This window comes from Triticum aestivum, chromosome 1D (assembly GCF_018294505.1).
Source record: "Triticum aestivum cultivar Chinese Spring chromosome 1D, IWGSC CS RefSeq v2.1, whole genome shotgun sequence".
NCBI lineage: Eukaryota > Viridiplantae > Streptophyta > Magnoliopsida > Poales > Poaceae > Triticum > Triticum aestivum.
In genome coordinates, this window is record NC_057796.1 from 473516972 (window position 1) to 473580285 (window position 63314).

The 63314-nt window shown below is 45.3% G+C and overlaps 2 protein-coding genes and 1 pseudogene across 3 annotated transcripts in view; 2 read left to right on the top strand and 1 right to left on the bottom strand.

Annotated features, from left to right (window-relative positions):
- The window catches only part of LOC123183142 (uncharacterized), an 8366-nt gene extending 6380 nt beyond the window's left edge, over window positions 1-1986 (top strand). For both annotated transcript variants that reach the window (XM_044595882.1, XM_044595881.1), the window contains one exon: window positions 1-1986. This exon is cut by the window's left edge. In XM_044595882.1, the coding sequence (XP_044451817.1) occupies window positions 1-1742 (1742 nt within the window). In that variant the 3' untranslated portion in view covers window positions 1743-1986.
- A 27011-nt stretch (window positions 1987-28997) lies between these two features.
- Window positions 28998-32899, top strand: LOC123176774 (cysteine--tRNA ligase CPS1, chloroplastic/mitochondrial-like; annotated as a pseudogene).
- A 3395-nt stretch (window positions 32900-36294) lies between these two features.
- On the bottom strand, window positions 36295-37871 carry LOC123176764 (coniferyl alcohol acyltransferase-like). The gene has a single exon (XM_044590834.1). The coding sequence runs from the start codon at window positions 37836-37838 to the stop codon at window positions 36453-36455; it is 1386 nt and encodes a 461-aa protein (XP_044446769.1). The 5' UTR covers window positions 37839-37871; the 3' UTR covers window positions 36295-36452.
- Between the last annotated feature and the right edge of the window lie 25443 nt (window positions 37872-63314).

Sequence of the window (63314 nt, forward strand, 5' to 3'; positions counted from 1 at the left end):
ATGAAATTATTGGCAAGAAGGATGAAGATTTGTCTGCACAAATACATCACCACGCTGAGGGAACATTCAGCAGAGATTTACCTGCACAAATAGACGACCACGCTGAGAGAGCATTCAGTGGAGATTTGCCTGCACAAATAGACCACACTGAGAGAGCATTCAGAATTGCTGAGTTGGAGCTAAAGTTCCTCAATGACTATTTCTACACTAGATACCCCATCCTTTTTTGGCGTGGCTTCCCGCTGATTTTTGCTTGGTACCCTCCCTTGACCATTGCTCTCATTGCTTGGCTTGGAAGGGACATTTATAAACTCTACAAGCCTAAACAGGGGGAAATTGCCCACGTCGTACACAGGGTTAACGTTGACCTGATCATCACATGGATATTCATGGGGATTATCGTGCTGAAGGAGTCTTGGAAGGTGGTCACCTACTTGTTGTCCGACTGGACCAAGGTGATGTTGCTGCGCGAATACACTTCGAGGACCCTGAAGTGGGTTCCAGAGTGGCTGTGGGAGTTCTTGGTTCAGATCTTGTGCACACCTGGATGTAGAATTGGGCGCCGTTGGCACAATAAGATCGGTCAGTATGAATTCTTGCAGTCATTTGGTCACAATCCTAGGAACATTCTTTACTGGTTAAGCCTTGGCTTGGTCCCAAAAGAAATTAGAGGTGCAAAAGTAGGCAGCCCAACGGAGCTGCCAGAGGATGTGAAAGCCGCCGTTCTCAAGTCACTTTGCTCGTTAGATCTTAAGCAGAACTCACTAAAGTCAGACCTGCCGACTGATGTTAAGCAGTTCAACTTCGAGTGGACTTTCAAACTGGGTACATGGTGCCATAGCATTCTTGTGTGGCATATAGCAACAAGCCTCTGTGAGATCGAGCTTGCCCAGCACTACAACTCAAGCTTAACCACTTCTGAGTTACTGTCTGCAATCAAGACTGCTCTCAATTGCTTTTCCTCCCAGCCATATGTTATAAAGGAAGACAGAATTGAAGGGTGGCTGCGGGCTAATTATATAGCCGCCAACAGTATATCGCGCTACTGTGCCTATCTGCTTGTTATAGAACCAGATTTGCTACCTGACAGTTTCCTAACTGCCGATGACTTATTCAGAAGCACCGTCGATGAGGCTTTAGATATCCTGAAAGGTTGTGACACCCTGCAAAGCATATACAGAAGGCTGATTAGAGGAGTGCCTCAACAAGACGACCGAAAAATGGACAGATTAAGGACCCATCCCAATACGATACTTGCGAGTACTGCACGCCTTGCTTGGTCTCTGATTCATGAGATCCCTGATGAAGTAGTTCGCTGGAAGGTCCTCGCAGAAGTCTGGGCCGATATACTGGTACACACAGCCCCCTCATGGAATGCCTCCGCTCACAAGAAATGCCTTGCAACAGGTAGTGAGTTCATAACTCATATATGGGTCATTCTTTCTCATTGCAACGTCCACAGCAGCAAGCGCTGGCCATACCAAGAACCCCCACACGATGACGACGACCAAGGAGTGGAACGGCAAGGAGTGGGACCACCAGCACCACATGAACCAAATGTGGGTGGTTCTGGTGAACAAAGCGTCAGCAAGGATCCATCAAATGGAGCACTGCAAGAACAAGACCAAAAATGGGGTCCAATTCCGGGGCAGCAATTGACCACAAATGGTCAACAGCTTGCTCAGAACGAAACAGATGAAAGCAACAAAATACAAGAGCTCGGAGCCGATTGGAAAGGATGACATATCTCATTTGCAGTATAATCGAATTTGAATGTTCAAAATTGTCATTTATGTACTTTCACTGCCCATTTTCAAAAAAAATTGTACGCGTGCTTTGCAGTGACCACGTTAATTTCTTCTCAAGTTGAACATGTATATGCTCTAGTTTGTGAGATCTATCTCTGAATTCTATGTCTGTATTCTGAACTATCAAGTGTATGTCCTCTTTGAAAAGGAAACAATTAAATGCTTCCTGTATTTGAAATTATTAACTATCCTTATGTTGGGAATTAGCACACAAATACACTTGTGGTTAACTGAAAACTGCAGCGGAAACAAGTAATCTCAGCACCACATCATGTACTAATTCAAGGATCGTTGCTTAGCACGGAAGGAAACATATGCAGCAGCATATATGAAGGCAGAAAATGTTACTCAGCAGGCAAGACACTCCTCAGCCTAGTGTCTTGTGGTAGGAGTAAGTTTCTGGACAGCACCAAGCATCAACAAAGAGACACCAGATTTTTACGTGGAAAACCCCTCAATTTGAGGGGAAAACCCACGGGCCGAAGCCACCCAAATCCTCTTCCACTATTATCAAATGTGGGATACAACAAGTTCTTCTCTAGACAGCACTAGAGGATCTCATACATCAAGATTTCTGAATCTTGGATGAACACAACAAGATTTGGGGCTCAAGAACTAGGGATTGGAACAATCTCACCAAAGATGGTGGAACCGAAGTTTGAAGGAGACAAGGTAGTGGATCTGGACCATCACAACCTTGGGGAGGAGCTCCCTTTTCTTCTTCCTTCAACCTTCCTCTTCTTCCCTTGCTCTCTTGGTTTTCTCTCTTCTTCTCTCTTGGAGGATGAATTGATTTTCGTCACACTTGGTGGTGGCTGCTGGATGGAGGGTAAAGCATCCCCATCCACTCATGTGCAAAGTCCAAAACGACCCTAGGTCATAACCCTAATGGGTAGTGGGCTTATGCTCCTCTTTGGGCTGCCTAAAAGGCCTTAAATGATCATCTCCTCACAGCCCACATGAGGAGGATATCCCAACAAATCTCCCCCTCCGACTCATGAGGGGGGCACCGCCATGCCCGCTACCTTGCAACATGCTTGTAGCTTTTCATTTGGCAATATCTTGGTCATCATATCCGAACCATTGTCGTCGGTATGGATCTTCTCAAGTTTCAGCAACTTGGAACTCACGACATCTCGAATCCAATGGTACCTCACATCAATGTGCTTGGTTCGAGAGAGATAGCTTGAATTCTTGGCAAGATGAATAGCACTCTGACTGTCATAAAACAGAACATACTTCTCTTGCTTCATGCCGAGCTCTTGCAAGAAGTTCTTCATCCACAAAACTTCCTTGGCAGCATCAACTACTACAATGTACTCAGCTTCTGTAGTTGATGTAGAAACACATTTCTGCAATCTTGATTGCCATGACACTGCTCCCCCTGCATAAGTCATCAGGTATCCGGATGTGGACTTCCTACGATCCTTGTCACCTGTGTAATCTGCATCTGTATAGCCCTGCAATACAGGATCACCATTTCCAAAGCACAGACAAGATGTAGAAGTACCCTTGAGATACCTGAGAATCCACTTCACTGCTTCCCAGTGAGCTTTACCTGGATTTTTCATGAACCGGCTAACAACTCCAACTGCATAGGCAATGTCAGGCCTAGTGCATACCATGGCATACATCAAACTGCCCACAGCAGATTGGTAAGGTACTTTTCTCATTTCTTCTTTCTCCTTCTTGCTTGTAGGACATTGTTTAGAATTCAGTTTGTGATGGCCTGCAAGCGGAGAGATAACAGATTTTGCATCTTTCATATTGAACCTTTCAAGTACCTTCTCAATGTATCTTTCCTGTGAGAGTCAAAGCAGCTTCTTTGATCTATCACGGGAGATCTTCATGCCAAGTATTTGCTTAGCTGGTCCTGAATCCTTCATGGGAAATGATTTACTCAATGCCTTCTTGAGGAGAGCAATCCTCTTTGTGCCATTTCCAACAACCAACATATCATCAACATACAACAAGAGAATAATGAAGTCACCCTCGGCGTACCTCTTCATAAAGACACAATGGTCAGGTTGTGCTTTATGGTAACCAAGCCCAGTCATAAAAGACTCAAACTTCTTGTACCACTGCCGAGGAGCTTGCTTCAAGCCATACAAGCTCTTCTTCAATTTGCAAACTAAGTGCTCCTCGATCCTTGTCAACCATGAATCCCTCTGGCTGCTTGATGACCCACAAGTATAGGGGATCTATCGTAGTCCTTTCGATAAGTAAGAGTGTCAAACCCAACGAGGAGCAGAAGGAAATGATAAGCGGTTTTCAGCAAGGTATTCTCTGCAAGCACTGAAATTATAGGTAACAGATAGTTTTGTGATAAGATAATTGGTAACGAGCAACAAGTAACAAAAGTAAATAAAGTGCAGCAAGGTGGCCCAATCCTTTTTGTAGCAAAGGACAAGCTTGGACAAACTCTTATATAGAGAAAAGCGCTCCCGAGGACACATGGGAATTATCATCAAGCTAGTTTTCATCACGTTCATATGATTCGCGTTCGGTACTTTGATAATTTGATATGTGGGTGGACCGGTGCTTGGGTGCTGCCCTTACTTGAACAAGCATCCCACTTATGATTAACCCCTATTGCAAGCATCTGCAACTACAAAAGAAGTATTAACGTAAACCTAACCATAGCATGAAACATGTAGATCCAAATCAGCCCCTTACGAAGCAACACATAAACTAGGGTTTAAGCTTCTGTCACTCTAGCAACCCATCATCTACTTATTACTTCCCAATGCCTTCCTCTAGGCCCAAATAATGGTGAAGTGTCATGTGGTCGACGTTCACATAACACCACTAGAGGAGAGACAACATACATCTCATCAAAATATCGAACGAATACCAAATTCACATGACTACTAATAGCAAGACTTCTCCCATGTCCTCAGGAACAAACGTAACTACTCACAAAGCATATTCATGTTCATAATCAGAGGGGTATTAATATGCATAAAGGATCTAAACATATGATCTTCCACCAAATAAACCAACTAACATCAACTACAAGGAGTAATCAACACTACTAGCAACCTACGGGTACCAATCCTAGACTTTAGAGACAAGAATTGGATACAAGAGATGAACTAGGGTTTGAGAGGAGATGGTGCTGGTGAATATGTTGATGGAGATTGCCCTACCCCGATGAGAGGAGCGTTGGTGATGACAATGGCGATGATTTCCCCCTCCCGGAGGGAAGTGTCCCCGGCAGAACAGCTCTGCCGGAGCCCTAGATTGGTTCCGCCAAGGTTCCGCCTCGTGGCGGCGGAGTCTCGTCCCGAAAGCTTGCTTATTATTTTTCTTCGGACGAAAGACTTCATATAGCAGAAGATGGCCAACAGGGGGCCCACGAGGTAGGGGGCGCGCCCCCCACCCTCGTGGACAGGTGGAGGCCCCCCTGACATATTTCTTCCGCTCAGTATTTTTTTTCCAAAAATAACTTTCGTGGAGTTTCAGGACTTTTGGAGTTGTGCAGAATAGGTCTCTAATATTTGCTCCTTTTCCAGCCCAGAATTCCAGCTGCCGGCATTCTCCCTCCTTATGTAAACCTTGTAAAATAAGAGAGAATAGGCATAAGTATTGTGACATAATGTGTAATAACAGCCCATAATGCAATAAATATCGATATAAAAGCATGATGCAAAATGGACGTATCACTGCTCCATGTATATCTCCTCCTCTAGGTCACCATGCAAGAAAGTTGTCTTCACATCAAGTTGTTCAATTTCCAAGTCCATGGTGGCAGCCATGCCAAGCACAACTCGGATCGAAGATATCTTGACCACTGGAGAAAATATCTCACTATAATCAATGCCCTTTTTCTGACTGAATCCTTTCACAACCAATCTGGCCTTGTACCTTGGATGTGAGGTGTTTTCTTCAGTTTTCACTCTGTACACCCACTTGTTCTTGAGTGCTTTCTTGCCTTTTGGCAGATTCACCAACTCAAAAGTATCATTTTCATATAGGGAATTCATCTCATCCTGCATGGCTTCTGGCCATTCTTCCTTGTTCTCATCAGACATTGCCTCCTCATAGCATGAGGGCTCACCTGCATCTGTCATCAACACATATTGATGTGGTGGATATTTAGAAGAAGGAATGTGACTTCTTTCACTTCTTCTTTGCTGCTGCACTGGTGGTGAATCAGGTGGATTTTCGTTGGCATCATCATTACCAACTTCATCATCATCATCACTTGATGGCTGCTCGCCACTTTGACTTGTACTGCCTTGATCAGTTGCATCTCCACTGTCTTCAGTGTCATCATCTCCCCCATGATTGTCATGCACGAGAGGAGGACGGATTGGATCCATGTCAACCTGAGGTGTGTTGGTCATTGGCTTCTCTGGTTTCCCAATATCTTTTATTGTTTCATCTTCAATGAACACCACATCTCGGCTTCTCACAATCTTCCTATTTACTGGATCCCACAACCTGTAGCCAAACTCTTCACTTGGTTGGCTGAGGTAGATGCACTGCTTTGTCTTGCTATCAAGCTTGGATCTCTCGTCCCTTGGAACATGTACAAATGCCCTGCAACCAAAGACCTTTAAGTGCTTGTATGATACCTCCTTCCCTTACCGAACTCTCTGAGGAATATCACCTGCAAGAGGAACTGAGGGAGATAGGTTAACCACATACATAGCATTCATCAATGCTTCAGCCCAAAAAGAATTAGGTAAATGAGCATGAGAGAGCATAGCTGTGACCCTCTCTGTGAGTGTCCTGTTCATTCTCTCTGCAAGACCATTGAGCTGAGGTGTCTTTGGTGGACTCTTCTCAAGCCTGATGCCAACATTTCTGCAATACCTTTCAAAAGGACCTCTGTATTCACCACCATTGTCTGATCTCACGCACTTCAATTTCCTGCCAGTTTCTCTTTCAACCTTGGCATGGAACTCCTTGAAGGCTTCAAGCGTCTAGTATTTGTGTTTCAGCACATACACAAAAACCTTTCTGGAATGGTCATCAATAAAAGTCACAAAGTATAATGCTCCACCATGAGATTTTTCAGTCATGGAGCAAACATCAGTGTGCACAATATCAAGAACATTTTCTGCACGATGTGGAGGGAGTGTACGAAATGCAGCCCTATGTTGTTTGCCAGCAAAACAATGTGCACAGGGTTTCAAGGATATACCTTTCAACTCAGGGAGGTACTCCATGCGAGCAAGAGCGTGCATGCCCTTCTCACTCATATGCCCAAGCCTCTTGTGCCACAATTCAACCGAAGTGTCTTTTTCAACAATGTTCAACACCTCATTGCACAACTTGGTTTTAGTCACATAGAGATTACCTTGCTTACTTCCTCGAGCCACAATCAAAGAGCCTTTGGTGAGCTTCCATTTTCCTTCACCAAAATAACTAGGATGTTTGATATCATCAAGCTTGCCCACTGACAACAAATTCAGCCTTATGTCGGGAACATGCCTCACATCATCGAGCACCAATCTGCAACCTGTGTTTGTTTCAATGCATATAGAGCCCTTGCCAACAATTGCTGACGAACCACTATTTCCCATCCTCACTTGGCCAGTAACACCACTAGTGTAAGATGTGAAATACTCCTTGTGTGATGTGATGTGGAAGGACGCACCTGAATCCACAACCCAACTCATGGCATCATCACGAACATCACTATAGCAATCTTCATCTTCAATGACTAGATAGTTCTTATCTGTTGCGGTCATGGCTGAACTGCTCTCAGCCTTTTGCTCAGTTTTCTTTGTGAGTTTCCCCTCTGCAAGCTCTCTTTTGTACTTCCTGCACTCGCTCTTTATGTGTCCCGGATTGCCACAATGAAAGCAAGTAATATCTTTTCTTTGTTTTGACTTTGATCTCCCCCTGGGTTTGCTTTTGCCTTGCTGAAATCTTGTATTGCTGCGTCCACGGTTCTCATTCTTCCCATGGGTTTCAGCCACATACGCATCAGAAGAAGAGGCATCACCCTTTTCCTTCTTTCTGGCTTCTTCATTCAGCATACTGTTCTTCACCATCTCCAAAGTCAGCTTCCCATCCGGAGCTGAGTTGCTAAGTGACACAACAAGCGTGTTCCAACTATCAGGCATGGAACTCAGCAGCAACAATGCTTGCACCTCATCCTCAAAGTTGATCTTCATGGCTGAAAATTGATTTATATGGCATTGGAAGACATTTAAGTGCTCAATCACACTTGTGCCATCTCGGTACTCAAGCTTTGCAAGTCTTTTGATCACCGAGGCCTTGTTCATTGATGTCTTCCTCTCATACATAGACTCCAACTTCTGCCACATCTCATAAGCATTTGTGTCATTTGCAACATGGTGGAAAATATTGTGGTTGATGTACAACCGAATCATACCTACTGCCTTTCTGTGCAACACTCTCCATTCTTCTTCCGTGACACCTGTGGGTATCTTGTCTTTCACAATTGGCTCATACAAATCCTTGCAATAAAGGATGTCTTCCATCATGGGCTTCCATAATGAGTAATTGGAAGAATCAAGTTTTATCATGCCACTTGTAGTTGCGCTTTCTTCCAAAGCCATTGTGAGCAGCACTTCCAGCAACAATCAAGCAACTGGGATTTGCAACCTTCTAAGCAACCAAGGCTCTGATACCACTTTGTTGGGAATTAGCACACAAATACACTTGTGGTTAACTGAAAACTGCAGCGGAAACAAGTAATCTCAGCACCACATCCTGTAATAATTCAAGGATCGTTGCTTAGCACGGAAGGAAACATATGCAGAAGCATATATGGAGGCAGAAAATGTTACTCAGCAGGCAAGACACTCCTCAGCCTAGTGTCTTGTGGTAGGAGTAAGTTTCTGGACAGCACCAAGCATCAACAAAGAGACACCAGATTTTTACGTGGAAAACCCCTCAACTTGAGGGGAAAAACCACGGGCCGAAGCCACCCAAATCCTCTTCCACTATTATCAAATGTGGGATACAATAAGTTCTTCTCTAGACAGCACTAGAGGATCTCATACATCAAGATTTCTGAATCTTGGATGAACACAACAAGATTTAGGGCTCAAGAACTAGGGATTGGAACAATCTCACCAAAGATGGTGGAACCGGAGCTTGAAGGAGACAAGGTAGTGGATCTGGACCATCACAACCTTGGGGAGGAGCTCCCTTTTCTTCTTCCTTCAACCTTCCTCTTCTTCCCTTGCTCTCTTGGTTTTCTCTCTTCTTCTCTCTTGAAGGATGAACTGATTTTCGTCACACTTGGTGGTGGCTGCTGGATGGAGGGTAAAGCATCCCCATCCACTCATGTGCAAAGTCCAAAACGACCATAGGTCATAACCCTAATGGGTAGTGGGCTTATGCACCTCTTTGGGCTGCCTAAAAGGCCTTAAATGATCATCTCCTCACAGCCCACATGAGGAGGATATCCCAACACCTTATGCAAGTGTGTCCAGAATATACTTTTTTATCTAATGTGACCTGCCACTAAGCTTCTTTGGTTCATGAGGATTTCAACACTTATTTGCCTACAACTACAATTGGGACTGCTGTTCTGTTGTTGCTCCAAACAATAGAAACTCATTTTCCCCGCAGGCAGCCATGGCAGCAGATCCTGGTCCCGCCACTCCAGCTCGCTAAATCACAATAATAAGTATCACTACCAAATTGACATAAACATGGGATGGTTGAGATTTTATATATGCTTTTGTCTCTTGGGGGAAATGCAATTATCAGGTTCGAGCATTTCGATCGGATTGGAGGTATGAATTGCATTCTCTTCTGCTAGAGAAAATATGCTCGTAGTTGAGGTAAAATCCCTCACGTGGAATGAAGGTGTGATTCAATTTGTTGTATCTAGTAAAGCAAGTCCCCACAAAATCATCAGGGCTGCCGATGAGAACAATCTTTTCTTCGTTTGCAAATATATTACTAGTAACATACTGAAACTACACTACATCAACCACCATTTACTCGATGCGCATAACAAATCAACTTTTTACACTAACAGACATTTGTGAGTTACCTGTTGAGAATTGCCGCCCACTGGTCTGCAGAATTGGAGAGCTGGGGCCAAGGCTTGCCGTCATGGCTGCCAGCGGGCCTTCTATGCCAATACCTAACGTCGACGTGTGGCTTTCACCCGCAGCTCACCGCCGGCCCTCAGCCGCCACTCACCGCCAAGCGCCCTTGCCTTGTTTTTTTAGGGGAGCCGTTGACTTGCTTAGGGTTCACCGCGACAACATCTTTTCGTTCTTTTTTGATTGTTTTAGAGAGAGACAAGAGGTTTTCTGAGGATGGGCCGCAGCTTTTGTTGCTGTAACTATTACATTATACATATGTGCCACAATGTTTCTTGTGGGCGGCCAAATACGGTAGCTTCCTGAGTGGTTTTATAAAGCTTTTCTTGATTGAACTAAAAAAAACTTTTATTGACAGACTTTTGAAGCTTTTGTGTGATTTTTGTTCTACTTCATTTCAGTGTGATTTTCATAACGGTTCTTAGTCGGGTTTTTTTTCTTTGTGTTCTTGTTTTAAAAACATACATGTTGACTATTTTAATACATGTTGAACAATTTTTAGGAATAAACATTGAATATTTTTCAAATACATGATGAACAACTATTATTTGAATACATATTGAACATACTTTCAAACGCATATTGAACATTTTTTATACAGGTTGAACATTATTCGGGTACATGCTGAACATTTTCCAAATACATATTGAACATTTTTTCGTATACACATTGAACATTTGTCAAAGGCACATTACAAATTTGAAAATACAAGGTGAATTTATTTCACACAGATTAAAAAATCATAAATGCATAAATATTTGTTAAGTGCTGAACATTTGTCAAATGCAAATTGAAATATTTTTAACACATATTGAAAATTTTCATAACTGCCATGTACATTTTCTTAAAACATGTGAAAGATTTTTGAGTGTTACAAACATCTTTTTAAATGTTACCAATTTTTTCCCAAAATTACAAACAATGAATTTTACAATGTATATATATTTTTTCTAAAATATCACGAGCATACTTTTGAAACGTGTGAACATATTTTAGATGTAATGAATAATTATTTTAATGATATAAACTCTTTTTCAAATGCATGCGACCTTTTTCAAAAATTGAGTAAATAATGTAAACCAAAAATAAAAGAATGAACGAAAACAAAGAAGCCAAAGAAATGAACAAAGCAAACCAACCGCTCCCGCGTCCTTTTGAGGCAAGCAGTTCTACCGTGTCGCAGTAGGCGAGACGTAGATGCTCCCTCATTGTTTGGGGTACGTATAAAATAGGTTGTGTGGGACGTCAGGTGCCCTAGGTTTTAAGGAAGCTCCTGGCGGATCCTAGTTTCTTGCATGGGTCGTTGAATAGCAAACCGCCAAACATGCACCTCTCCTAGGTACTATATATGCATGCCAGATGCTTCTTTATTCCACCAGATTTGGGAAAAAGTTCTGCTAATTTTTTTTCTGTGTTATTTTTTTTTGTTTTTTCTAGATTTAATATTGTTTTTACATTTTTTGTTCCATATTTAAATTCAGGGACATTGTTTGTAATGTAGAAAATAAAGTTTGTGAACTTTTTTTAATTCGTGACTATTTTTAAAATATTGTCACTTTTTTGAAATTTTATATATATTTTAAATTCATGAAAATTTATGAAAAATTGAATTTTAAAAAAATTTATGCGCCGGACAGGAGGTCTCGGAGCTTCTATTTAACGCATTGTCCAGCAAAATGTCGAGCTTTCGCACTGGAGCACTCGTATGGTCAAGCCCATTTAGCGATTCCTCTGGTTCTTTTTTTTGTTTATTAGTTTTCAGGTTGTATTTTGTTTTTTAAAGCAAGGGTATATTTTAATTAGAAGGTTAACATATTGTAAATGTGATAGCTTCTGAAAATTGTCAAACATTTTCCAAACTTTTGTGAAGATTTTGTTTAAACTCTTTGAACGTTAGAGCAATATGAACATTTTTAATTCAGAAAATTGTTCAAAACCTCTGTAAACGTTTTCTTAACTTTTTTGAATATTTTCAAAATTTCAAGAACATTGTTGAAAATGCCAACATTGTAAAACCCCAAAAAAAGGGGGGAAAAGAAAAGAGAACACACACTTAAAAAAATATTAAGAAACACACATCAAATGGATTCGCTTGTTTTAAGTGCACACACATTTTTTTATGGTTCACATAATTAACCTGACTTGAGTACTTACTGTAGATATTAAGTACATAACCATCCCTGAAAAAAGATCTTAATAGCAGAACCAGTAACATAACACTTTAAATAATGTCATAAAGATATGTACTCAATTCAGAACGTTTGAGAACCCTACTGTTTCTTGATTGTTGGCCCATTGCAGTTATGCATTTAAGTAGTGTCAGTTACCCGATTCCAAAATTGGTTGCTATATAAGCGATATCAAGGAGCCATTCCAACCCCACGTCGAAACACAAGAATAGCAGTGCTTAATAAGAGCATAAGAAACACTAGTTGTTTTTTCAAGGGTACTCACCTCTTCATATGGCGCTTCCCAAGAAAGGACCCAAGGCTCTCCTTTTGGCAGCAATCCTAGCTTTCGCCATGGTCATGTCAGCATGCCACGCTGAAGAAGGTAGTAACTGATAATAAGATCCCCAATTGTGTATCATGTCCTCGTCAACCAAAACGTCCCATGTTCTTCCTTGCATTCTTAGTCAGCTTAAAATTACACCGTTTTCACAATCTTTTTGAGTTTATTTATGGTGTTTTTCATACATACTCCTACTAACGACTCTCCTCGGCGTGCTACATCATAATATATCTACATGCAGACGCGTGCCCTCATGCCGTGCCGTGTGGCTTCGAAACGGAGTGCGTGCTCTACTGCATAGAGCTAGGACTAAAGGACCCAAAGCTGCGGTGCCGGCTTGATCACAAAGATGGCTCCCAGAGGTGCTGCTGCGTGCAACGTGGTCCATGAACCGGCGTACGCCGATTGCTCTATCTATAGTGCGATCGATCCCACCGGCAAAGATAAATATAAACCTCCATGTCAATAAACCAGTGGGAAAGTAATAATTCGTGGTACCTTTTGTGTTTCTTCGATCACTTATATACGAACACAGGCCCATATGTGTGCGCGCACGCTCTGTACTGTTCTCTTCTCATACATGTTCACTAGACCAAGAAGGCGCGCATTGCCGCGCCCGCCCATTGTAAAGAAGGAATAACGGTTCAAATTACAGCGCTTCTATATACAACCATAGAGAAAAATCGATTGATTTATTGAGAGGCCATATGTCCACTTAAAAACTTGACACCGGTTTCTAACTTGCTATTCTAACACATATTTGTTACCAATAAAAAGTTAACATTCAATTTTGAAGTAGAATAGCAAAAACACCCTTGTTTGTAATGGCACTTGAACACCAAAGCGAGGAATATGCAAAAGTGCATGTCTTCACTGTGATATAGGAATGTCAAATTAATTCCACACTACCACCATCTCATGCATGTAATGGAACAGAAGATGAGCTTCAAAGTGACGAAAGATTGTTGTTAGCAAGCATGTAACATAGGCACAATATTTGTTTAGATATTTGGATATATGTTGGTTGTCTCACATGCAAATGCTTTGTTAGCACACAATATTGTTGTTAGCAAGCATGTAAAATAGGCACAATATTATCATCAGTTTTAATACGAATGTGCAAGTATGTCCATAAATAAAGTTGAGATATATTTCCATTCTTTAAGTCATGTGCCACATAGTAAAACCTACAATAAAATAAGAAATGTTGAAAAGGCGATAATCAACACATGGAGCAGCCATCAAATCAGAATCGAGAAGAAAAAAAACATCTAATCTTCACATGGTGTCCCTACTCTCTCTAGAAAGTAAGGCCGAGTCCCGACGGCAATACGTGAAAGATAAAAATGATAGAACTAACTCGAGCTGATCCATAAGAATAAGTAAACAGATACCTCAACCAAATCAAAGAGAAGAATCTAATCTGCACCCATCCCGTTGTGTAGAAAAACCTAGGAAAAACACACATGTTCCCTTGATTGACGTTGAGAGGAAGCACAAGGAAAGAGGAGAATGAGATCTGGGCAGATAGCAGTGGTGGAAAGGGTCTCTCCTTCCATACCCTTTTTCTCCAGATCCGTGATGAATCCATCGCAGTCGCTAGAGAGCTTGCTTCCAAGGTCAATGGCAAGGATTGGAACCAATACATGGACGGAGGTGACGGTGAAGGCCAGAGGGCAGTTTCACCCCTGTGTGGAAAGGGGCCGGGGTGAATAAGACGCGACAATTGGTGCCGTGTATTTTGGGACGGTTTGCGGCGGCGAGAGGAGACGCTGCCACCACCTCCGCCTGCACGATTCTGAAATCGGCGACGAACACGAAGCCCCGCGTCGATCGCAACCGTTCATTCAGGATCGAACGTTAAGCTGCATTAGCGAACGAGAGGGGGTTCAGGTCGTTCTCCGGAGTAGCAGCCCAGTAACTTCGGGCCGGCCCAGGACGGTCAGGCTGAGCGTAGTAAAAGGCTGTGGATACACCTAAAAAAAAAGTAAAAGGCTGTGGAGAACGCGCAGGGTGACGGGAAGATGATCGGGAGCGTTTAGCGGGATGATCGGACGGTTCAGGGTGTCAAATTGCTGTGAAAGACGCGCGCATGGCTTTGGCAGCTTCGATCCGGCGGCAGAGCGCGTACTGGAAGCAGCGCGGGAAGTGCCGGGCTGTCTGCGAGGGGGACGAGAACACCGGCTTCTTCCATGCGAGCGCCTCCCACCGCCGCCGCGCCAACACGATCCGTGTGCTCGACGTCGACGGCGCGATGGTGTTGGACCATGCTGGAAAGGCGGCGGCCCTGCTCGCGTTCTACTCCGAGCTGTTGGGCAGGGCTCGACCCGCCGTGTGGCGCTTCGACTTGGAGGCTCTCTACCGCCACGCGCCGAGGGTGGATGCGGCGGCTCTGGTCGCGCCGTTCTCGCCCAGCGAGATTAAGGAGGCAGCGGACCTCCTTGACCGGACTAGCGTGCCCGGACCAGACGGCCTTGGCCCCGCGTTCTACCAGGCCGCTTCGAGTGCGGTCGCGGGCGACCTACAGCGGCTCTTCGACGCGGTTCATGACGGCACCGCGGGCCTCGACGCCATCAACCGAGCGTACATTGCCCTGCTGCCCAAGGGTGTGGGCGTGCCGACGCCGGGCGCTTTCCGCCCTGTCTCCCTTCAGAATGGGGACGTGAAAATCCTCTGTCGTGGCCTCACCTCGAGGTTGCAGAAGCAGATCGGGGGCATCATCGACGTCGACCAGTCGGGATTCTTGGCAGGGAGGAGCATCTCCGAGAACTTCGTGTATGCCGCCGAGGTGATCCAGTGCTGCCACAAACGGGGGGCGCCTGCCCTCGTGTTCAAGCTGGACTTCGCCAACGCATTCGACTCGGTCAACTGGGGGGCGCTGCGCCGGATCCTCATGGCGCGCGGCTTTCCCCGTCGGTGGTGCGACTGGATGGACCTGATCTTCGAGTCCTCGCGGTCGGCGGTGCTGCTGAACGGCGTGCCCGGGCGGTGGTTCACGGTGCGCCGGGGGCTGCGGCAAGGTGACCCATGTTCGCCCTACCTCTTCCTCATCGTCGCCGATGTGCTGCAACAAATGATCAGTCAAGATGGGGCCCTGTTTCACCCTCTCGTCGATGGCAAGCCCCCCCTGGTGCTGCAATATGCCGATGATACGCTTGTCATCCTCCGCGCGGACTCCGGCGCCGCGGCCCGCCTCCGCCGTATCCTCGACGACTTTGCGGCAGCGACGGGGCTCGACATCAACTTCGACAAAAGTACTCTGGTCCCCATGCACGTGCCCGAGGAGGTGTTGGTGGAGACCGTTGGCGCCCTTGGCTGCGCCGTCCAAGGGTTTCCACAAGCCTACCTGGGGCTCCCGTTGTCGTGGGAAAAGCTCTGCTTCGCCGACTTCCTACCCATGATCGCGAAGGTTGACAGGTACCTGGCTGGATGGAGAGCCCGTCTTCTCTCCCCGGCCGGGCGTTTGGTCCTGATCAACGCTGTCCTCGACGCCCTTCCCACTTATGCTATGGCGGCGATGTTGCTCCCGCCGGCAGTGATCAAGGAGCTCGACTCGCTCCGTCGGGCCTTCCTCTGGAATGCGGCCGAGCGCGCCTCCGGAGCCCAATGCCTGGTGGCTTGGGAGCGCGTTTGCAGGACCAAGGCGGAAGGCGGGCTGGGGATCCGTGACCTCGCTACACAGAATCGCTGCCTACTGCTCAAGATGCTGCACCGGCTCCACGCATCCTCCTCGTCTTCGAGATGGGCCCTGTGGGTGTGGGCGGAGCTCGACGGCCGCTCCCTTCTCTCGCCAACAGCCAGCAGGAGCGCAGGGGAGCACGGCAAGGCGCTGGCGCGGCTGCTCCCGCTCTACCGCGGGATCACCAGGGTGACGGTGCGCGATGGGAGGCGGACGTCCTTCTGGCTCGACTCCTGGCTCCCGTATGGGCCTCTCGCGGTGGCTCTCCCGGTGTTGCACTCGCACACGACGATGAAGGAGGCTACGGTGTGGTGGGTGCGTGCGCGCGGCCTGGACAGTGTGCTGGTGCCCAGGCTTACCTCTACCGGCGCTGTGGAGCGGGCTACCCTTTTGGCACTGATCGGCGATCATGCTACGGGGCTCGGCGACGACGAGCGCAGACCAATGTTGTGCTCAGACGCGCGTGGGAGCCTCGTCACGGCGGCCGTCTACGCCCTGGAGAGATTCGGGGGCGTGCAGGCGTCGTTCGCGGCGTTCCTCTGGGGGTGCGCGGCTCCCTCCCGTGTTCGTTTTTTCGGGTGGCTCCTGGTCCAACGACGGGTCAACACAAGGGACGTCCTGTTGCGGAAGACCATCATCACAGCGGAGGGGGCTTCCTGTCCAGTCTGTTCGAGCGAGCTGGAGACGGCGGATCACATGGTGTTCGAGTGCCCTTTCGCCTGATCTTTCTGGGGGGCGGTGGGGGTCGATGTGGTCGACAAAGGTTATCAGGTGGGCACGCTCCAGGATCTTGACGTCCGGGGGGGTGGTCGGGGATACTGCGTGCGCTACCTTCGCTCTTCTGTGCTGCTGGCAGCTATGGAAGCACAGGAATGCCGTGGTCTTCCGTGGGGCGGTGCCCTCCCTCGCCCGTCTCCTCGCTTGCTGCAGGGAAGACTCGGCCTTGTGGCGAGGACGACTGAAAGTAGCTAAACGCGCGTGCGTCGACAGATGGCCGCAGGTGTTCTCGCACCCTGGGAGGTAGCCTGCTCCGTGTTTTGTGGACTATGTAATCCCCCCCCCCCCCCCTCTCTTTCTCTCTCCCTCCCATGTAAAACTCTCTGTCTCCCCTCGGGGGTGTGAATCTAATAAAACAAGAAAATTCAGGTGGAGGGCTTTGCCCCTCCCCCGGTGACCTTCAAAAAAAAAATTACTGTGAAAGGCTGTAGGTAGCTCTGTTTTACTGTTTTACAATATATATATATATATATATATATATATATATATATATATATATATATATATATATATATATATGTGTGTGCCTCGCTAGCTTGCGCGTACACGTGTGGTACTGGTAATGCATACAGATTCAAGATGTTGCTTGCAGCTAGCTATACCCTTCCTCTACTGTATGCAACGCGTTTCCACCCAACATGCAAATGTGTCGAGGCTGTGAGCCTGTGACCACCAGCAGCAGCAGGAATAGGGCATACTAGACCATAAAGGCGCGCGTTGCCGCGCCCGCTCATTATTAAATAAATTAATAAATATAAAAATATAGTAGCAATCATAGGTATTGATCTTAGTTCATTTACATAATCAGCGAGTGGCGGTGATTTGCCTGAATATTTGCTGACAATACATGAAGAACAAACTCCAACATACTTGTTGCTGCAGCATATTAAATAATTAATTATAGAGGATCTGAACTCCACCGGCTAAACAAGAGCCGTGACTTTGATCCCAAGTTCACAAGTAATTGATTGGGTGGAGTTCTAGTATACAGGTAATCTGAAGATTTATTGTCCCCTTCAACGTGTTTGAGTTCAGAATGGAACACATCACTGCAAAAAAGAACACATCACTGCAAAAATACCCATCAGCGAGGGGAGAAGGCAGTGCCATAGTGGGAGTGGAGATGTGTTGCATTCCCATCGTGGTTGGCGTGGGTGGCGGCCGGGGTGGCCCGCTGTGTCCTCCTCTGTTTTCTAGAGCCGTTTGAGTTCAGAATGGAACACATCACTGCAAAAACACCCATCAGCGAGGGGAGAAGGCAGTGCCATAGTGGGAGTGGAGATGTGTTGCATTCCCATCGTGGTCGGCGTGGGTGGCGGACGGGGTGGCGCGCTGTGTCCTCCTCCTCTGTTTTCTAGAGCCGTTTGACGCCATGGCCTACTCCTCGTTCCCCGTTGCTGCTGACATGCACCCTCTCCACCTATACTACGCCGACGGTCTGACAAGACTACGCGGACGGGGCTATGCCGACGGCAAAGGACCTATGCCGACGGCCTTGGGCTGTAGGCATAGGCCGCGAGTCCGATAGTGAGCATATCGTCGTCGTAGTCCTGATTCCACACACACACACACACACACACACACACACACACACACACACACACACACACAACAAAAGAGCAGGTATCAGCACCTATGCAAACCGAGAAAACATGATGAGGAAGAAACCAAAAATTCTGCAAGCAAGGAGGGGAAACATAAATGTCAACCATGGCTGCTCAGGAAGCAACAAGACTACAAGAGGAAACATATAGATCAAAGGATAAATAGACTCATGAAGCAGGGAATAGAAGGTGGGCAGTCTAGAATGGAAGGGCAGCGGCAACGCACCTTGTATATATGCCATTAATGGCAGGAAGAAACGACGACGACTCCACCATCTCTTTCGCCCACACTGCCTGCTTTTTTCTTTTGAGCTATTTTTTTAGAAAGAGCGATTACTTTTCTCGTCGAGCCGCTTTGTCTGTCCACCTGGATCACGGCAAACTTGATGGCCCAGTTACAATTTTGGGCCCGGATGATGAGAGGAAGCCTAGGGTTTTTTTTTCGAGAATGAAGAGGAAGCCTAGGTCGCTCTCCAGAGTAGCAGCCCAGACATGTTGGCCTGGTCATGAGTGGAGAACGAAAACGGCCTTGGGGATGCAGCGAGTGACCGGCCGATCTGGTGCGTTCGTAGGCTTTATCCAACTGTCAGCGAAGCAAAGCGCTGTGGTGGCTCGTAGCTCGCCCAGTTATACTGCTTCTTAATGGCTGGGATAGCTTTTTTTTGGTGTGATGCAGTCTACGGTTCGACTAAAGTCAGGCTGCAAGTGTCTTTGTCTGATGCCAAGCGTGCCTAGATTCTCTGCGAACACAGGCAGCAATCTGCGTCAAGCTAGGCTTCATCAAGCGCGAGGCGGACTTCAACGACGACACGCTCCTCGCCTACCTGAACTTCTTCCGCGAGCCCATGCCGCCGGAGAACGTGGCCAAGCTGGCGGCGATCGCCGGCGTGTCATCACCGTCGCAGTTTCGCCTCCCGGACGCTGAGCTGCAAGCTATCCTTGAGGAGCTCTCCGCCAGGGCTTCTTGAAGCTGCGCATTCCCTACAAAAACCAGATGTTGAAAGCTACTGGAACCTCTAGATGGGCCGACCCATTCCCTACAAAAACATGCTGGAGAGGCTGTGCGCTTTCTACCGGAACCTCTAGATGGGCCGACCCATTCCCTACCAGCGCCAAAATGCTGCATAGAAATTGGCCAGAACCAGAAGCTCAGCTTCGGGGTTTTTTAGAAGCTAAGAGCAACCGAACAAGCCCTAAGAATCTGAAGATCGGTTTTGTGATTGGGTGTGTGTGTTCTGAACTAATTCGTGTATGTGTACTCTTGGCGGTTTGTTTTATATATAAAACGGGGCGAAAGCCTTTCTTGGTAAGCCTTAAGAATCTGAAGGTCGGTTTCAAAAGGAAAGCACACATGTAGGCGTGCTCTCGATTCGAGCCTACTCAGTCAAACGGTTTGACTCAACCGGCTTTGATCGACCATCCTCCAGTCAAGTTGTCCGGTTACATGCTCCCATGCTACCAATCAAAATTTTATAAACGTATAATGCGTATACCAAACATTACATGCTCCCATGCTACCAATCAAAATGAAAATCAAGCTTATACGTTTATAAAAAACTGAAAAATAAACATGAGAGATCACAAGACAAGTGTATACAACCCCTAAAATCTTCAAACTGAAATTCAAAATACACATGGAGAAAAAAAAAGAAAAATATAAATCTGTATAGTGTCAATTCAGCTTTTTATCTTCTTTTGATACTACATGATGGATTTGTCTTTTTGTTTCTAAATGCGTATATTGTGTTTGAATCTGAATTTTTAGGGGTTTGTAGACATATGCGTTGTAAACATTCATAAAATTTTCATTTTTTTTAAAATTAGATTTGAATTTTTTACATTGGAAGCATGGGAGCATGTAATGTTTGGTATCACCTGATAGTTTTCCCAGGAAGTAGAAGCACACCGCAGCCTCTGAACTCGAGTCAAGCAAGCTGACTCCACTATTACATAAGTAGTACTCCCTCAGTCCTATAATGCAAGACATTTTTTTAAACTAGTGTAGTGTCAGAAGAAGTTTTACATTAGGGAAACGCTTCGGGACGTACGCCGGCCGAACTTTCGGCCGGCCTCGAGGGCGAGCCAGCGTCAACGAAAACACCCCCCACTCAAGACGTGTGTAGGTGAGCCTCACACAACTGCCACGAATCTTATCCTTATCCTTTCTTCTACCTTCAGCCCCATCTCTCTCCACGCCCTGCTTCTTCTTTTCCTTTCCCCCGCGCTGCCGCCGGCCGGTGGCTGCTACCGCCCGTGTGCTCCGCCGAGCCGGGGGACTGTCCGACTGCTCGCCGAGTTAGGGGACTGCCTGATTACTGCCGGCCGGCGCCTGGTGCCATGAAAAAGGGCTGTAGCAAATTACGTCGCCGGTCGTATCAAAAAACAAAGACGGTTGCAGCAAAACATCGTCAGCGTCGTCATGGGTCGCAGCTAAGACATGAAGCTTGAAGCTTTTTTCAATACCGGTTGTAGCTTCTGTAACCGCTGGTTGCAACTTTTTGTTCTCGTCCATGGCTTTTGGCTCTTATGGTTGAAGCTTTTTTTTTATCGCCGGATGAAGCTTTATTCATCATGATATGAAGCTTTTTTGGTCACTGGTTGCAACTTTTCGGCCGGCGGGTGAGCTGCAGTCGTCAATTGGTTTTTCATCTTTTTTGCTACCACTGTTTTCTAGTTTGCTACTACTATTTTTTGCTTCTAAATGTGTATTTCGTGTTTGAATCTAAATTTTTCAGGGGTTGCACACATATGTGTTGTGAACATTCACAGTTATTTTTTGATATTTTTTGAAAAATTTAAATTTGAATTCAAAATACCAATTTTAAATTTGAATCTCACATGATACTTATGCTGACTCCACCAACACAGAAGTAGTAGCTTTGATCTTCGAAGCTTCGTCCAACCCGATCAGCTAATCCTTACCGTCCATGCCCCTCTGATTTATCTGTTGTCTTTCATTGTTATGGTGCCCCCTCATTTTGTCCCGATCAAGAACACGTACAAAAAAAGTTAACCAAGTTGTCTGTTATGACCATGTCTGTCTTATCACTATTATCGTGCCCGCTCATTTTGTCCCGATCAGCCAATCCTTACCATCCACGCCCCTCTGATTTATTTGTTGTCTTTCGTTGTTATCGTGCCCCCTCATTTTGTCCTGATCAAGAGCACGTACAAAAAAATTTAACCAAATTGTCTGTTACGAACCTGCCTCTCTTATCACAATTACGTGAATACATGCTACAAATCTCACCGGAGATTGAAGAATGAGATGAAGTTTAGGATGAGAGAAGCACAAAATTAGGGGTAGGCAGCGGCGGCAAGGACGAGGGAAGAGTTCACCTGGCCACAAGGGAATGGAGGAGAGCCAAGGAAATAAGACTTCAGATAATTGATTTCTCTTCCATCCCTGGTGTGTGTGTGTGGCTTGTCTCCTAAGAGCTCAGCGAGGGTCGAAGGATAGCCTCCAATCATGCAACCCCCACGGCTCACCCCACGCCTCTTGCACGCTTTTGAGTCGGTTGATGTGCCGGGCGGGCACCACAGTTTTTCCCTTTCTTTTTTTTCCTTTTTTTATGCTTCATTAAAAAATGTTTAGGATTTCAGAAGACATGAATTTTAGAAAAATGCTCAAAAAATGTTCAGGACTTATAAATATGTCTTGAATTCGAAAAAAAAATGTACGTGATTTCAAAAATCACGAATTTGAAAACATGTTTTAAATTTCAAAAAACTTTCATGAATTTCTAAAAATGTTACTCCAGAAAATGTTCACAACTATTGAAAAATATTTGTTAATTCCAAAAATGTTCATGAATTTCAAAATATGATGATAATTCAAAAAATGTGCATGGGTTTGACAAACATGAATTTTAAAAAGTTACAAAATTTCAGAAAATGTTTGCAAGTTCAATAATGTTCATGGATTTGAAAAATAGTTTATGAATTCAAAAATGTTCACTTTCACAGAATGTTTGCAAATTGAAAAATATCATGAGAAAAATATCTTCAGGAATTCAAAAATGTTAACAAGTTTGAGAAATTATCACGAATTTCCAAAAACATTTGCAAGTTTTCAAAAAATGATCACGAATTTAAAAATAGAAAAATGAAAAGAAAAACAATGTAATACAGAGAAATAAAAACGGTTCAGGGAAGGTTATAGAATTGAAAAAACACAGTAAATAGGAGATTTCTTATCTTCTCTTGTAGTAATGACTTGGGCTTCTTGAGCCAACTTCGCACATGTCGGCGGTTCATGACATTGTCTCCACTATGCATGACTGCGTTTGACCCGGGCTCTATGAACAACATCAAAATCGCTTTGATTTAACTTAGATTTTTTATAAAATATACTTTTATTTACTCATAATAAAACATCAAGGAATAAAAAATACAATGCGCATACACTCGAAATCTGTATAATTAGCATACATACAGTCAATATCAACATGCTTAATTAGCAGACCAATAAATGTGTCATCCAGATATGAAATCTAACTAATGGCTAAAAATACAAACCTCTTATAGATAAATGGGTAACAAATAGATGCCATTTTAAGACACATGCATTAATTAGCAGACCAATAAATGGAGTATGATAGAGTGCCAAGAATTAACTGCCTACCAGATTTGCCTTTTGTATATAAACACAACCAAGGAGGCATGGCAACCCCGCATCAGAACTCCAGAACAGGGTTTGAACACACAAGAAAAAGAAATTGTAACTTGCCAAGGCTAACTCACCTACTCTATGGCGCCTCTCAAGGACCCCAGAGCTCTCTTCCTGGCGGCCATTGTTGTGACCGCCATGGCCATGTCATCATGTCATGCTGCACAAGGTAGTAAGTAATCATATGTACATGTCATCATGTCCTGTGAGTTTATTCATATTTCATATCCTAGTATACGTCTTATATGTTTATGTACATTGTGGTCAATCGAGTACTAAAGAAAATTGTGCGTGCATGCACAAACACCGCAGGTGCAGAGGAGTGCAACAGGATCCTCCCGTGCACAGACAGTGCGTGCTACTTCCACTGCCAGAAGCTGGGGTACAAGGACCCCAAGACGCGCTGCGAGCGTAGCCCTCCCACCAAAGGCCAGTTCTACGATACATGCTGTTGTCTAAAACCAGAGATGGACAACAACGGGCTGCCCTCCGAGTGATCGATCTTAACTTGGTCGTCGTAGTGGTTACTGAAATGTTTATCCGAGCGTGTCGATCTTGCGCGTAATAATTAATGATGGTGAATGATTGACCTGTTTCAAGATAAACAATAAGGATATTGGTGATGGAGACTGAGTATGCAAAAGATAAACTTGGCATCGATTTGCCTGCAAGGGTTGCCCAAGATTAGTGGCGGACCTAGCCCACTGGGCCAGGGTGGGCCAGCAGTGTCTGTACATATACACTTATTTTTTTTCTTTTATTTTTTAGCTTTTCTCCTACGGTATAAATACGAGAGCAACTAGTTAACGAGCGCTCCTTCGGGAGCCTCGCAATGATCAGCGCCACTTGGCGCGCTCTCAGCTATTCGCCACGTGTCGCGCTCTGGACGCTTCCTCTGGATTTTGTTTTTTTTCGCACGCGTTTTTGGCTTTTTAAACGGTTTTTTTTTCGGGTTTTTTTGACATTTTGGTTTTCCCCCGGTCTTCCTTAGATTTTCGATCAAAAAAATTCAAAAAAAAAATTTGCACGAAAAAACGTGTTTTCTTTTTTTCTTTCGCGAAAGTCACGGTTTTTCTTCCGTGAGAGGCACGGTTGTGCTTTAGCAAGAGTCACGGCCGTGCCTTTCGGAAACGGAAAAATGCGTTTTTTCTTTTTTTTTTCTTTCACGAGAGTCACGGTTTTGCTTCCGCGAGAGGCACGGTTGTGCTTTCGCGAGAATCACGACCGTGCCTCTCGGAAAGGGAAAAACAAAACGCGTTTTTTGTTTTTTTTTTCTTTCGCGAGAGTCACGCTATTGCTTCCACGAGAGGCACGGTTGTACTTTCGCGAGAGTCACGGACGTGCCTCTCCGAAAGGAAAAAGATACGCGTTTTCTGTTGTTTTTTCTTTCGCGAGAGTCGCGGTTTTCTTTCGCGAGAGGCACGGTTGTGCTTTCGCAAGAGTCACGGCCGTGCTTCTCGGAAACGAAAAAAAACGTGTTTTCTGTTTTTTCCCTTCCACGAGAGTTACGGTTTTGCTTCCACGAGAGGCACGGTTGTGATTTCGCGAGAGGCACGGACGTGCCTCTTTCGGAAAGGGAAAAAACCGTGCTCCCGGTTCGGTTTTTTCGTCCGGTTTTTTACGTGAAAAAAAAAGTTCGTCAAAACCTATCAACATGGGATCTAGTTTTGAAGATCTCGACGCGAGGTATCCAATAATGAAAACGGTTCGAGATTTGGACGCACGGTTTAAGAGATAAAACGTTTTGAATAAACAGATCTACGAAAAAAGGAAAAACTTTCAGGTTGCGACAAGTGAAGGTGGAGTGTTCTTTGCAACGAGTACTCCTTAATTAATGATTTTGTATAAATACTGTTTTCAAATCTCAGGATGGGCCATGGCCCACCCTGGCCACCCTCTACCTCCGCCACTGCCAAGATAAAGTTAGCATCGATCGCTTCACGTGTGTCTTGATTTACATGACCAGTGAAACATGTCAAAGTGTGTTCGTTTCTGGCAAATTACGGGAGATTCAGTTAGAGACCAACAGGGCCGGTTATCAGTTTATCACACACTCACAGGAACAGGGGAAAAGAAAGTCGTACTACGAGAGTTGACATCTGCGAAACAGAAACGCAGCCGGCACCGTGCAAGGCAACGCTGAGTGACAAGTGACAACCTCTCCCTCCTTGAGCAACACCCGCTGACAAGGGGCCAATATATGGCAAACTGGCGAGCGATGAGGCCATGGTGGCCATGGCCCCGGAGAACCATAAATTTGTCACCGAGCAGGCGCGACACAGCCAGATGAGGAGGAGGCGCTGGCGGCGCGGGCTATCTCGGATGAGAACGCTGACAGCTGCGGGGTTGTGCTTCGTTAGCGCTAGCGCCGGTTCCAGGATGAGTACGCCCCCATCCATGTAAAGCATCGACCTCACGTCCACCAACGAGGACAGGTCGCAGATTCAACGAGGAGTAGTGCATGGGAGGCGGCACGGCCTCGAGTCCAAAGTGGGACGGTTCGTGTGCCACGTCTTACTATTCCTCACCGGTGACCGCACCTTTACTTCACGGGTCTCATCTCCGCCGCACCTGGACACGGCCAACGCCGGTCGAAAAAAACAAGGACTTGAAGGACGGGTGCCGCCATAGATTTATACTAGGTTTAGGTCCGGCCGCTTTTGTTTAATGAAATATGTCGAAAATGTAATGATTGTGCTCCGGTTTAGATGAAAATCATCTGGTTTGCATGTAACCGTCCGGTTTGTTGAAATCCGGTTTGAAATATATGTGGCCACTGTTGGATGTTCGGCTCCCGCATCACTGTCCACAGATTGGTCCAGACCAGTCTGCAGACGAATGCGGTGTTCGATTTGGGGGGCAGCATTGGAGATGCACTAAGAGCATCTACAACCAGATATATCTAAGCTGACCCCTCAAACGTTCGCAGACGTGTCCAGGCACGACCATGGGTAGTAACAGGGCACCTCTCATTTGACTGCTCCCATGGCCATGTCTGGCGTCCTTCATATCCGAACCCCCAAATCCATGCAACCCATGCAACGCTACATAGATGAACACGTTTAATAACAACAAACAGACTAAGAATGACAAAAGGCATGCTTAACAGAAACATTTCGGTGCCCCATCCCCTTGTAATCGCCGGTGCGGTTGTACCCCTCCACGTAGGCGTCGGCGGCCGGAAGCGCGTCATCGTCGAAGCTGGAGCTGTCGGTGACTTTCGAGTCGTCGTCGGAGCAGATTTGGCCCGTCAGCGTCCGGAGCAGGCGGTTCTGCTCCTTCGCATGCCGGGTCATCTTCGCCTTGGCCGCCGCCTCCGCTGTTGTTTTGCGCTCCGAGGGCTCTCCAGGACGTGTCGGAGTGCTTTGGGATTCTTGCAGCTAAGCCGCCGCGCATCCGTCTCCACGGTCATCAGAGCAGCCGAGGACCGACGCGAGGAGCGCTTCCTCGGGATCCACCAGCGCGCGGCCAGCGCCTCCACCGCCGCCGCCCAATCCTAGCTAAACTAGGTCTAAAGCACCACAAGATATACAAATCGACAACATCATAAACACACATGACCAGGCCCTCGAGTGTCGACTTCGCTGGTATCAAAGTGCTCGTCGTATCGTCGCATTGATCCGATCTACCACAAGAATATTTGTCAACCTTATCGACACCAAGAGGAACGACGTGTGCAAAGAGGGTCGGACATGTGCCACTCTGATCCGACGAGGACGGTTAACATGGCTCACCCGACGCTCCTCACGTAGAGAGTGCTCCTGCTGCCAACCCTCATCATCCAAGCAATTAGTCCCATACGGATGCACGTCCACCAACACCACGCTAAGTCGCTAACCACGATACCTTTGGCATACAACCAACCACATCACCACACGCCGACTGCTCCCACCACAATATCTAACTCCATGATAATGTTTTCAACGAAGTAATAAATGAGGCCGCTTCCATGGCCAATCCAACAAAATGGATCTCAGTTTTCACCCAAAGGAGATCTTGAGGTAGGAGAGGTGGTCGGATCTCCTAGGTAATGCCTTCAACAAGGAACGACGTCATGCCAGTAGCAACGACGACATCGTGCCCAGGGCTTTCATCCTTAGGAACCGCACACCTGACCCAGGGACGACATCCCAAGCACACCACCACCACCACACCAATGGAGAGGCAACACCAACTATGTGTTGCTCCAGATGTGGCAGGCTGAAGAACCGCTATCGTTGCCAGTCTTTTAGCACACTGAGCCTACGCAAGACCGACACACCCGCACCCCCATCCATTCATCGAAGGAAATATCATGTGACCATGCAACTATCCACCGGGCCTCTGGGCACCAACGTTGCGCACCACCGCATGCGCACACTAGGCCCGGGCACACAACCACAAAGGCGCATCGTGCCCTTGTGAGGCAGGCAAGGCGCTCTCCGCGTCGATTTGTCAAACAATTGCACAAACCGAGCGAGGAGAGTGACTAATGGGCCTGCCTGTTTGGCACTCCACAAATCCCGATTTTGGGAACCTTCTAGAAGGTTCCGGTTCCGGTCAAGTTTTTTTGTACTTCTTTTTTCCAATTGTTTCTTTTACCGATTTTCGTTTTTTCTTTTTCTTTTATATTTTTATTTTCCAAAATGTTCATTTTGTCCAGTTTTTTAAACAATTCGGAATTTTTTAAAATGTTCACATTTTCAAAAATGTGCAGAAGTTTTTCAAAAAAATTCATATTTTTGAATATTGTTCAGAATTCAAAAAAAAATTCTGTTTTCAAAATTTGTTCATAAATTAAAAAATTCTCAGAAAATTATTTTTTTAGCATTTTCAAAAATTATTCGGAATGTGAAAAACCTTCATGTTCGCAAAATAGAAAAATGTTTGGATAGTTCAAAATTTCTCCACAAATGCAAAAGGTTCCCATTTTCAAAATTTATCCGGTAATTTTCAAAAATTGTTCACTTTTTCAAAAAGAAATCGCGGTCTAAAAAAAGTTTAGAAATTAGGGCGTGCTACTCATCCACCGACTGATCTTTTTAAAAGATTGCCGGGTCGCGAGTCATCAGATCTGCCGCATCGAGCGGCCGAGCGCGCCTCCACCATTGCAACATATGTCTTGTTGCAGAATTATTTTTACAAGACAGGTCTTATTGCAGATTTTTTTGTAACAACTGTTTTGTTGCGATTTTTTTGCAACTCAGGTCTTGTTGCAATTTTTTTTGCCAATGGGTATTTTTGCAGAAAAATTCCGCAAAAGAGATTTTGTTGCAAAACATAGACCCATCGTAGACGATTGCAGCACCACATATGTTTGAGAAGCATAGCTCCTATTGCAGAAGCGCGTTCGAAGAAGGACGGTATATAGGCCCTCAATTGGACGCGTATCGTGCAAGGAAGGTGGCGGACACGGCCGTTGCGATCTGCCGGGTGATGGTACTCCCTCCTTTTTTTAGTTCGTATATAAGATTTGATCAAAGTCAAACTTTGTAAAGTTTGACTAACTTTATAAAAAAAATTAACATCTAGTACAATACTAAAGTTATATATTATGAAAACTAGTTTGATCATGCATCTAATAGTATTGATTTCATAGTGTGGATGTTGATATCTTTTCCTACAAAGCTAGTCAAATTTTATAAAGTTTGACTTTGACCAAATCTTATATGCAAACTAAAAAGAAACGGAGGGAGTAAGTATTTCCCTTAGAAATTTCGGACATTGTTCACTTTTTTGAATATGTTCGAAATAAACAAAAACTAAAAAAGGCTGCTACAGTAACAGGTTCGCTATAGTGGCTGGCCAAGTTCATGGTATCGGTCCGCTGCGCTACAGGCTGGCCGGGCAAGACTTGCTGCCGCCAATCCACTATAGTTGGCTCACTGAGCGAGGAGCCGCGCCCAAAACCAGTTCGCCATTACTTGCTGCTGCCGGTTTAGGGTTTGCCCGTCCTTTCTTTCCCCTGCATCCAAGATGGCGGCGGCGGAGGACACGGCGGCGGCGGCGGAGGGCGCGCCGCCGCTGCATCTCTTCAACTCGAAGACGAAGAAGAAGGAGCTCTTCGTGCCGCGCGTCAATGGCAAGGTCGGCATGTACGTCTGCGGCGTCACGCCCTACGACTCGAGCCACGTCGGCCACGCACGCGCCTACGTCGCCTTCGACGTGCTCTATCGGTAACGCCCGGCCCCGATCTAATTCTGTAGCTCGATGCGTTTAGTTTCTGCTTGGACATGCTGGATTTGGTGCGTGCGTGGGGAGTACTAATAGGGGGTTAGCTTAGTGCTTGAGCTCTTGCTTTTTGTACCGTTCACGCGCCATAGGCATAAATTGCTTCCATATTTTCAAACCATAACTATACATTTGGCAAAAGACTACTCCCTCCGTTCCAAAACAGATGACTCAACTTTGTACTAACTTTAGTACAAAGTTGGGTCATCTATTTTAGAACGGAGGGAGTATATGGTAATTGAAGAAAATGAAAAAGTGGCTTCTACTGCTATTTTGTTGTGTGTGTCTAACATTTTAGTCATTTTCTAATTGGTTCTTGATCCAGTGTAGATATCTCAACTTCTTGGGGTACGAAGTTAATTACGTGCGCAACTTCACCGACGTTGATGATAAGGTAATGTTCCATGTGTACACTTACTAGTTGAGGGAGGATTATTGTTTTATATACTTATGTTGCATGGCTCGCTATAAACAAATATTTGTATAGGTTCTTACTATCTGTTGCTTTTTTTAAAACAAAAGAACTGCCTTTTTTCTTCTTCTGAACATGTACTTGTATTGAGAGAGCCACATTGACTGCCAAAAGAAGTTTGTTATCCCACTCGTTGGATCAGCTAAAAGTCTCATATTAGACTTATATTCACAATGTGATGATTTTAAGGAAACACAGTGACACTCTGATTGGTACTTTAGTTTCGATTTCAAATTCCATTGATGCATGCCACACAGGAACTTGGTTCTGAACTACAAAATAATAATTCCAAGTTAATTTGTCATTAATATGAACATAGTTAGATAAGATTCACCCTTAACTATCAGCTACCTTGCAGCCATGGGCGCAAGATTTATGTTCCGGAGTTGGGCTGGTGTATTACTGCCATTTTATGTTTCCACTTTAGGTCAACACCTCACTTTGTTCATCTTCCCGGCACGATGCACTTTTATTGCATACTCCCTCCGTCCGAAAAAGCTTGTCCCTCAAATGAATGTATCTAGCACAAAGTTAGTGCTAGATACATCGATTTGAGAGACAATCTTGGGACAAGCTTTTCCGGACGGAGGGAGTACATGTGATTTCATTATTTGTTTCTCAAACTGAACTGCTCTTCTGAATACTTGTTCATTTATACTTGCTTTGCTTTTGCAGATTATCAAACGGGCGGAACAGAATGGTGAAGACACATCCAGTTTGTGCACTCGGTTTATTAATGAGTTTCATACTCACATGACTGAGCTGCAGTGCTTGCCTCCCACTGTCGAGCCTCGTGTAACGGAACATATCAAAGATATTGTAGAGTTAATCACCGAGGTATTTTTGATTTCCCTGTTACTGTTCAAAATCGCATCCAATGGCTATACCAGCCCAGCTGTGTTACTGTTCAATGTTTCTATTACTTCTTATGTTGTCATGATATTTTTCAAGCTTCTTGTTGCTCCTTCAAAAAAGATAACACTGATGCATTTGTTTGTCACCATTCAGATTAAAGTATAACAACCACAGTCAATCATGTGTGTTGTATATGCTAATTGTATTTTATCTCTCGCACTATTCACTTGGTAAAACTCTTCCCACTTTGTGTATGTGAACAGATAATCAAGAATGACAAAGGCTATGTTGTAGACGGCAACGTTTACTTTTCTGTCAGTAGTTTTCCTGAATATCTCAGTTTATCTGGTAGGAAGCAAGATGATAATCTTGCTGGTTCACGGGTTGCTGTTGATCCAAAAAAGCGGAACGATAAAGACTTTGCATTGTGGAAGGTAAGTTTGATGCATCGCCGTGAACAGTTTACTGTTGCGCATCGCCACTTCATTCTTATCCTTATTACCGTGTCCAGGCTGCTAAGGAGGGTGAGCCTTCATGGGAGAGCCCTTGGGGTGATGGAAGACCAGGATGGCATATTGAATGCAGCGCAATGAGTGCTCGCTATTTAGGACATGTATTTGATATCCATGGTGGAGGGAAAGATCTGATATTTCCTCATCATGAGAATGAGCTTGCACAAAGCCGAGCGGCTTATCCAGAAAGTGAGGTCAAATGCTGGATGCATAATGGTTTTATTAACAACTGTGGCGAGAAAATGTCGAAATCAGCTAATAACTTCGTCACGATCAGAAGCGTAAGGGGACGATGTCTGACTTCTTTTAATATTTCTCATTTGAACTCGTATGGTGGTTCCTAATATGTGTAACGTTTCTCTTCTTTTCAGATTATGACTCAGTACCATCCTATGGCTTTAAGATTTTTCTTGGTACGCGCACATTATAAATCTGACATGAATTACTCTGATGAAGCACTAGAGATTGCATCTGATCGTGTATACTACATTTATAAGGTGATTTGCTTAAACTTTGATATTTTATCATGATTTGGTTTCAAATCAAAGTTTAGCCACCATTTAACATACTTTTTGCCTCATCATTGGAAATCTGAACCTGACCTTGTGGTCTTTGGCTATCTTCCGTAGTAATAATATCTCACTTGATATTAATTTCATGCAGACCTTACATGACTGCGATGAAACGGTGTCTCTGTATCGTGAAGAGAATATATCTGTCCCCGTCCCAGCTGAGGAGCAAAAACTGGTTGACGGTAAATTAATCCTTTTTTTAATTGTGGTCAAGGTTTGGATGCTCTGAATCCTTGGGGTAAATTCATTTCTAGTTCATAGTAGTTGATTCAAACAAGCACATTTAACATTTTCAGAAGTTGCAGCAAAAACTGGAACAACAAAAGAAGAAGCAACAGCAGAAGAAGCAGCAGCAGCAGCAGATACCACAGAACAAGCCAGAAGACCACATTCAAGCTCTGGCTGCGCTGAGTGCCGAGATTAAAAGCAAACTGTCCATCCTCGGCCTGATGCCACCATCACCTTTGGCAGAGGTACTTACTACTAAAGCCACACTATGTATCTAGACAACACGTCCTTCTCCTCTTATGACGATGAGTGCAACGCAAACATGAACAAATTTCAATCCAACAGGAACTGGAGCATCTGAAGGAAAAAGCGTTGACGCGAGCAGGGCTGACGGAGGAGTCGCTGCGCGAGCAGATTGAGCAGAGAGTCGCGGCAAGGAACAGCAAGCAGTTTGACGTTTCGGATCATATCAGGAAGGACCTTGCCAGCAAAGGCATCGCCCTGATGGATGAGCCTACTGGTACGGTGTGGAGACCATGCGAACGAGAGTAGTTGCGGCCTGGTTTAGCAAATGACACGGGTTTCCAGTTTCGGTGAAGAGATGATGAGAGCTGTGTTTGTAGTTGTGTACTTGTATATACTTTGACTACTATGACGAGTTGTCCAGCGCGTTCGCCGACGTGTCGGACGGGTCGAAGACTTGCCCCGACCACCATGGATGAGTAGAGAGTGGTTTAGGGTTTAGTGTCGATGTGAAATGGTGAGGGCTGTGTTGTGTGCTCTACTGGTTTGGGCTGAAATGGAGCGGAGCGGTGCAAAGTCTGCATGCAGCTGCGCAAACTCCACCACAGAGCGGCAAACTCCAGCCCCCGGTTAGAGTTAGCCGCCGAACTGCCAACATGCCAAAGTCCATGCTCCGAACGTTGGCTGTCAGAGGCCAGGTTAGAGTTAGCAGTCGCTCTCTCGGTCGGCATACTAAGTTACATAAGGGACATACTGTGCTACATTCAGACACACTTTCTTACATCAGGGCGTACTGGGTTACATGAGGTACATAGTGTGTTTCCTTCTCAAAATATAAGGCGTGCATTGATTTTTTGGTCTTTATCGCACAACTTTAACTATGATTTTCACTTACTGTATACCTACAAAATTATTATAAAGACATAGGAAATAAAATTCTTTTGTGAGAAAAATACAATGATACATTGATACATGTTCAATTCATGTATTTCGGTATATATTATTGGTCAAAGTCATGCATCAAAGACCATGTAAAATCATACACGCTTTATATTTTGGAAAGGAGGGAGTACTGTTTTACATAAGGAACATACTGTTTTTTTTAGAGAATTGTTTGGATTGCTTACCACATGTGTCACGTGGTAGGAACATACTGAATTGGGTGATACTCATTAGGAGTAGGAGATGGGGGAGGGATGGACAAAGAAGGGCCACCCGCCTGCTACTGGCCACCAAGACCAGCTCCACCTGGTCTCGCTGCAGGAGGACGACTGGACGGACAAGGGCCACCCGCTAGATACAAAACCCTCAAGTCGCGGCGAGTGGCGGTGACCTGCGCCACCAGTCTATGCTTCGAACGTGGGCTGTCATAGGCCAGAGTTGGCGGACAAGGAATATGGTGTAGCACGCACCAACCGGCCTTCACACATCGATATCCAAGGCCGGAAGAATTCATGGTGCTTAACGTCGTCACGGCGGCGAGAGATATTCGTATTTGAGAGAAGCAACTAATGAAGGCCTCTATTTTTTCGCTCAAAATATCTTAATGAAATCTTCGGGTTGCTTTCCCTCGCACCAGGCCACATCCTAGCTAACTGGACCCTCGGCCCATTGCCACCGAGGTATGGCACCGAACACGCCCCTTACAGCCTCGTCCAGCAGGAGCTCCTAACCAGTGCCTTCAGTGCCAGTTTCGAGTTCTGGTGCCTACAGGGCTATCTAGTGGGCTTCTATTCGAAGCCCGATCGGGTCGTAGCCAAGTCTGTTTCGTTCAACTGCTCTCGATTGTTGTCTGTTTCGTTCACCCATTTCTCTGGTTTTCATCTCCGCATTATGTTAGCACAAAATTTTGTGACGAATTCTTTTAACTCCGTATTTGTTGAAATTTTATTACAAAAATCTAGTATGTCTACCATTTTAGAAAGCAATACTAAAGAATAGAGCACGTATAAATGTTTTAAAGAACTTAGTTTAGTCTTTTTAGAGAAAAGCTATGAGAAAGAACGGTGTCATATTTTTCCCGGCAAATGATTACAAACCAAAAACTATTATCTTGAATCCAGTTTCGATAAAGGAACATTTAGTACAATGAATATTTAGTACTGTGGAATATTTTTCTGAATGAACAATGAGCACCAAAAAAATGTTCATCCAACCACAAAAATTGTTTCATTTGAAGAACAATCCATTTGCAAACAAAATGCACCAGTCTTGTATCTTGAACCTGTTACAAGTAAAAAATTAAAAAAATGTAAATAGGTTGTTGGCCATTGGAGGAAAAATACAATTGATTGGAATAAGAGACGGGTTCATTTGAATATTTTTATTTGCGAAAAATGTAGTTTAAATTTTTAGGGGATCTTACTTCATGAAAAAAAGATGACAAAAAAGCTGGAAAATAGCTGAAAATTGATTCACTTGAATAGCCGGAATCCCTATGAGAAAATAGAAAAGTTAAAAAATGTATTTTTAATTACAGGAAAAAGTGGGAACTAACATGATTTTGCAAGAAAGCCTTGACTAATGGTAGTTGAACTTCACTGATGTAGCAAGTTGCAATCTCAAACAAAAAAACTTCTCTCAGAGCCTGCAGATCATGCTGCACAAAAACATACATGGCACTCTCTCATCCTTGTTGATAACTATCGTAGGTTCTGGTTTGGAAAATAATTAGAATCATCCCGGGTCTGAAACTTAGCAGAAAAAAACATATTTGTAAGTTTTCAGAAATTCAGAAATGCACGTATATACTGAGTTCAAATATATGTTTTCAAAAGATATACTTGTAATTTTTAAAAAATTCAGAAACGCATACTCTCGGAAAGTCATATGGCCATTTTACCGACCTTCGGGAAAACAGAAAACCCAAATTTTATCATCTTCATTTCCTCAGTTTCATTGGGATCTAAAATTGTTATAATATTTCATTAATATTTACACCTGTAAGTTTCTTACTAATGCATATACACGTGATTGTCTTCAGAACTTTTTAATACAAATTTTAACTAAAATCTAGACAATTCCAGTGTGTTGCAAGATTTCTATTGGCTTAGCCTGCGACCACGCGTCCATCATTTGTACAGTATTCTTTTTGCAGGGATTGTTAAAAATTTATTGATTTTGTACGCAATCAAGTTGGTTTATCTATAGTTTTATTGTTAGTGTAACTTTTTTTTTTGTTTCCAACACACATGAGCTGGAAAAAACAATCTGGAGTTGGCCTGAGTGGAAGGGGACAAATGATTTGGTTTCAGTCAGAGTGAAACAAAGGAAACCACGATTTGACGTTCGTCCGAGGCGGACGGAGAAAACCAATGTGGCGCGGTCCGGGTCAAAGGAAGGAAAAGAAGCTCTGTCTTAGAAAAATTGATGTTGCTCCATACTTTCGGGCCCCAACACATAGTCGACATACACACGAGGAAGCAAGGGAAAAAAGACGCATTGCTCCATACTTTTACCGTCGGACAATCGCGGTGGAGAACAGAAGATGCGGAAAACAAACTTATGGTGCTCATCCATACTTGTAGTGTCGCACTGCCGGAACACCGCAATGGGGAGAAGCGAGAGAGAAAAGGCGCAACAGAGGACTCATTTTCCCGAATTCAAATGATATGGATTTTTTTTCAAAATTCAAATCATAATAATGGAGAAAAATGAATTCAAATCATATGAAGGTTTTTGTCAAAAATCAGATCACATTGATGAACGAAGAACAAAAAAGTCAAAAAGACCGACCGTATATGTCTACACGGAGCGGATCGTGACCACATCGTCGGCGATGCATAGCCCACCAGCAGCCTGTTTAAGCAGCGTAACATATTTAGAAACGAGCAGTGTGGTACTCCCTCTGTTTCATTTTACTTCGCATATAAAATTTTTGTCGAGTCAAACTTCACAAACTTTGATCAAATTTATATGAAAAAATATCAACGTCTACTATACCAACTATACATAATATGAAACTACATTCCATAATGAATCTAAGATACATAATACCAACTATACATAATATTGATACATTTTTTTTATAATTTGGTCAAAATAGAGGTACTTTGACTTCACACAAAAGTTATATACAAACTAAAAAAATGAAGGAAGTACTATTTTTATTCAATCGGACCGGCCAGTGCAAGTGCAGCGGTGGCAACGGAGGCCAGATACAAATGGTCATCAATCAGGGTAAAACATCTTTGTCTTCATGACCAGGTACATAAATCAAGCTGGGAAGCTACGGACAATGACGACATACATACATGGACGATCAGATTCAGAGACGGCTATACTGATTGAGGCCGATATAGTCAGCGGTGAGAGGCTTGAAGATGCGCCGCTCGTCATTGTCGAGGGCGGCGGCCAGCCTGGGCCACACGTACATTGTGAGGAGCCAGTCGCCGCCTCCTGGGCGCGCGATGATCTGCACGAAGCCGTCGCACAGTCTCGCACCGTCCTTGGACGTGGGCAGCACCAGCGCGGCCCGCCCGAAGCCGAAGTCGGTGTCGAAGCTGAAGGACGTGAACGCTGTCACGGCCAGCACCGGGCTGCCCAGCCCGACGGTGGCCGTCTCGACGTACTTGGCAGCCCTGTGCTCCTCCACCCAGTCCACGAGCTGCTGGAAGTGCTCGTCGGTGGCCTTGGACCTGATCGACTCGCGCACCGCCGACGCGATGTCCGGGAGTGGCCGCCCGCGGAGGCCCTCCACGCTCGCCTCGGCCACCGCGAACGTCGTGACGTTGCCGACGTAGTTGCGCATCACCGCCTTGAACCTCAGCGCGGTGAGACGGCGCCGCCCATCCACCCACCAGCCCATGCGGCAGCTCTTGTCGGACGAGCCCACGACGGCGGCCAAGGCCTTCCACAGGTACGCGGACAGCGCCTCGAGGCGGGTGGCCTCGCCGTCCGCCCGGCTCCGGCTCGCCTGCGCGCGCAGCTTCTCGAGGTCACGCGCCTCCACGTAGTAGGTGCGCTGGACGAAGGAGCTCTCGGTTGTGAGAGCGTTGACGAGGTTCTCCTCCTTCAACGCCGTGAACGCCTCGCCTAGCGACGGGCTGTACGACGGCGGGGCGCGTGGGCGGAACACCGAGCGGTCGTGGTTCGGCGCGGCCGACACGGCCCCGGAGCGCGCAAGCTCGGACCACGCGTTGGCGAGCATGCACAGCGAGTACCCGTCCAGGAGCATGTGGTTGCTGGCCCACGCCACGGCGAACCCGCCGCAGGCGAACGACACCAGCTGCACCGAGAGGGCGACGGCGGCGTCGTACTGGACAGGGACGCCGATCTCAGCCAACGACGCGCCCAGGTTGCCATAGTTGAGACTCGCGAGAGCCACGCCCACCTCGCCGAGGACGAGCTCCGCGCCCTGGTTGTCGCAGTGCAGCAGCTCCAGGCGCCCTGACCGCGGGTCGGCGACGATGCGGCCGGTCAGAGGGAGGAAGTGGTCGAGCAACGACGGTAGGCTGGCCTCAAAGGCTGCGACCACGTCTCGGAAGCCGCCGCCGGCGTTGGGCCTACGGTAGGCGAAGAAGAGCGAGTTGGGGATGCTCTGAGGCAGCAGGTCGAGGTTGGAGACGGCGACGACGCGTGGTGCGGCCGCAAGGGCAACAGACGCCTTCACCGTGCTCCGGCTCAAGACTAGGACACGCGAATCCTTTGCCATTTTCAGTTCGCTAGTGGTGTGATGTAGGTACGACTATAGCTATGGAACGACGATCAGCTTGCATTGTGTGAGAATCTCTGGGGCCGAGCACTAATAATCTTCGATCCAGTGGTTAGCAAACACAAGTTGACCTTATGATTAAGAAAATCCAGCAATTTTTATTGGTGACTGCAGGGACCAGGTCTAGCTACCTCTACCAGGGCAGCATTGGATGCCAAATTAGCAACACGGACACATACGACAAGATCCAATTAACACATGACTGATCAAGTGCGTGCACAATAGGTGTAGAAGCATCATCAAAACTATATAAAAAAAATATTGACCTAAAAATAGTATCATTTTTTTAAAGAAAACTGGTAATTTTCTTAGTCTCTATTCCTAAAGAGAGTTGATAGTCTCACTTCATCTCCCACCAACCCTATATTACGCCAACGAGCGTCATACAAACAATCTTCCAGTAAAGTGCAGTCAAGTTAGGCCGGCTCATTAACACATGACTGATATTAAGTGCGTGTACAATAGGTCTAGAAGCATCATCAACATCAAAACTATAAAAGATATACTGTCCTAGAAATAGTATCATTTTCTTAAGAAAACTGGTAATTTTCTTAGTCGGGAGAGTTGATAGTCTCGCTTCACCTTCCACCAACCCTATATTACGTCCATGAGCGTCATATAGACGATCTTTCGGTAAAGAGCAGCCAAGTTAGGCCGGCCCATTTGAGGCGGGCATTAACTCAATCAAAGCGGCATTTTTCCAAAACAACTTGATGCCTTAACTCATTCAAATCAAATATTGACAAAATCTTAACTAAATCCAAATTTTCCTTGCCTTCTCCTACTCATACCAAAATCAAATCAAATTTTACCAAAACATCAACCATAACCAAAGTTGTCCGGCCCATTTGACGTGTGCGCTCGTTCTTAATTTTCCTTTTTTTCTATGTTTTGTTTTTTGATTTCCTTTATCTGTTTCATTTTTTCTATGACGAATCTATTATTTTGTGCTCTGCATACTATCAGAATCGACACTTACCAAAAAAATCCAACCAAATCGACACTTTCACAAAAGAATGTCATGCATTAACTCAATCAAATTAAATCTTACCAAAACATTATAATTAAAGTTGGTCGGCCCATTTGACGCGTGTGGGTGTTTTTGTTTTTCGTTTTTTTTCTCGTACATTTTACTGTTTTGGTTTATTTTTTCCGTTTCAGTTTTTCTGTGACCAATTATTTGTGCTCGGCGTACTATCTGAATCGGCAGATACCTGTACGCCATGGTGAGTTGGTAGTATCACCTACATTCCGGTTAAATGACCCCACCGAATTTTTCTATCCCACTTATTTATTTAAACCGGTTTTTAGCCCACTGATCTACTTAATTCTGTTTTATGTGCCAAATCTATGCAAATCGAACTTCGATGTATTAATAATGTCATTATGGAAATGAATCAACCACAATGACATCTAATCAATCTTTAAAGACCAAATCTATGGTAAGGAATCATAACACAAGGTAACATTTGCTGAAAGTAATCAATCACATATTTATAGTCTCTCTTTTTATTATTAAAAGACAATCTGTTATAAAATGTCAATCCTTAGCAGTCCTTGTTGGTACCCACGACTCCCACCAATCGAAGGGATACCCCACCAATTTTTCATATTGTTTCCCTCCCACCGGTTTACTAAAAAAATTGAGGTAATATCACCAGAGTCATATAACTTGCGTTGCATGTTTAGTTAGTGTTAGAACTTTAAATATACGGTTTTATGATCACTTAACTTGACTTCAGCGTGCAGATGTGATCACAATATGCGTATGTGGGCGTATCCATGTGTATGGCCCCGCTCGTGAGTGGGTGATGGTGCTGGGTGTGATGTATTTTTTTACACAGAACGGCCTCATAATTTTCTTATTTGCACGGACGACTATAGCTATGGATCGATCAGCTTGCACTACCACGATACCACCACCAATCCAAAGCCAACACCAGCTATGTGTTGCTCCATATGCGGCAAGGTGAAGAACCACCGCCATTGCCAGTCCTTGAGCACACTGAAGCTACGCAAGACCGACACACCCGCACCCCCATCCGTTCGTTGTAAATATCGCGCGACCCCGCAACCATCCCCACTCGGCCTCAACGTTGCGCACCACTGCATGGGCTAGCACCAGGCCCGCGCACACAACCGCACAGAGCCACATCGTGCCCTCGTGAGGCACAGAAAAATCATATATGACGCTCTCTGCGTCGATTTGTCGAGCAATCGCATAGATCGAGTAAGGAGAGCGACTAATGGGCCCGCCCGTCGAGTGCTCCACAGATCCCGATTTTGGGAACCTTCTAGAAGGTTCTTCACCGGTTCACGTCCAGTTTTTTCGTATTTCTTTTTTTCCAACAATATCTTTGACTGGTTTTCTTTGGTTTATTTTTTTAAATGTTCATTTTTCAAGAATTTTCAGATCTTTTTTAAGGATATATAAAATTATTCATATTTTCAAACATTTGCGGGGCTTTAAAAATCATGTTTTCAAATATTGTTCAAAATTCAAAAAAATGTTTCCTTTAAAAAAAATCAAAAACTCAACAAATATTCAGAAATACCCAAAAATATCCTCATTTTTAGAAATTGTTCAGAATTTTAAAAAATGCTCCCGTTCTCAAAATTTGTCACAATTTAAATAAAATTACATATACAAAAATATTCCCATTTTCAAAATTTGTTCACAAATTAAACCCCCACCCCCTATTTTTAAAATTTATTCGGGGGATTTAAAAAAATGATTTCATGGTCTCAAATAATGCTCAGAAACTTTCAAAATTCTTCACTTTTCGAAAAATTCGAAATAAAAAAAAACTACAAAACTAATGATACAGTGCCAGATTTGCTATAGTGGTCACTACAGGGAGCCAGGTATCTACAATAGGGGTGCTTCATCGTATCGGGTGGAGACCAAAAAAATCATATCTATAGATCTCAAAAAATTCTGAAATTATTTGACAACATATCTACAGTGTGTGTCTACGATTTCGAAAAAAAATCAGCTCAAAACTCGATGTACAGTTAGAGATCAAAAACTTTCCACTGCAGTGTATTCTGCACTACAGGCTGGCCAAGTTGCAGCTCCCTGTGCGTCTGGGTATCTATCTGACGCAGAGAGCGTCACATAGGATCTCAAGTGAGGGAGCTGCACGGCTGAACCACGCTGGCCAGCACCCACACGCCAGGCGGCGACGATTCCGGGACACAGGACTGCAGAAGCCCATGTTGTCTGTTTTCTGTGATGGAACGACTAGGGGTCCTAGATCTGCAATGATTAGCTAAATATACGTAATCGTCAACCGTTTGATCGCGCTCAATTTCAAAATTTACTCAGTGAATTATCTTTCAGAATTTAGAGAAGAGATGCAAAAGGTCTGAACCCCGAATCACAATTTTTTTTGTTTAAAAAAATTACCAATTTCAAAATTTAATGGGAATTTTCAAAAAGTTTGATTCCGTGGTCTCATAAAAATGCTCAGAAATTTCGGAAAATTGTTCACTTTAAAAAATATTCGAAATAAAAAACAAAAAAAATGTTGCTACAGTGCCAGAATCGCTATAGTGGTCACTACAGGGGAGACTAGTATAAGATCTCACATTGGTGAGATCAACAAAAAAGCAACTCAAAACTCGATGTACATTTAGAGATTTAGAGATTATGTGCTACAGGCTGGCCAAGTTGCGGCTCCCTGTGCGTCAGGGCACCTATTTGACGCAGAGAGCGTCATAGGACCTCCCGAGAGTGTAGGAGGACACACCCACTGAATGATTTACTCAGTGAATTATCTTTTAGGTTTTAGGGAAGAAATGCAATAGGTCTGAACTCGCCACAATCAGCATGGCGGGCAATTGTAGGGAGAGTACAATCCCTTCCATGAGAAGCTGCATGTCATCTTCCGGGCCGTCTCGAAGATGATAACACCATTCGCTTCTCTTTATCCTTCCATAGGATGAGGATGATCCCTTCCCTTCCATAGGATTATCAGTTCATCAAGCACTTGGATGAGCAGAGGAGAGGCTGAAAATCCTACGAGAGTGCCACGTACGCACCGTGATGATGGATCACGCACGCGCACGGGCTTGCCTTCGTCGTCTCCGATATCCTTTGCTCATACCGCAATGCGCTTCTGCTGCATGCGGATAGCGTAACCGTGACCACCACCAGCAGTACGTACGACATGAATCTGCATGGATTGGTTGGACCAGTTTGTGTCTTGTTGCCTCGCTCACGTATCATGAATGTGTTTTGTCGCATACAAACTAAAGATCGGTTGGCAAATGGTTCTGGCCGCGAGTGTGAAACGCCCTCTACGTAGGCGATGCAGAACTTGACCAGAGAGTGTATCCGCTGCTCTGTCACTTTCGGTGCAGGTTCAGCTGTACAGATCAAACAGTTGAGGCTGTAGAGATGGACTGAAGCAGAGCATGCAGTTCATGCACGCGTGCAAGCGAGACAGTAAAATTCAGGGGTGATTGGCATACAGGAAAGGCCACTCTCTCCACTCACTGAAATAATTTCCCAGGCTTTCTCTCCCTTGTTTATTTGGCTAAACCATGATAATAATAATGTGGGTGCTCCCTGCAGCAAGATACAGTGTGAACCTACGTAGTACAGTTGCAACAAGATTCCCTGCAGCAGCAGTAGCAGCAGAAAAAGAGGCGGATGGTTGGTGCGCGCGTAATAAAAAGAAAAAAGACAAGGGTGGTGTGCAAGTCAAAAGGGTCCCAATCGTGGAATGATTATTTGTGAATAAACACCATCCATGCACCACCAACTGCCGCATATATACAAAAACTCTTGTCATGTTCTTGGGAGGTCCTTGCTTAAACAATCGTAGCTAGCTAGCTCCAAGGGTAGAGATGACCAGCCTAGCTAGCTGAAAGGTTTCAAATGTTTATGGGCTGCCATTCCATATACTATGTGTGGCATTGGTGCAAACAGCATCTCATCTCCACAGATCGCATTGCCATTTGCAACAGGGGTAATCCCTTGACTTCCAAATCTGTTCTGCTGACCGATCACTCAATTCACCCACCAATAGGTGCTTTTCATATGTAACTGTTGACTCTTACAGTAAATGATGTGATAGAAGACATGCATGTTAAAAAAGTTTGAATGCCACAGTAGATAACATGAGCAAACTCTACCGGTATTTATCTAAGGAAATACAACACTACTTATGTTACAAGTTACAACGTACTGTTGATAAGTGGCATGTCTCCACTTTAGAATCGTTACAAATTTCTCAGAGAAAAACTGAAAAGGCATAAGTACTTCTCAGGCAACCCGGTCCAAGATCCACAAGAACAAGTCTAAGATCACACCAAATGCAGTCCCAATTCAATTTGCAGAGAAAATTCTTCTGACCAGAAAGGTAGGCGATTCTTGGACCCTGTCTGCGTGGCCGTGAGCTCTCAAGTCACTTCCAGAATCTATCGAGCTTTCATGCTAACAAAGCAGGAATGCAAAGAGAGTGAGTTCTTCAGGTTACACAAAGGCTAGACTCTCCAAAGAGAAGAAAAAGGTGCAGAAAAATGTTTACAGAAGGCTACCTTGCTGCCTAGTGTCTCTCAGTGGGGGTAATATGAGATCTGCCACGGCCCAAACTGCTACATCCTTCAGGCCTTGGATACACTGACTGGTTTGATAGCCTGTTATCAGTCACTCTTTCGGCCCATTTTGGACGATTAGAACGTGGCCTTGGCATTACCACATTTGGCCCATTTCTCGAGTTTGAATTGTTTGACTGTTACCGGCGTCTTGTGCCATGGAATGCAACAGTTTTTCTTTCTTCCTTTTTTGACATGTAGGGCACGCATGTGCTTTGACTTTTGGGAGGTCGACCGACAAGATGTGTGCTCTTGTCCATGCAAAATTCAGAGCTCAAACAAATTTGAAACAAATGCCAAGGAGCTAGCAGCACAAATTACGCGGGCGCTCAAACTCAGAGGATGAACCGACAGACATCTCCTCTCGTTAATCCACGCATGAATGTTCCGCAAAAAAAAAAAAAAAAATCCACGCATGAATGTAATACGCGCTCATTCGTGCATTGACCATTGACTACCACTTCTTTATGCGATCAACGAGGTACGTACTCGGCGTATATTATTACTTCAGTTGCTACTAAGCACTGGCCACCAGTAGAGTGCAGTTGACGTCGGGGAGCTAGATCCATGCAGCACCGATGACCTCGACGGCCGACTATCGAGGAGGGCTGCAGGGGAATCTAGCTAGCCCGGTCGACCAGGGCCCGGCCGGCCATGTGTGCATGCGTGTGAGGCTAACACCAGCATGTGCCATGCAACGTGTTGGCGCGCATGCGTTCTTGTCTCATCTCCACCCTCAACGGTTTTTCTTGCCTACAAATTGGAGATCGAACTAGTTGCAAGTGTGAAAATGCCTTCATGTAGTCGATCATGAGGTTGACCAGAGAGTGCCTGTGCGCGCATGGCACTGTCAGCGGCTCAGTGCAGAGCTTGCCTAGCTTGGTATGCTCTCAGCACATCAAACAATGCAGCAGACAGAGCAGCTAGCTCATGCAAGGGTGCGTTTGGAGATGCCGAACAGGTCAATATACATTTGAGCAGTGGCGGAGCTTAGTGAGGGCCCCCCTACCAAATTTATTTCTTTGTATAAACACATAGTAATATTTAATAATATTTAGGCAAACTTTAATAGAAAGCACTAGATTAGGCCCCTCAACTTTATTTAAGACTCGTTTAGCCCCCTCTCAAATCGCGTTGAAGCTCCGCCACTGCTTCTTCTGGTAGCCTCAGAATAGATGGAGTTTGTCTGCTATCGTTATAGGGAAACCTGTAGCAACCGGCCAGCACACACATCATCAATTCAGAGGTCAGTGCCTCGTTTAGGATCATCGGAGGTTCATTATTAGCCTTGCCTTGCCCCGCTTCTCCTTCTCCTGCCTCGCCCCGCTTCTCCTTCTCCTGCTCCGGCCTGCTTCTCCTTCTCCTGCCTCGCCCCGCTTCTCCTTCTCCTGCTCCGGCCCGCTTCTCCTTCTCCTTCTCACACTTTTCCCCAATTCTCTGATGAGCGATGACTAGCTGGCTCATAATAGAGTTTTCAAAACTGAAGGATGTGGTGCTGAGGAACTTCTGCACCGGAGTGTACACCGTTTCTTTCCTGGCCATCATTCTCTCGTCGTCGAAGGAGCTCTACACTCTCCATCCTCAAATGCTTCGTTGCGCCAATACACCTCGGCGGGTCTTTCCCCAAGGTGGCCAGGCAGTGCGTTGCCGGGATCCTAGGCGCTGCACTGGGAGGCGGCCCAATGCTTCTCGTGGCGTCCATCTTCCCCGGCGACCCTGTTCTGGTTGCCGGGGTGGCGCTTGCCCTCTTGTGCGTCCCTCCACAGTTCAGCGCGCATCCGCACGGCTGCGTCCGCACTGTGCTGTGGATGCGTGCTGAGAGCGGCCTTGTCGTGTCAGAGCGGGGCGTTTGCGGAGCAAGAGGGTACGCTTTAATTAGTGGCAAGGTGGCAAGTGAGGGGAGAGGTACAATTAACAACAGGGGCGGGCCCAGGAATTCAAGACCGTGTATTCAAAATTTGAAAACTTTTTTTTGGCCTACGACCTTCCTTTTGGTGCGTAAAAGCGATTATAGCAGCATATTGCACTAGTTCTAAACTATACAAAAGATACCACATAATATATTATATTCATAAAAATTGATCATAATTTGGTATTGTTCAACATATAGAAGTAAAAAGTTGTTCAACATATCATGGCAACAGGGCGGAGGGCCATGCCCCTCCCCCCAGCCTTTGTAAAAATCATGAAGGAATATTTTTGGGGCTGGGCTGCTTAGATTAGAATAAATTTAGCTTTTGGCCCCTCCAAGCATCTATATTTTGGTTTAGCACCCCCTGAATATTCTTTCTAGCTCCGCCACTGCATTTGAGGCTTTTGCACTGTCGCCACTCACTGAACTATGTATGTCCTCAGCAAGATGCAGTGTGAACATACACGTAGCTAGATTCCCAGCAAGGCTGCATTGTATTTTTATACCCAGAAAAGGAGGCTTTAGAGTCAGATGGTGCTAATAAAAAGAAGAACAAAGATGTGCAAGTCAAAGGGTCAGAGATGAACATATGCATGATTATTGGTAGTAGGCACCACGTACATACAAAACTCTCGTCTTGTTCTTCATCTTTGCTTAAAGAACCCTAGCTATCTCCAAGTCCAAGGGTACGAAGACATCAGCCTAGCTCTAAGTTTACAATGTGGCACTGGTCCATACTGTAACAACATGAACCAAAGCTCAGCATGCCAACTACTGATGCACAGAAACATCTACTCCCTCCGTTTCTTTTTAACCCGCATATAAGATTTGGTCAAAGTCAAACTACACAAAGTTTGACCAAATTTATATAAAAAAAATATGAACAACTACAATACTAAAACTATATAGTATGAAAATACGTTTCATGGTGCATCTGATAATATTGATTTCATATTGTGAATATTTATATTTTTTAATATAAAGTTAGTCAAACTCTACAAAACTTGACTTTAACAAAACCTTATATGCAGACTAAAAAGAAACGGAGGGAGTACTTTTAGATCTGTTCCGCTGACCAATCAATTCATCCACTAGTAACTACTTCTCATATGCAGCTGTTGATCTATGGATTTTCTCTTACTGTAAATGGTGCGAGACAAGACATATTCTGAGCATCTGAATGAACGCCACAGCAGATAACATGAGCAACTCTCTGCATTAACTTGGCCCCGAGAAATAGAGTATTAGTACTTGGTTTCTAAAAACACTACTATTCCAGTAAGTGGCATAAGGCCACTTTAGAATCGTTACAATTTTCTTGGAGAAAAAGCATAAATCCTCATCAGATAACCCGGTCCAAGATCCGCAAGAACAAGTCTTAGATAGCACCAAATGCAATCCCAATTCCATTTGTAGATATCGGTAATTCCTCTGACTAGAAAGGGGATTACTGAACCCTCTTTGCATGACCGTCAGCTAGCTCCAGCCCTCGCAACTCAAATCACCTTCAGCATCTATCGACAGGACGTGAGGTTTCATACTAGAAAAGCAGAGTGAGTTCTTCAGATTACAGAAAGGCCACACTTTCCAAAGGAAAGAAGTACAGGAATATAATATAGAAGGCTAGCTTTCTGCATCGTGTCTCTCAGTGGGGGTAATAAGAGAAGATTTTGGAATGTGAGAATACCTAGCAACTAGCACCTGAAAGGTGTAGCCTTTTTCTTAAGCTCTCTTATATATGCGGCTTTCAGGCTTTGTGACTCGTTCATAATGATGGCTTAGCCCGGTAAACCAGTGACAGTTGAAAACTTTGGCGTTTCTAGCTCGCCTTTTGACAGGATCGGTAGTGATCAGTGATCAGAAAGTGCCTGATTTGGACATTTTGTTACAGTGGAATGTATACGGCTGTTGTACTTGTACTGCACTACTGCTCGTTGCTGCTTTTCTGGTAAGACTGCAGGAGTCTCCGTTTGAAGAACATGGGAATGGTTCAAGCTTTTTTTGTGCTAATTTGACAGGCCAAGATAGCGAACGGGATGTCGTTTTCATCATATATGTATGGGGATCTTTTCAAAGATTCGTGGCCGAGACAAGAAATAGTTCGGAAAATGTGTCGTGTGAGGAATTCAGGATGTTATTCTGGATGAACCATGTGCTAGCACTAGTAGAATGGTTCAGTATTCTGGACGAACCATGTGCTAGAACTAGAAGTGTTGAGGGTTCTTTCCTCCCCTAGAAGCAGTGATTTCAAAGATGCATGCCTGAGATTTTAGCCTTTCTTTTCTTGGACTGATAAATTAGTCAACCAGAGGCTCACAGTTTGAAGACAGAGACAAGATGGTCACTAGCTGGTCCAAGTTGAACAATGCCGGAACGCAGTCCAAGGGCTGAGCCTTGACTTGGGGCGAGCTTAATTAACTAGGCCAACTAATTAATCAAACCTCTGCAGTACAAGCCCTCACTACAAAGGTAGCTTCCAGTTTAGCAGTTTAACGGGTCAGGCATTTTGACTTGCATGCTGTTGTGTTCCTGTGTGTAAATACTAAATATGCATACCATCCAACGCCGGCTAGCTACCAGGTGAAATTTTCTGTGACTAAATATAGTAGTAGTATCCTTTTTTTTTCAAAAAGAAGTTGCCGTGTCATTGTTAATTTGTGGACATTCAGTGACCCTGCTGCGTTGATGCAGATCTGCATTTGACTCTGGTTTGGCCTGTTGCTACAGTTTATGTTTTGTCTGACAACAGCAGTGCCGGAGACTCTTGGCAAACCGCCGAATTAGCAAACAGTGACAGAGATTCCTACAGCGTTGGATTTATCCTCCTATATTAATAGTAATTAATTGATGGATTTATTAGTTAATTTCTTTTGATTTTCATGTAGTATGCCGGCGTCTCAACTACTCTGAATCGACTAGAAAAAAAAACTACTCTGAATCTTGTTGCGGGTTAGTATAGTGTCTTGACTGATGAAACACTTGCATTCAGACCAAGCGATTGATGGGCTTCGGAATTCGACTATATGTGGTGTAGATGAGTTTGGATTGTCAAACTATATGTTCGAGTTATACATGTTAATTTTCTTGCAATCTTTAAGGCTCACTTTATAGATTGACATGGTTGGCTTGCTGAATGTTGAGCAAGCATGAACAGCTTAAAATAACTTGGCTGGCTCGTAGAAAAAATGTGGGCGTATTGTGTCAAAGACCGAGTCATATGTGTCGAATCGATGAACGTTGTTCATTTCGTCTGATGTCCTAAGTTAAATACTTGGGCTACTGCATCTAAATCGCTTTTTATTCCTCTCGCTGATTGACTCTTGTGCCGTCTCGTGCAATGCAATGGGAACCATTTTTTTCTCTCTAATTTTTTTTGGGAGCAAGCAGCCATGCAGGGCACGCAGCATGTGCTTTGACCATTGGGATATCAGTGAAATAGATCGATGCATGCTCGATCTTGTCCGCTGAATATTCTGATCTGGAGCAAAAATAAGTTGTACGGTAGAGCTAAATTAGCCAAACAATGCCGAGGAGTTAGCACAAATCGCGCGCCAAACTCGGAGCAGGGGCCGACAGACATCTCCTCTCATGCTGAAACTCGGTATCTGTGTGAGTGCTATTACTTACTACTGTATACTAAACTCTATCTCGATCAGCTGCTAGTGGGCATGCATCGGCAACTGCAGAAGAAAAGTTTGTAGTGTAGGCTAGAGTTGACATCGGTCGATGCACGGATTGCTCCGACGTACGGTCCACCTAGAGGAATCTATCTAGGCGGAGAGCAATGCTGGCTGACGAGCTGCATGCATGGATGCATGCGCCAGGTCCACGCACGCGCACGTGCTTGCCTCCATCGTAGGTCTCTCCCTGCTGCCCTTTGCGCATGCCGCAACGCGCTTCTGCTGACCTGCACAACCATCTCTACTGTGGCCGTGACCACCAGCAGTACGTACGACATGAATCTGCATGCATTGGCTGGACCAGTTCTGTGCTCTTGTCTCATGTCTACCCTCAGTGTGGTTCTGTTAACTAACTAGAAATCAGAAATGGATGGAACTGGTTGTGAGTGTGAAACAAACTCCCTTCGTCTAACCTAGCGGATGCAGAGCTTGACCAGAGTTTAGAGTGTGTCTGTGCATGGCCCTGTAACTGTCAGCGCAGCTTGGCTGGTAGATCAAACACTAGAGATTGAGCGCAGTAGAGGAGAGCATGCAGTTCATGCACGCGTGCATGGGAGACAGTAATATTCAGGGGTCTCTCGGCAAGTTGCTCCCAGCAAGATGCAGTGTGAACCTACCTACACCCGCAACAAGATTCCCCGCAACAACAGCAAGGCTGCATTGTGCTGACCCAGAAAAAGAGGCGGATGTCATGTGGTGTGCAAGTCAAAAGGGTCCCGGGCATCGCAATGGCATGATTATTTGTGAATAAACACCATCCATGCACCAGCTGCTACATATACATACTTACAGACCTCTTGTCTTGTTCTTGGTCTTTGCTTAAACAATCCTAGCTTAGCTAGCTCCATGCATGGGTAGGAGATGATCAGCTCAGCTGAAAGTCTCAATATGGCACTCGTCTAAATGGGATCTCCACAGATCGAATTGCCCTTTGCAACAGGGGCCATTCCTCGGACAAGTATTTCCGAACGGAGGGAGTATATAACTATATATATGTACTTTGCCACCAATATAGGTAATATGAATATAATTTTGCCTTAAGGCTACGAGTTCTAGTTTCTTTTTTCGACAAAGGGAATATATTAATATCAAGATGATACCAATTACATCCAGCCTCTGCAACAACATAATATCCAAAGCAAGTCTAGACATCACGGATGCACACAGCCAAAAAAAAAGAAGAGAAAAAAAAAGTCGAAACAAAGAGAGGCTCACAGCTGCAAGAGCACCACCAGTGATGGCAACACGTAGACTCCGAAAAGGATTCTCCAAAAATGACGCCTTCATGAAGGTTATAGTGCACAAACACTATCGTCGTCCGGTCCAACCATCATAGTTAGATCCTGGATTTTCACCCTGGAGAAGGTCCAATCTCCAAACAATGCCTTCAACAAGGAAACAACTAGGAAGTCACCATTGCCAGGTACAACGAGTTCTAGTTTCTGGCAGTGGTTAAATTTTTTTTGCCCCCCCCCCCCCCCCCCCCCCCCCCACGCATTCTTGTCAAGCTCCGCCACTGTTGAACACCAGAAGCTCAGCATGCCATTCCCAGGTACTGATGCTACAGAACATGTACTTCTCTCTTCCTGTAAATGGTGAGAGGGAACACAAGATATATGCATCTGAATGCCACAGTATATATCATGTGCAACTCTATCTGTATTAATTTGTCCAATGAAATGCAGCACTTAGGTTCTGACAATTCTACTACTATTTCAGTAAGTGACACATATCCATACGTATATTACTTGCTACTTTTACAAGTGAAAGTAGCCACTCACTTTAGAATCGTTACAATTTTCTTGGAGAGAAAGCATAAATCCTTATCATATAACCCAGTCCAAGATCTGCAAGAACAAGTCTAAGATAACACCAAATGTAATCCCAATTCACAGAGAACGATAATTTCTCTGACCCGAAAGGAGATCCTTGGACCCCGTCTGCATGGCCGTCAGCACCAACACTCGCTACTCAAATCACTTTCAGCATCTATGGACAGGACATGAGCTTTCATACTACAAAAGCAAGGATCGACCGAGACAAGGCAAGTCCTTGAGATTACATAAAGAGGATGGCCACACTTTCCAAAGTAAAGAAGTTCAGAAAATGATTACACAAGCGTACCTTTCTATACCCTGTCTGTCTCTCAGTGGGGTGAGATCTTCCCACCCATTATCTAGCAACTTGAAAGCTCTTGAAACCTTTGTTAATCAATTATATGTGCGGCTTTGCGACCCGGTCATGATGATGCTTAGCCCAGTAAACCAGCGACAGTTGAAAACTTTGGCGCTTATTTTGACAGTGATCAGAACGTGCCTGATTTGGACATGTTCTACTTCTTAGAGTGGAATGTATACGGCTTTTGTACTACACTACTGCTCGGTGCTCGCTGCTTCTTTTCTAGTAAAACTGCAGGAGCCTCCGTTTGAACGTGGAAAAGATTCCAGCTTTTTCTGTCAAGAAGTTGAAACTTTTTTGTGCTGATTTGGAAGGGCAAGGTAGCAAATGGGGTGTTGTTTCCATCACAGGAGCTATTCAAAGATTCTTATAGTTCAGACAAGGATTTGTTTTGGAAAATCTGTCTTGTCTTGTGAGGAATTCAGGGTGTTATTCTTCTGAATGAACCACTAGCTCAATATGCTGGATTGTTTCTTCCACTGAGCTTTTCAAAGATTCTTATAGTTCAGACAATGCGTTTTCTAGAACCAGAAGGGTTCAGGAATTAGGATTGTTTATTTCCCTGAGATTTTATGAAATATTCTTTTCTATTGTTCCTTCCCCTGATGTATGAATTGTTTATCCCTTTTTCTTGGACAGATAAATTAACCATGTGCTAGAACTAGAGCACAAGGATCCAGGATTCTTTTCTCCCCTACAAGCAGTGATTTCAAAGATGCACGCCGGAGATTTTATCCCTTCATTGGAGAGATCAACAAGAGGCTCACAGTTCCAAGTTGAACCATGCCGGAACGCAGTCCAAGGGCTGAACCTTGACTTGGGGTGAGCTTAATTAGCTAGCTAGCCTCCTTGAGTCACCATTGCATCATGCCTTGCAAAGCATCAACCATCAAGTTTTTGATTGAAAGAAAACTTCTCCTGTCTTTAGGTGTGTTACGCCATAAGCAAACGGTCATGCGTACGGAATCTTACTTGTTTTTAACTGTTGACCAGTTGACACGGTACACTGACTGGTGGTACAGGATACAGAGTTTGATTATGAGAGCTCGTGGATTAAGAATCTTAGATCTTGTGCTTGCGTTGGAATCTTGCAGAAAGTTACATACAGTTCTTATTTCTAGACAGATATGATGTCGCTAGCTAACTTAGCTCAGCTAGGTAGAGCTGTACAAATATTTGTGTCGCTTGCAAGTACACTCTTTGATCCATGCATCTTTCTGCATGTGGAAAAACACCTAGCAGAAAGGATGGTGATTTTCCAGGAAAGCGTGTGGTACTTTCGTGTCCTTTGGCATTACTCATCATCATTCCGAGGGGAAATTACACAAACCACCTACTTTCCGTGCGGGCCTTGCACAAAACTCCCACTTTACAGGTTTGTTGCACAAAACATCATATATTGGGGCAATTCGTTGAATGTAGGTCTAATCCATTATTTAGATGTGTTGACATGATTCTTGACAAGTGGATCCATTTTGTAACTGCACCTGTGGCTGAAAAAACCCGGCCACATCAACAGCCAACTAGAACTGTCAATGTCTCACTATCCTTTGCTCAAATTAAGCTGAATTTTAATGCAATAATGATGGTTCAAGATGGAGATGCACCTTTGTGTATGGAGAGCCGAAGGCAAGCCAAAGGTACGTCATGTGGGAGCTCCTGTGACAGGTTAAATCTCTTGGCTTCGGGCCTTGGTTTATGGTGGGTGATTTTAATGAAGCTATGTGGCAGCACGAGCATTTTTCTCGGCATAAGAGGTTACCTAAGCTCATGGCTAACTTTCGAGAGTTTCTGTCTGAATGCAACCTATTTGATTTGGGATTTCAAGGGGTGCCGTGGACGTATGATAATAAGTAGGAAGGAGACCGAAATGTGAAGGTGCGGCTTGATCGGGCGGTGGCGTGTCCTCAATGGTCTTCTATTTATCCTCAGTGCAAGGTCTCACATATTATATCTTCCATGTCTGATCATTATCCTTTGTATATTCAATTATTGGGTAATCCGCCTAATGTTCCCTTTAACAAGATTTTGCGATATGAATCTTATTGGGAGAGGGAGAGTATGGCGTTGGAAGAACATGTTAGAACTTGCTGGAATAAAAGTACGCAAGTAAGGGATTTGCAGGATGTGGCCAGTAATTTGGAAAAATTAATGAAATCTTTGCATTCTTCGAGTCGGGAACACTTTGGGTACCTTCCAAAAAAACTTGAGGCTGCTTGCAAAAAATTAAATGTTCTCTTCAAGAGAAGCGATCAGGCGGCTGTTATGGAGAGAAAGAAAATCCTTGTGGAGATGGATGAGTTGCTTATTAAGGAAGAAATGATGTGGAAGCAAAGGTCCTGTATTGACAAAATGATTCTGGGGGATCGCAATTCAAATTATTTTCAGAGAAAGGCTTCTTGGAGAGCGAAGAAAAATAATATTTTTGCCCTCAAGAGAAGTGATGGGTCACTTACGGAGAATAAGGAGGAAATCAAAGGTATTACAAACTCGTTTTTCTAGCAATTGTATACTTCTGATCCTAATGTGGATCCGTCCCGTATTATCCCAATTGTGAAACCTCTCGTCAATGATGATATGAATGAGGAGCTCTATAAACCTTTTTCTGAGGAAGAGATAAGTTATGCTCCGTTTCAAATTGGACCGTTAAAGGCTCCAGGGCCGGATGGTTTCCCAGCGAGATTCTTCCAGAGAAATTGGGGTATTATAAAGGAGGATATTATAAGGGCTGTCCAGCAATTTTTTATCTCAGGAGTTATGCCCGAAGGTATCAATGACACTACCATTGTTCTTATACCTAAAGTGAAGAACCCCCAAGCCATCAAAGATTTTAGACCGATCAGCCTGTGTAATATCATATATAAAATTATCTCAAGTGTCTGGTGAATAGACTGAGGCCTCTCTTGGATGGTATGATTTCTCCCTCTCATAGTGCCTTTATCCCTGGTCGATTAATCTCTGATAACGCACTCATTGCATTTGAATGTACTCATTCCCTGAGTACGTTAAAAGATAGGCGTGGAGATTTTTGTGCATACAAGTTGGACTTGGCAAAAGCGTACGACCGAGTGGATTGGCAATTTCTAAAGAGTATGCTAGCAGCTTTTGGCTTTGCGCCAACCTGGATTAACTGGATTATGATGTGTGTGACTTCAGTGAAATTTGCAGTGCGCTTTAATAGCCAGATGTTGGAACCTTTTTACCCATCTCGTGGACTCAGGCAAGGGGATCCTTTATCTCCGTATTTATTTCTTTTTGTGGCCGAGGCACTCTCCTTGCTGTTAAAGGACGCTTCTGAGAAAGGTGCCCTTATGGAGTTCAAGTTGAATAGACAAGGTCCAGGTATTTCTCATCTGTTGTTTGCGGATGATAGCCTCTTATTTTTCAAGGGGTCCATTGATCAAGCCTTAACCATTAAAAATATTTTGTCGATTTATGAGGAAGGAACTGGTCAGCTTCTAAGCCCGGATAAGTGCTCGATTAAATTTGGTAAAAAATGCAATATGGAGAATCAGGTGGCCACGATGGTTATTCTAAAAATTACTGCAGAAGGCTTTGAGGATAAGTACCTTGGATTACCCGTGCCAGAGGGCAGAATGAAGATTGAGAAATTTCAATTGACAAAAGATAAGGCTTTAAAAAGAGCTTCAGATTGGGTTGAAACGTATGCAACTAGTGGTATAAAGGAAGCTCAAATCAAGGATGTTCTGCAAGCACTCCCAGTGTATGCCATGGGACTTTTCAAATTTCCAGTCTCTTTATGTGAGGAGTTAGCTCAGATCATAAAGAATTTCTGGTGGGGAGACGAAAAGGAAAGGAAAAAAATCCATTGGTTGGCTTGGGATAAACTAACAAAACCAAAGGGACAGGGTGGCATGGGGTTCCGTGATCTAAGGTTATTTAATCAAGCGCTTTTGGCTAAACAGGCTTGGCGGTTACTGGTGTACCCGGACTCATTATGTGCCAAGATTCTAAAGGCAAAGTATTATCCCAATGGCCACATCCTTGATATGGTATTCCCGCAATCCATGTCGGTGAATTGGCAAGGTATTATGCATAGACTGGAACTGCTAAAAAAAGGGGTCATATGGAGAGTGGTCGATGGTAATAATATTAACATTTGGAGAGATAACTGTCTTCCAAGAAAGTCGGGCTTAAGGGTTATAGAGAAAAAGAATCGAACTAGACTGAAATGGGTGTCAGAATTATTCATGAGTGGGACAAGAAGTTGTGATGAAAATTTGATTAGGCACTTGTTCTTTCATCATGATGCCGAAGAGATTCTAAATTTACGCATTCAGTCTGTGGGAGAGGGTGATCTAATTGCGTGGCACTATGAGAAGAGTGGAATGTTTTCTGTTAAAAGTGTGTATAGACTAGCATTAAATCTCAAGGAGTGTAAAGGTGAGACACAAATATCAAGTAGTGCTGTTAACGAGGAAAGAAGAATACGGGGTGTAATTTGGAAGGCCAAAGTTCCGCAAAAAATTAGAATTTTTGCCTGGAGAGATGCGACCAACAGTTTGGCGGTTCAGGTAAATAGAGTAATTCATCACCAAACGGTGTCAGGTTTATGCACTATATGTGGTGTTCAAGATGAAAATATTTTCCATGCCCTTGTGACCTGTCCTAAGGCACGTGCTTTGCGTTTTGCCATGGGGAAAGTGTGGAATATTCCGGAGAAGGAGGTGTTCAGTTTTACGGGGCCGGATTGGTTTCTCATTCTGCTAGACCAGCTGGGATCTCCTGTACGCGAGCAAGTGTTATTTATGTTCTGGAGAGCTTGGCATCTGACGAACGATTTGATATTTGGAAGAGGGAAAGAGTCTGTGACCGCCTCTGTTATCTTCGTGAAAAATTATTGGAAATCCTTTACGACTGCCAATGCGTGTGGTCAACTGGATTTAAGCAACAAAGGTAAAGGGGTGATAGGAAACGGGAAGTTCTTTTACTCCGCCAACAATTGCTCATGCTCTTTGGAAGCCTCCGGATCCTGAGTATATTAAGATAAATGTTGATGCTAGTTTTGTGAAGAGCATGAGATCTGCTAGTGTTGGAGTTATCGCTAGGAATAATTAGGGAGAAGTCCTGGTTTCTTCTTGGGATTTTATCCGTTCGTGCTCCGGAGTGGATGAAGCGGAGCTTCGTGCGTGCCGCGCCGGGCTTTACATTGGTATTACTCTACACAAACCAATTATTTTAGAAACTGATTGTTCCTTTGTTGCATCTTTTCTGTCAAAAGAAACCATTGACATGTCTCCTCTTGTGGATCTAAAAAAAGGAAGCAATCAGTGTCTCAAAGTTTATTGAGAATCTCAAGATTGTGAAGATTGATAGGCAGGCTAACAAGGTGGCGCATGAGATTGCTAAATTTAGTTTTGATAGCAGGTCCGATGGTATGCTTTGTAATAGTGTTCCGCCCTGCGTGGCTAACTATGTCACGAACGATTGTAAGAATCTTGTTAATTAGTTAATATATGGATGGGTTTTTTTTTAAAAAGCTGAATTTTCCGTCGAATATTAGTGAGTGTATTTATGATTTATTGGATTTTTCTGGCACTAAACACCTCGCACATAAGAGTAGGTGGCGGCGTCCGTCCTTGTGCTGGCGAAGTGGCCGCCGGTGATGGAGCCCAACCAGCTCTCCTCCGTCGTCGGGTAAGTATGTCTCCGCGCCCCCTCCCCACTTCCTTCCCCACCCCAAGGTCTGCTCGTCTCCCCTACCTCTGCATGTTGGTTAGGTATTCTTCTCCCTCGTGAAATTCTATGTTTTTAGACGGAAATTTTGTCATCAGCCCATGTATATTATTTTTAAGAACCTAAATTTTTTGCGTTTGTGCAATAACATGTAACAATCAAGAATTATAGATACGTTTGGTACGTATCAGCGACCGCCCTCTTGTCCCCCTCGGGGTCGGGTCTGTATCAGATATTATTTGTGCACTGTAATGGAAAAGAATCCTGGTTAGATGTCATGTATGGACAATCTGTCCTATCAACGTACCTGAAAAGAAGCCAATGTTTTATGGTCATTTCTTTTGTCTACATGCGCAAATCAAATGGTTTAAGAATGGATGCATGCCTTTCGTTGGTAAATATCCCACCTCCAATCGAAGGGCTTAAGAATGGATGCAGGCCTTTCATTGGCCTATCTTTTTGTTCAAAATTTAACGTTTTAAAAATGCAAAAACAATCCAATAAATCATAAATGTACTCACTAATATTCTGAGAAAAATTCAGCTCAATTGGAGAAAAGGGTAGTGAGATATTGACCATTATAGTTGGCTGCTGATGTGGCCTGTTTTTTTCCACCGGTGAACTTACAAACTGGACCTACTTATCAGGAATCATGTGAACACATCTAAATAGTGGATCAGACCTAGTTGCAATGAATTACCCCAATATATGATGTTTTCTGTAACAAACTTGCAAACTAGGTGTTTGTGCCCCGTTCCAAGTTTCCCCGGCCTTGACCAAGTGTACGTAATTCGTACACTCTTGATCAGCATTCTAAGGCGTATTCAGTCTCACTCCGTGGCTCCTTGCTCTCTCTTCCATCTAGAACCACCACGTGGCCGAAGTAGAGAACGCATGGGATTCCACGTCAACGCGGGCTAGACTATATTAGATGCTACGGCAAATTGAAAACATATAGAAATACAATCATGTATCTAGGAGGATGATGGTGCTTGCTGTCGTAGCGATCGATGCACATTAGGTGAGGATGGGCTGAACTATTTTACTATCTCAAAACATTTTTACAATGTCAAACCTCTGCACTTAGGACCGTACATGCGCCCTCACCACAAAGGTAGCCAAGGATAAATTAATTAAGTTACTTGAACTCTGGCTAACATGGTAAGTTAACCACTAAAATAAGGGCGCATATGGTTTTGTAGCTTAGCAGTTTTGTCCGGCATTTGACTTGCATGCTGTTGTGTTCCTGTGTGCAAACATATATATTATCCAATGCTAGCTACCAGGTCGCATCAACTGGCATTTCTTTCTGGGACAAAATAGAGTGTCCTTGTTTTCTTGTTTCCTTGATGAAATTAAATAAAGTGTCATTGTTATTTAATCTGTGGACATCGGTTGTCCTCGCCTCTGCAGATCTGCATTTGACTCTGGTTTGGCCGGTTGAGACAGTTTATGTTTTGCCTGACAACAGCAGTGCCGATGACTCTGGGCAAACCGCCGAGTTAGTAAACACTCACAAAGATTCCTACTCCATTGTAGTGCTCGCATACTATAATTAATTAATTAATTAGATTGTCACGTACTATGTCAGCATTGTATGTGTGATGTGTCTCAACTACTCTGAATCTCGTTGCACGTTGAGTATAGTGTCTTGACTGATGAAGTACTTCCATTCAGACCAATCGTTGATGGGTTTCAACATTTTATTATATATATGTGGATGGCATTGACCTAGCTATCTGATATATAAGGTGTAGATGCCAGTGAATTATGCAGCTACATATATTCAATTTATAGATGAATTCTTCTAGTCTTCGGATCTCAATTTTTTTTAGGAACCGACCCGCCTCGTTGATTTTCATTGAACAGACAGCTAGCTCTCATAAAACCGAGCCACCTTACTCAAGAGACTTATTTTTTGGATTACAACCCATGCTAAAGCCAAATTCAGAACACATCTTCGAATAACGGCACCATCATCAGAATGAAGTAAAAAGCAAGCAAAGATGAAGGTATCGTAGGATCCCAGCCATGCCCCCGGTCCCCGTCGCGGCCGTTGCACAGTTCCGCCAAACTTCACTCCTCGCCGGAGCATGTGCATTGCCAAGGCGGATCGTGGCCTTGATTCCGAGGCTAAGGCAAAGCGTGTTCTTCTCCTACGCTTGGGACTACTAAAAGATGACGAGCCGGTGTCCGACGCCATCCTGGATCGTTACTACAAGCTATTTGAGCGGCCTCTTGCGTCCGAGGTTGTGCGCGCTTTCGCGGATTTCTATGGGTGGCACCTCCCTCAGTCGGTCCTTGATGGGCTTGCCCCTCCCTCCCCACCGCCGTGCCAGCTTGTGGCATGAGCGTTGTGTGCAAGGGCCTCTTCCGGGTGTTAATCCTTTTCATGGATACTAGCTTTAAAGTGATTTTCTGGAATGTCCGGGGCCTTAACAACCGGGCTAAGCGTGTCGCCGTTCGATCCGTTATTGCCTCTGTGTCCCCCTTTATTGTTTGTCTCCGAGAGACCAAGCTCTCCTCGGTCTCTGCGGCAATTGTCTTCGAGACTCTTGGCAGTCTTTTCGACGGGTTCTTCTTCCTCCCGGCGACTGATACCCGGGGCGGAATCATTCTTGCTTGGCAGAGCAACCTGGTATCCCTAACCAACCCGGCGATTGGCGATCATCACGTATCTGCTGCCGTGAGCTCCATCACGGGTGGACCGCACTGGTGGCTCACTGGGGTTTACGGCCCCCAAGGCGATGACGCTAAGATGGCTTTCCTTGACGAGCTGCAAGATGTTCGTACTAGTATTGCCAGCCCTTGGCTCATTGGAGGAGATTTTAACATGATTACTTCGGCCGCGGACAAGAACAATAACCGCATCTCCCGACGCACCATGAACCGCTTTCGGCGATTTATCTCAGACCATGGGCTCTATGACATGTACATGCATGGACGACGCTATACCTGGTCTAATGAGCAAGCAAATCCTACCCTCGTCCGCAACGACCAGGTGCTTTGCACTCCCCCATGGGAAACGGCCCAACCCCACTGCCTTCTCCGGTGTCTTTCGTCCGCGGCTTCGGACCACTGCCCCTTGCTCCTTGATTGTGCCGTCCGATCCCCGGGAGGTCAGCGGTTCCACTTCCAGAGATTCTGGCCCAAGCTTGATGGTTTTCATTCCACGGTGATGGCGGCCTGGAACTCCGTCGCCCCCGACCCGGACCCATTCCGGCGTTTCTTCGCTCGTCTCAAAGCCACGGCCCGTAGCCTCCAACAATGGAGCTCTTGTGTCATCAATAATATCACCACCCAGCTCGGCGCTGCTCGCGAGCTTATTGCACGGTTCGATGCGGCCCAGGATTTCTGGCCCCTCACTCCTGCCGAGGCGTGGTTGCGACGAGAGCTAAAGTGCAAATACCTCGGGCTCGCATCTCTCGAGCGATCTATTGCGCGGCAGCGCATCCGGCAGCGCTGGCTCAAGGGGGGTGAAGCCTCCGCTGCTTTCTCCAAAATCCACGCGTCCCACCGTGCTGCCAAGAACAAAATCTTTGACCTCACTGTTGATGGACACCACGTCTCCGGCGACGAAAATCTTGCCCGGACTGCGTTTGACCACTTCTCCTCCATTCTTGGCCGTCAGGACACTCGAGAGTTCACCGTTGATCTCGATGCTATTCACCACCGCTCCTTTGACTTGTCTGAGCTCGAAGCGCCGTTTTCACCCGATGAGATTTGGGAGGCCATTAAGAAACTTCCCTCTGGCAAGGCACCGGGTCCCGATGGATTCACCGCCGAATTCCTCTCCTCCTGCTGGGATGTCCTCAAGCACGATCTCTGTGCCGTCTTTGACAAGCTATACGCCCTGAACGGACGTGCATTCCAGAGGCTAAACGAGGCTCTCATTACCTTGATCCCCAAGAAACCATATGCGGCTTCCCTGACCGACTACCCGCCCATTAGCCTCATTCACCTTGTCGCCAAGGTTCTTTCTCTCAGACTGGCTCCTCGGCTGGGCGAGATGGTTTCGTCCAATCAGAGCGCCTTCATCGCGGGAAGGAGTGTGCACGATAACTTCATGCTAGTCCAGCAAACGGCGAGGTAGTTACACAGGCTCCAGCTCCCTCGTGTCCTTCTCAAGCTGGACATCGCTCGCGCCTTTGATTCGGTCTCCTGGCCCTTCCTTCTTCAGGTTCTGGAACACCTGGGCTTTGGTCCTCGTTGGAGAGAGTGGATCTCCATCCTCATTTCCACAGCCACCACGAGAGTCATGATCAATAGCACCCCAGGCCCCCCCCATCACTCACCATCAAGGCCTCCGGCAGGGCGATCTGGTCTCCCCGATGCTATTCACTCTTGCCATCGACGTCCTCAACTCTCTGCTCCAACACGCGGTCACCACCGGCACCATCCGACGCCTCACTGAGCGTCAGGCTGCCTCGAGCATTTCTCTCTTCACGGACGACGTGGTCATCTTTTGCCATCCCGATCCTTCTGAGCTCTCCGCGGTCAGTGGATCCTGGACTTCTTCAGGTCCGTTTCTGGCCTACGCACCAACTTCGCCAAGTGCTTGGCTGCGCCGATTCAGTGCCCTGACGAGTTGTCTGGCGCAGTCGGAGCCGCCCTGGCTTGCCCAGTTGTGGCTTTCCCGATTCAGTATCTTGGTCTCCCCCTCTCTCTACGTAAGGTTCCGGCTTCTCAGCTCCAGCCCATCGTCGACAAGATGTTCCGCAAGCTGGCAACTTGGAAGGCCGCGCTGCTTTCACGTGGAGAGCGCCTGGCCCTGGTCCGACAAGTTTTAACAGCCATGCCCATGCACACTCTTCTTGCCATGTCGCTCTCCCCTCCTATTCTCAAGAAGGTGAACAGGATCATCCGAGATTTTCTTTGGCATGGCCGCAAAGACGCTCGTGCGGGTTCTTGTCTCGTCAGTTGGGCGCGTGTCTGCCGCCCAATCGAGCTCGGTGGCCTTGGGATCCATGATCTTCACCGCACGGGCATCTCTCCACGCGTCAGATGGCTCTGGCTGTCTGCTTCTGACAGTTCGCGCCCTTGGTCCCATCTTCAACCGCCAACGGACCCTGAGGCACTTTAATTCTTCCGGGCCTCGACCTCTTGGGTCCTCGGTAATGGCACTTCCTGTCGCTTCTGGACTGATAAATGGATGCAAGGCCGCTCCATCCAGGAGCTTGCCCCGGGCCTGGTGGCCTTGGTGCCGAACCGATCGTGCCGCTCCCGCACAGTCGCGGCCGCCCTCCACGATCGCGCCTGGATCAGAGACATCCGTGGCTCCCCAGGCCCCGAGGCCATGCTCCAGTATGTGGATTTATGGCGCAGGCTCCAGTCCATCGATCTTACCACGGAGCCTGACATCATCCGCTGGAAGTGGACGGAACATGGCGAGTACTCTGCTGCCTCCTGCCACAATGCTCTTTTCACTGGTTCCACGGCGTCCGAGCACTGGCGCATTGTTTGGAAAACCGGCGCCCCCTCTCGGTCAAGTTCTTCACCTACCTTGCATCCGTCAATCGCTGCTGGACGACGGACCGGCTCTCTCGCCGCGGGCTCCCGCACGAACCGGCCTGTGTGTTGTGCTCGCAGCAGGCCGAGACCCTGCATCATATCCTTGTCGAGTATGTCTTTGCCCGCACCGTCTGGCATGGGCATCCTCTCTTGGTGCTGTCCCACAGCCGCGGTTCCGGATGGCATGCTTGGGTTCTTCGACTGGCTGAGCGAGAGCCTTCCTCTGATGAATGCCGACAAGCGTCGTGGGCTCTCCACCATTGCGGTGCTTACGGCTTGGTCTCTTTGGCGCCATCATAATGCTGTGATCTTCGACAAGATAGCTCCCTCCTCCACCTCTCTCCTAGCGGCAATTCAAGAAGAGGCACGCTCCTGGACCAACGCCGGAGCCAAAGGACTTAGCACTATTATCCCTGTAATGTAACTGGTCTTGTAGGGCTAAGCATCCCATTCCCATGCTCGCTTGCATCGCGGTAGCGCCTTCCTGTGCACGCAACCGCGATGCCGACCTGTACTTTCTATCCCCTATCAATGCAAAGATATGCTTCCAAGCGTATTCGCGAAAAAAATGCCTCCTTGTTTAGGCCACCCTTTTTATCTTGAGCACTTTCATTTATAATGCTTTTTTTTATCTTGACTTCTCTGCAGGATGCTACAATTATTCATATTATGACATATGGTAAAAAAATAACTGTAGCAGCATCATTAGGGATTTTTTGTGTCAAAACCTGCTGCATTTCTGGGGTTTTATATTTTGGAACAACATTTCTGGTTTACAGATTGTCCGGCAAACATATACTTCCCCCAAAGAGCACTATCACTATTTTCCGTTGG

Bases quoted from the DNA above. Each gene is read 5' to 3' on its own strand.
- LOC123176764 (XM_044590834.1), bottom strand. From the start codon at position 37,838: ATGGCAAAGGATTCGCGTGTCCTAGTCTTGAGCCGGAGCACGGTGAAG.